The sequence below is a fragment of the Euprymna scolopes genome, chromosome 24 (assembly GCF_053919585.1).
Source record: "Euprymna scolopes isolate OS-2025 chromosome 24, ASM5391958v1, whole genome shotgun sequence".
In the NCBI taxonomy this organism is placed as follows: Eukaryota; Metazoa; Mollusca; class Cephalopoda; order Sepiida; family Sepiolidae; genus Euprymna; species Euprymna scolopes.
In genome coordinates, this window is record NC_136505.1 from 16,369,328 (window position 1) to 16,441,416 (window position 72,089).

Here is a 72,089-nt window from a genome sequence, read left to right on the forward strand (position 1 = left end):
AAAATATAGTGACACGATGATAAAAAAAACATAATGAATTACATTAGTTAAAATATAAAACTATGAAAAATTAATGAAATAATAGAAAAAAAATTGATTGCAAATGATGATACAGGGGCAGGTTAAAGAAAGATGAAAAGAGAGAAAGAAAGGTACATGGAAGAATTAAATTCTGACAATATATTTTCAAATAAGTTTTCCTTATAATAAATTCATTTTATATATAGTTTCAAAGAGTGTTTTTCGTTTTATCTAATCGTTTAAATTACAATCGTTTTAAAACAATCATGTTTTCTTTTCAAACTCTCAAAATTAGTGTCTTATACAATTTTATTAATATCAGATATAGTAGTTCACCGGAAAGAGAATACCTTGCATCACACTTTCGTATTCCTTATTTTTGTTATTAGATGATAATTTTACAATTTCTTATTTTATACTCATTTAATATTTTAATAGATTTTTTGATTTTTTTATTATTTTTCTTATATGATTTATATAGTTTATTGATGTACTCCTATTATATTAATCAAAATCTTCTAAACCTTCATATATATTTATATATATTTATATATCCAACTATTTTATTTCTCAATTTGCCTTAGTTTCGTATAAATCTTTATTTAAATGTCCCGATATATTTGTTGATTATATTCGTTTTTTTTTTCAAGCTATTCTTTAAAACTATAATAAAAAGATTTATTTAAATTATTTAAAGTTATATTTAAGTGACAAAACAGTAGTGTCACCTCATTTTATTAATTAGCTTATCTGTTTTCGATTGCTTTCGGATTGGATATATACCACAATTTATACGATACTAAGGCATATTGAGAAATTAATAGTTGGATATATAAATAGATACGAGGGTTTAGAAGGTGCTGATTAAAATAATAACACTATATCAATAATCTAAATAAAGAATAGAGGAAAAAATAATAATAAATAAATAAATAAAATACATTAAAATATTAAATCAATATAAAATAAGAAATAGTAGAATCGTTTTCTAAAAACTAAAATATAAAATACGCTATTGTGATATCTATCCAATTCGAAAGCAATCGAAAAAAATATATAAATAAAATGAGGAGACACGAGGTGAATCCACTGCTTGGTCTTTAAAAAAAAAATTATGAATATATTTACACACACACGCGCGCACGCGCACACACACATACACACACACATACACAAGCACACACACGCACACACACGCACACAGACACAGACACACACACACACACATATATATATATATATATATATATATATATATATATATATATATATTAGAGCAAATAGTTAATAAAACATTTTAAAAATACTTTGAAAAAGAGTTAAAAACATATTTAATCTGAAAAGGAAACACTTGATAAGAGGATAGTCCTTAATCCGCGGAGCTTCGAAGAAATACTTTCCTTCTCATCAGAGGGTAGGAATTAGCAAAATGCGGGATCGGATTTTGCATACAAACGTATTTGATGAAACAACACGTAAGTCAAAGATCTTACTTGATAACAAAATGTGGAGCAGAGGGTATATGGTGAAGAAAAAGGTGATTACACGTGAACGTATATATATATATATATATATATATATATATATATATATATATATATATATATATATATATATATGACAAATGTATTTTTGTGTCTGATGAGTAGCTGTTTTGGAATATATTTAAATGAAAAATGGTTATGAAACAATTGTAACACACGAGGAAAGACATTGTATCACGTTCTTATTTTATATTTTGTTGTCTTCATTTTTGTACTAATAATTTAACACATTATTATATTTATACCGACAATCATGGAGCTTAATTCATTGGGCCAATAAATATTGACTTTGATTTTATTGGTATATAAACATTACCGGAATTTTGATATTAAAAATTTTTATGTTTAAAAAAATTAATAAGATAAAACTGTTCCTTATAGTGAGCTGAAATATATAGTAATAAACACAGAATGTTTTCAAAGGAGGAAATCACGTTTTCACCGAAGAACATAACAATACCAAGACATAAAGTATACATGATGAATATGATCCAAACATTTAAAAAAGAATCCGCTGGAGGGTTTTCCACTACAATACTAAAAACAAGGAGAAAAAGAATAGCACAATACAGGATAAGAATAAAAGTGGAAATTTTACAGACGAAAACAAAAAAAAAATGTACAAAATTAAAACATGTTGAACCTTGTGAAGATTTAAAAAAAAGCAAAAGTACATGAATCCTAAAATAAGAAATATAAATAAAGTTGTTTTTTTTTAATGATAGACAATCCTAACCAGCGAATAAAACAATAAACATTTATTGTATAAACTTTGAAATCAAAAAATTTATTTTGGCTGACTTGAATAAAATTTAAAAAACGCAACGGAAGAAGATCTTCATATCTTTTTTTTTTTTTATTTTTTTTTTTTAAATTTTTTTTACATGGAGTTCACCACTTATCAAGGCCCAATGGCCACTCAGGGATAAGGGTCATTGTGTGTACAGTAATCAAAGGGATAGTGTAGCAATAGCATTGGAGAATTGGTAAGGTGTCATTACTTGGGGGGGGGCGGTTCATCAGGAATTTGTTTGTGTTAGACTTGAAGACATCCAGGTTGAAGTCGGGAGGGAAACAGGCAAGCGGAACAGAGTTCCACAGGGGTGCAGTTCTAAGAAAGAAGTTTTGTCCATGGTATCTACGTTTTGATTTAGGCGCAGATAGGGAGTGGGGAAAATTATTGACGGTGGTTTCAGCTAGTTGGGTGTTTTTTGAGAAAGATTGGCGAGGGGGGGACCAGAGAATGGAGCTCAGACGAGCACCTGCCATGGAAATAACGATAGAACAATGACAGGCTCGCTACGTCTCTTCTGTGGGAAAGAGGTTGCAGAGTAGAGAAAAGGGCACCCCACCAGCCACGGAGTCTATTTTGTACTCTGTCAAGGCAGGATAGGCTGTTTTTAGCAGCCCTCGCCCAGATGTGGCAGCAGTACTCCATATTTGGACGTACTTGGCTCTTATATAGATAGAGAATTGCATCAGTAGTGAGATATCTTCTGGAGCGGTAGAAGGATCCCACCATTTTCGCAGCGACCTTGGCCACAGACTTGATGTATGTGTTCCATTTAAGATCAGGTGTAAAGGTCAAACCCAGGAGCTTATCAAAGCCTGGGGCCTCCCTTAGACGAGAGCCATAATTGATGCCAGATGGGGATCAGAGCGTTTATGATGTAGAGATAGGATCTTGGTCTTAGATGCATTAAAGGTAACCAGCCAACTCTTTCCCCACTGTACCACGCGCTCAAGATTAGAGGAGAGAGAATCAGAGAGAACATCATCATTTACGGCCTTTGATGTGTTGCCATAGATGGTCGTGTCATCAGCATAGATGTCAACGAAAGATTTAAGTATGTGTTTTGGGAGATCATCGATGTAGATCAGGAAGAGAGTTGGGCCCAGTATGGACCCCTAAGGGACTCCAGCATTAATACTGTGGGCCTCTGATTTCTGCCGATCAACAACTACTCTTATGAGCCTATCTGAGAGAAATGACTTAATGATAGAGAAAACATTTCCAGTTATACCGTAGCTGGAAATCTTGTGTAGTAGGCCTTTATGCCTGACTTCAACAATTAACCCAGCATTAGATTAATTACACCATGTGTTTCTGATGTAGGTAATGTTAGTAAAAAGATATTGGACAGAATTTTACCTACTTGAAAATCTAAAATCGACATAACCTTGGGATTTTACGTGGAGGTCACAGATTGGTTCCAGAAAATGCCAAAGAAAAAAAGCAGAGAGAACTTGGTCATTTACGGCCTTTGAAGTTTTGCCAAAGATGGTAATGTCGTCAGCATAAATGTCTACGGATAATATTAGGATATGATTAGGGAAATAATTGCTGTTGATCAGGAAGAGAGTTGAGCCTAGGATGGACCCCTAAGTGACTCCATCATTAATAATGTGAGCTTATGATTTCTGCCCTTCAACTACTACTCTTATGAACGTATCAGAGACAAATGATTTAATAATTGAGAAGATATTTTCAGCTATACTGTAACTGGAGATCTTGTGGAGTAGACTTTTATGCTATACCCTATAAAAGACCTTTGATATGTCAAGAGCAATTGCCCTTGGAATGAAAACCCCCGTCGAGAGATTTGCTAATTCTATTATATAACTGTTAGGACATCTGCTGTAGATCTAGTAGAACGGAAACCATATTGCATGTCACTAAGTAGGTCATTTTTGCTGAGGGGTTTGACTACTCTATTTAACACGGATTTCAGCAACTTACTCATGACGCACAGGAGACTGAGCGGGAAATAACCAATCACCTGAATTCTTAAATACAGGGCATACTTATTAGGTTTTCGTGGGTGTTGAAAAGCAATTCTCTTTCAGACAACGCTTAAACAGCTTTATAAGTATGGGAGCTAGTTCTGGTTGAATCTTTCTCAGCACTATAATTAAAATGCCGTCAGGGCCAGTTGCTTTACTAGAATCAAAATTTTTGATTAGCTTGGCAACATCACGCACATATGTTTGTATGTTGCTTAGCGTGTCTTCTCATACAGGAGGAAATACCGGAGGTTGGCGGTCGTGAACGCATAAGGTAAAATTAGCTTAAAAATTCTTGGCAAAGAGTTTGGTTTTGTCTGATGCTGACGAGATTACCTCAGATCCATTGATCATACATAGCCTAGCATCACAAGTGCATTTGAGAAGTTTTTATTACCACAATTCTGCACTATCCCACACGCACCACACACTTCAATGCTGTCCGTCGGTTTTGTAAATAAAGCTAAGTTGCTTATGTTATTTATTCGTCTGCTGTCATATTGAACTAAAAGCGTGTATATGATTTTGCACATAAACCTGCGACCAGAAATTATATAGACGTTACAAAACCTTTAGACGACCGTTATCCGACAATAAAATACAATATGCAGAGAGTCAACTGGTGATAGGTTGAAAGTAACGGAGATATCACTGGCAGTCCTGAGCTGGGTGTCGATCGGTGAGTGATTGCCGTTCTGCACAAATATGTGAACAATTGTCATCCATGTGTGATAAAGCAGCCCTATTTAGTATTTAGATATTTAAAAGTTAGTACTGCTTTCCCCAGCAGTTGGGGGGGGGTGATTAAAGGGGCTTAAACATTGTTTGATTGCAATCTAACCTTGGAAGTCAACTGCAGCTGTCTTGGTATCCGGTATTGCAGTCAAAACAACCGAAAATCAAGTAAAAAATTTCATTTTCGATCTTCACATACCGAATCACATACCGAAACACGCTAAAAAGATTTAGAACTTAAGGAATACAGAATTGATATTTTAGCATTTAGTGAAGCGTGTCTTGCTGGAATCTCTCGTCTGGAAGAAGAAAATAGTGGCTTTCTTTGCTTCACAAGTGGTAAAGCTGCAGATAAGCTACGTCTCTCTGGTGTAGATGTTGTAGTGCGATCAGATTTGGTTCAATCCTTAAAATTTCTGCCAAAGTAGCTATTGGAACAAGCAAAAATAAATAAATCCGACTCGGCTTTTCTTTCTTTTTTAACACAAGTCGTTTGTTACCTTTTTTTTTCTTCCCCGTCTCGACATCAGATTACAGTCTCTTTCTGCCACTGTGGGGCCACCTGTCCATCTCCCCTGGAATGCGTTTTTCTTTCCTCTCTACTACACGCCAGCCGTAGACAGCCATTTCCCGTCTTCGACTTTACACGTCCATCTTTGTCAACCGCACTTTTCTTCTGCTGGCCACGTGGTGTCCTTTTTTCTTTTTCTTGTCGCGCCAGTTCTCGTACACTTTCTAATTTGCATATGTGCATTTTTTCGGCTACTGCTGTTAATATCCTCGCAAGTCAGCTATCTTACAACTCTTGCTGATATTTTCCCACGCGCTCATACGCGCTCTGTAACAGAATGAATAATAATAGTCTCCGTCTTCTCTCGCTCTGCAAGAAGTTTGATCTTACTATCACCAGTAAAATGTTTCAAAAGAAAAACTGTTGAAAACCAAAACCACATGATTGATTATGCCATCACAAAGATCAAAATAACACGCTCCTTTAATACCAGTTCAGAACGTACTACACAGTGGGACATCTCTTTATGTACAACACGAAAGCATATATAATCACATTTCGAAGTATATTGATACTTTGCTCTTGAAGAAATGCAGACAAACTTGACGAGGCTTTAGAAACAAGTAATGACATGAAAACATCCTATAAATCACAGGTGATACAACACACATCACTGCTCCGGAAGTTCTTGGTTTACCCTTTCGGAAACACCAGGTCTGGTTTAATCACTAAAATGTCGAGGCTTAATACAGATCCGAAAAATGCACTGAGCTCACACAGCATGAATTGATGAAAAAAGATTTCAACCACTATCGGAGGAGGGGGCGCCCGGCTTTGTCCTGTCGTAAAATATGCTTAAATATGATATTTTAATTTGTCCAAAGTTTTTATATATTATTATAGAGTCGTTATTTCCAAAGTAAAAAAAGTATTCGGGTGCTATCAGCTAGAATCGAAACCGAAAGCAAAACTGTAGCATTCAAAGCTGGTGACGTTACCACTGTACCAACGTGACATGCATATAAACAGATTAAAAGTAAACTAAGATGGATGTACAAAGTGTATAATGATTATTTCAATTTTGACCCCTTTTGTGCCCCTTAAAAACTATTTTAACCGGCTAAAGACCCATAAAAGAAAGGTTCATAAAAAAAGTCAATTATTTCAGGCCGTTAGCGACTTTTAGCTTCGAAAGAGATAGAGTTTGAAAATATGAAGACAAGCAGATAGACATATGTATAGCCTTTTGTATTTCAGAAGATTAAGAAGAAGGCGTACAAGACCTGTAAAGGACATGTGCTAAAAGCACTGATGCAGATTAAAGAGAAATGGTTGTCTGCCTATACAGCATCTATTCAGTCAGCGTTCGATATGAAAGACATTAAACACTTTCGTGAGGGTAGAAAAAAGTTTTGGTTCTCGGGAATCGCGAGTTTCCCCGATTTCAGCAAAACATGGAACACTTCTCACTGATAGAAATGGTATTTTAAAACGACGAAAAGAACATTTTGAGGCAATATTGAGCGCATCTTCTGTAATAGATGATGATATAGCGTCGGTTGAGCAACTTTTGGAAAAAAAAACAGAAATGAGGAGGATTTTGCAGCGATCAAATAGCTTTCCTCTTGTAAGGCCACTAGAAATAATACTATACCACATTGTATGACTGTACGCACAGACACACACGAACGCTACTACTTTTTATATAGATAGATATGTATGCATTATACGTACGTTATTTTTAGCAACTCTTGTTTTGTACGTGTCCTATTAAATCTGTATTGCTAGTTTATGTGTGACTATTTTCGTTTTATAGTGTGTAGTTTCATTTAATTGAACACAAGTTGTTATTTTCTTAGTTTTGATAGCTTTCCTAAGACTTTTAGTATAAAATCGTGTAGATTTCAATCGAGCGTATTCGATTGCATAGTACGTAAATCTATCCATTCTACTAATCAAAGTTAGTGCATTAATCACTAGCATCTTACTATTGGACTGTATGTAAATAATATTTCTAATCTAATAGGTCACACACCGTCTGCCAAGCTCCAGACTCTGTCGCATCGCTGCAGCGTTTCATCTTTAGCATATTGTTACATGTATTTCCATGAAATGTGCTCCATTGAACTTAATGCACTTTTAATCCTTCGATGTAAATACCCTAGATCCACGCGCCTAGCAGCAAAATCCCACCTCTTCACTATAAAGGTCTCTAGATCTGTGGGACGCTTGCATTTACCATTCATTTCCCGTTCTTTGCATTTCCGATCCTCTCAACAGCAGCAATTTAAATGTACTACGAACAAACACCTGACTGCCCAACTCTCCACCAAGGTTGACCTATCACAGTGGCCTCTTACCCGACAGTGGTATTATGGCTTGTTTGAGGGGGGCAAAAGTAAAAACGAAATCAAACAAGCCTGCCTTCGTTCAGCGCACAATCAAAGCAGTTTCACTTATGCTAACCGAGTTTGCGATAATAAGGGTTTACGTTTGTGATGAATGGCGCCGAGGGAATCGTAGCTTACAGACTGAACGTATGTATTATGTGGGGGCGGCGGTTTGGTGGTGGCGGAGAAGATTGTGAGGATCGGTTGATTAACCTGGGATCAAGCGGAGAGAGATGTTTTTATCCGATTTAGTTATACTGTGTACACAGACGGGTGAGTTTGCATCAGGATAAGCTGGGCTGTTCAGTGAGGCGGCGTGGCCATGTAAATGCGTTGGAAGTAGACATGAATGGTCTCATGGTGGTGGTGGTGGTAGTTGCAGTTGTGAAAATGTATCGCCGGCATAAACATCAGATTTAATAGCGGATAGGAAAAAGAAAGGCTTTGAAAGAATGAAACATGACTGGTAAAGTAAAAAAAAAAAAAAAGAAAAGAAAAAATTATGACAGAAATAAATAAATTTATGAGAAAAATAGGATACGTAGACATAAATACAAGAACATTACAAGGACAAAACAAAAACGGTGAGTTATCTATATATTCACCCCTCTCTCTCTCTTTCTCTCTCTCTCTCTCTCTCTCTCTCATACACACACACACACTCTCTCTCTCTCTTCATTTAGAATATCAATAAAACAAGAAAACGACAATATAAAAATGTATACTAATGCATACAGATTTATTCATTTATTCAATAAGGATGATACATCAATTAGATGGGTAGGATAAGTAAAACGCTTTATACCAATGACATTTCGAAGCCTAATGCTTCTCATCAGAAGAGGAGAGAATGAGCTAAGTAACATATTAAGGATGCGACATCTAGCAAGATATAGATACATTATAAATACATTACATTAGAGGCGAAATAATTGTGCGTGATATGCGAACGGTAATATATTGAAATTGTTAGGAGGGAAATGGGAGAACTATGCGATATAGGAGGAATATAGGTTGTTTTTTTTTAATATAAAATGAAGGTGGGTTCATACCATGGTTTAATATATCTGAGTCTATATGCATCTATCGGGAAGAATATAGGAGAAGTGATTGAAAGTGGCTGTTTATTTAGTACTGTGTAGTTATGGGTTATAACTATGGAACGGGTTTACTGGAGATAGGGGACTTATGCTATGATTGCATGTATTAGAACGGGTATCAGAATTACAATTTAGTGTTTAAATGAAGTATAAATTATTAAAAATAAGTAATATAATAAAATAATAAAAGGTACAAAAATGATTTTTTAAAAAGATATAAAAAATATAAACGAATAAAAGAAAAACAAATTGTAAAATAAAGGGATAAGAAAAGCAAAAAAAATAATGGATAAAAAAGTATAAAAGAGTATCAAATTATAAGAAAATAAATACAAAAGTATAAGAAGTACAAAAATATTAAACATAAAAGAATAAAACGAATAATATAAAATAAGACTAAAAAGCAAATTAAAATAAAATGAAATAAAAATAAAATAAAAATACGAGAATAAGTAAAAAAAAAATATAATGAGTCAAAGTTCTTAAGTAGAAAAGGAGTAGAGATGTTATCCACAGTTTTTATGTCCAAGTTGAATGCAAAATTTTCACAGGAATACCTTTTTATATTGTTAATAAACAGAAACTTCACAATCAATTAGGAAATTCCAATTTCAAAATCTAATTCAACAGGAGATTCGGAGCAGGTATAAAGAGCTTTACTTACACACCTAATGGACGTATCATTTTTATTGAATAAACGAATAAATCTATATATGGTATATATTTTTATATTTAAATTGTCGTTTTCACTTTTCCTTGATATTCTATATAAGCTCCAAAGCAATTTGTTGAGCTTTGCATTACCCCGATAAGTCTCCTCTTAAAGAATCAATCTTATACTTTTACTCCTTCATATATATATATATATATATATATATATATATATATATATATATATATATATATATATATATAGTAATAAGTTATAAAATATATATGGCGATTCAACTACACAGAATATTTAACAACGCTAGGATTCATCAGGCTTATGCATAAACCTGATGAATCCTAGCATGGATGAAACGCGGAATATTCTGTGTAGCTTAATTACCATATATATTTTATAACTTACTACCTAGCTCTACCTATGTATTTAGCACTGTTGAAGTAAATACTTAAAGTTTACGCATAATTTATACTTTCGTATATTAATTTATGTGATTAAATGAAGTAGTTATATATATATATATATATATATATATATATATATATATATATATATATATATATATATATATATATATACTGCGTGTCAAATTATTAATGAGATAACATTTTGTTACCAGTTTCAGAAACTTACAGGTAGTTTCGTATCAAAAGCTTCGGAAACGTTGGCAATGCTGAGCTGTGCGTAAGGTGAAATTTTCGTACTGTTCCGCGCAATGTAAACAACTTGCCATCGTAATTGCTGAATCCACGATATTTGAGGTGTGTCAAACTATTAACAAGGCAGTTTGTTTCGTCGATAAAATGGGTCGTAAAGGTAGTTTGAGTAGTTCTGAAAAGAGTACTATAATAGAACAGCTAGCAAAAGGTAAAACTGCCCTCGAAATATCGAAAATGATAGGAAGGTACTATCAAACTGTGAATAACTTTGTCAAGAACCCTACAACGGTACGTAAGAGAGCTGATAGAGGTTAATCTAGAGTTGTTTCACGCCGTTCTCTATTCCAAATTAAACGTGAAGTTGATAGGAACCCTAGGCAGACAAGTCGCAAAGGCTTTTCACCAAGCCGGATTGAAGAATGTCTCAAAAAGTACTCGATGTCGCCTTCTGAAAGAAGTAGCAAAGTCAGTTAAGCCTGTGACAAAGCCCCCATTAAAGTAACATCACATACAAAACCGATTGAAATGGGCAGAGGACAAAATCAGAATGGATTTTTCCAAAGTTTTGTTCACGGATAGAAGTGCGTGTCACTCTTGATAGCCCAGATGGCTGAAGCAAGGGATGGGTCCTAGATGGACGACATCGTCATCAACGTTTAAGACGCCAACAGTGTGGTGGTGGGATAATGATTTGGTCTGGGATTATCAGAGGTACTTTAGTAGGTCCATGGAGGATCCCAGAAAACGTAAAAATGACGTCAAATGCTTACATAGCTTTTGTGAAGGAGCATTTTGAACCATGGCTGAAGAAGCAAAGGTTGACATTCAGCAGAACCATTATTTTTATGCAGGATAATGCTCCCTCGCATGCAGCAAACAAAAGCAAAGAGTATTTGTAACAACTGGGGTTCTCTTGGCTACAGAAGATTGAGTGGCCTACGAATTCACTAGCTTTAAAACCCAATTGAGAACCTTTGAAGTATCATGAAGCGACGCCTCTATGCAAGTGGGCGCCAATTTAAGAGCAAAGATGAGTCGTGGGATGCTCTCCAAGAGGTATCGCGAGGAATAACTGTTGACGAAATCACAAATTTGACTAATTCTGTGGACCAACGTCTTTTACAAGTCATTCAAAAAAGAATCTCATATCCCCTAATAATTATGTCAACGTAGAAATTGCTATGTAGTTATTGTGCTCTAAACAGTTTTCCTAGTTCATTTAATGTTTAAAAATTATTTCAATAAACAAGTTATTGGTATATTGTGTTTTTTTTCTCAACCTCGTTAATAACTCGACACACTGAAATCAACAGATATTCCTATCTTCTGCCATAGTTTCGCTAATACTGCTTTAAATACTTTTATTTTTTTATTGAAGTAGCTGAATCGTATTTTAAGCAATTTCTCAAAGTTTCATGGGATTTTATTCAATGTAAACTCGTTAATAATTTGATATGCAATGTGTATATATATATATATGTGTGTGTGTGTGTGTGTGTGTGTGTGTGTGTGTGTGTGTGTGTGTGTGTGTGTGTGTGTGTGTGTGTGTGTGTGTGTGTGTTTATAAATTATAGTGTTGGGACGATTAATCGTAATAGGTATCAGAAAAAATCGAGACATTTGGGGATATCGGAATCAGTATCGAAATCGAAAAAAAAAACGGTATTTTCCGGCGCCAAAAACGATTTTATTAATCGTGTTTTTTTATTTGATTTTGTTTTAAAAAAATCTTCCACTGCTTTTTGTAATAATAAAATAATAAATAGCTCTTGATTTTAAACTACCAGTAAAGTTAAAATGTATACGTCAACTCCCAATAATATCTTTTTACGATTGAGAAAATATTTGCACATTAACTATGGAAATCGGGAAAAAATAAAAACTTTATAGTTAATTATTTAGAGATTTATAAAGAATTGGAATCAGTACTTGTATCGGAATCAGAAATTTAGTACGGAATCGGTAATTGGATCGGAATCGGGAAAAATATATGAATCGTTCCATCACAAATAAATAAATAAATATATATATATATATATATATATATATATATATATATATATATATATATATATTACAAAGAATTCACCACTTATTAAGGCCCGGATGCCACTTGAGGATAAGCGTTGATTAGTGATATCAAGATTCATTATTATATTATTTCATGATAATTTATACGGAAAGAAAGTGATCGGATTTACAATATATAAAACACTATCGATAGTAAAGAAAATCTATGTAGAAAATGTAAAAGAAAATCTATGTAGAAAATGTAAAAGAAAATCTATGTAGCTTAGCATGAAAAAAAGCAAATTATTTTCCCCAGAAATATATTTAAACAGAACGAACAATGTCTAATATTCACACAGGCTTCAGTATCAAATGCGGATATTGAAATCGAACGGTTCTGAATAAATTAGAGAATAGACCTGATTTAATGCTTCAACATATCGTTTTATTAGTGTTCGTCAAAATTCAAAAGAGATTGAGCGAAGCGGAGTGTCTGATTTTAGGCAAATACATGATATTTTACAACTAAATTTTATCAACCAAAGAAAAATAATTTGCCTTCTAAACCGTGTTTAATTTATGGACAATTTAATTGGAACAAACATTGTCCGTGTAAAATAAAAAAAAAATACACTGCCGAGTTAAAATGATTTTTTTTATTACTAAACTTACTAAAAGTTACGAAACTGAAAATAATGAAAATCCATGCAGGTTAAAAATATTGAATAAATGTGTTAAGTTACAATTTTATTTCTGCTCAGATCTACCAATAATAAATCTTTAAACGTGAATAAAATTGATGAAAATGAGAAAAAACATCTAAAAACGTCATTGATGAACAAATAAAATTTAAAGGCGAACATTACCTTACATGCAGAGGAATAATTTCGAAATGGATAATTTGTTGAACAATTCAAACAATCACCTGCGTACGGACTGGATGGTGAAATTTCAATTATATAATACGTCCATAAACCCTTTTTGTTTAAATTTTGAAACTTTAACTTCCGAAGCGGAGAGACTAAAGGAAGAATTAAAATAACTCCTTAGGAAGTGTTCTCTGGTCGACTGTAAGGATGTAAAAATAACTTCCAAGTTTGAATTAAGAACGCATATTCTATTTTTAAGAAATTTTTTTCATTCGCGTCAGAGTGATGAGGAAGAAGTTGACTCGAAAAACTGGAGCGTTATCGAAAATAGAGCACAGCGGGTAGTGTTCGCCTACATGAACAAATAAAAGAGATTCATGTTTGTGCAAATTTCTCCATAGGATTAAGCCATGTAATAAAAGATTACCACCACTTTATACCTAGTCCGGAAGAGATATTGCTAAACTCAACGGACGGATAATTTTTTCAAATGTTGATTTAAGCAATGTTTATCCATGATATATATCCAGAAATTAGGAACCCTTGACTTTTGGAAAATCTACAACAGTGTAGTAAATAATGGGCAATCAACAATTTACCCGCTATCCAACAATCATGAGGTTGTTTCCTAAGCAACCGAGAAGGCTAGCATGCTTGCCAGTAGGTTTGCCTCCAACTCCACACTGGACCCTGCTGACCACCCCCTCCCAGACTTTCCTTTGCGGACAGACGCCACATTAGACGATCTGAAAATCACCCTTTCTCAAGTGCATGCTATCATAAAAAAACTTGACACGTCAAAAGCATGTGGACCTGATCTCATCCCGGTTGTGCTATTAAAAACAATGTTCCGCCGAAATAGCTCCAGTTCTCTCCAAACTTTACAACGAATGCCTTAATGAATCTTGCTTTCCTGTCTGCTGGAAAACTGCTTCTGTGGTTCCAGTTTTCAAGAATTCTGGCGATTTTCTGCCACATTAAAAACTACCTTGTGTAATGTTTTGCTTTCGTGGCGAACGATATATATATATATGTATATTTAGACAGCATATTTTCTCTTAGGCATGTTTCATTAAATAAAATTGACGTTTTTTATCTATTAATTCTATTTCCAATCCTTTCCAACTTCCGAATAACAGTTTTAACTTCTGGCAGGAACTGGCTGATGTATTCGCCATATTTATTATAAGTCCGAGTATTTTCCAATCCTTTAGAATTCAGAGAATTAATAAACAAAAAAAACTTCTATTTTATTTAATGAAATATATATATATATATATATATATATATATATAATTATTTTTTTTTTACTATAATAATTAAATAGCTACAGACACTAGTGTTTCATCCTTTCGGGATTCTTCAGTGCAGGGTGTCACGATTACTACCAGTCGGACGATTCGAACCCCGCGACACGAGACATCTCTGGCTCGATTAGCGGAGGCCGTATCCATTCGGTTACCATTAACCGTGTGAAATAGCGTTGAATTTTAAACATTTTAATTTAAATGTTCATTACATCAGACAGACAGTGATCAAATCGTTATACGATGATCTACGCATAAGTGCTAAATTGACCGACTTTTTAATTCAACTGAAAGTGCACAACGATAAGAAACGAATTTCTTAAAGGGGCTGTCATAATTATTTTTTTTACTATAATAATTAAATACCTACATATATACCTATATATATATATATATATCATTCAACCACGGTAGTGGTTGAATATATGCTTAAGTCCGAAATTGAATGAATCGAGACACATTCAAACCCCCACCACTAATTCCGTTCGCAACCAAATTTCAAACAGTTATATAGTTGGATAGAACACCTCATTAGCTACATTTTGAAAGAAAAATTCGAAAATTGGTTCAGTAGAAAAAAAGTTATAACAAAATATGTGCGTTCACAAACAGGAGAGTAAGTACATAAGTGACTAACGCTTTTTTTTTATTTTGCATAACTTCTTTTTGTATATAAATATTTTTTCTTGCGATTTTGCCAATATGACATGTTAGCGTAACGGTTAGAGTACCGGGGGTTGGTGGAAAGATTTTAGGTTCAATCCCGTGTATCGTTTTTTTATATTTAAAAAACCGAACTTTAAAAGAGGATTCAGCATACAGTTCCATAGTAAAGGTGATAAAATCCCACTTTGGGGGGTTCATTTAACTACTTCCCTTTTAACAGTTGCCCTCAGTAGTTCTACTTGAACTGTTCTGTGCCTCACCATATACTTAATCCATCGGATGAGTACTGGTGGCACATTGAGTTCTCGTAGCAACTTGAACATACTACTGAAGGGTATGTTGTCAAAAGCTCCAACAATATCTAAAAAGGCACCGAGTGGCATCTTCTTTTTTGTTAGTTTACGCTCTATACAGATCACGAATTCATGAACCGCAGTCTCGGTAGAGACCCTGGCTCGGAACTACTGTGATTGAATGATAAATATTGCATAAATGTGTGTTTGAGAGCTAATTTTTTTTGACAATCATTAATAAATATTATAAATTTATATATTAATACAATAGCAATGCGTGGAAAAATCATGGATTATATTGAAAATTGCGCGCATGAAAAGTAATATTCTTAAGATTTTATTAACCCTGGAAAAGTAAAGGACAAGAAATTCAACCTGGAAAAGTAAAGAACAAGATATTCTAGTAAAGTAAAAAATAAGAATTTTTTAGACTTAAAATATTGCAGCTAAAAAAATAATTAAATGATCCTAATTATGATATAATAAAATTATTAATTTTTATGAAAATTATAAAATTATTAATTCCATCTACTAATTAACTAACTAATGAATTAACTTTATTCAAACAATTTTCACTACATAAATATATGCAAATAATAGGGGGAAAATAAATTCAATCCAGCGACTGACACCCTTTCTAACTCAACAATAAACAACAACATATGCAAATAATAAATAAAATATTTATCAATATTCAAATTTTATTTTAAGCTGCAATATTTTAAGTCTAAAAAATTCTTATTTTTTACTTTACTAGAATATCTTGTTCTTTACTTTTTCCAGGTTGAATTTCTTGTCCTTTACTTTTCCAGGGTTAATAAAATCTTAAGAATATTACTTTTCATGCGCGCATTTTTCCATATAATATATGTATGTATATATATATATACATACATATATATATAAATATATGTATAGAGAGAGAGAGACAGATAGACAGACGGACAGAGAGCGAGGGGGGGTTAAGATCGATTCTTTGAGAAGAGATTTAATGGGATAATGTACCGCATAGATCATTGTATTTCTCTCAGTTCCACCCAATAGTTTTAATTATATATACATACATATATATATATATATATATATATATATATATATATATATATATATATATATATATAACCTCCTTTTTTACTCAAAATATCAAAGATCTATGAAGACGGAAGTGATACTATTAAAATAAGCGAATTTTTGTGCTCATATATATAGAAAGAGAGAGAAAGAGAGAGAAAGAGAGAGGGGAGAGAGAGAAAGAGAGCAAGAGGGAGAGAGAAAGAGAGAGAGAGAGAGAGGGAGAGAGAGAAAGAGAGAGAAAGAAAGAGAAAGAGAGAGAGAGAAAGAGGTAAGAGATTAATAATTGTGAAATTATCAAGTTTACACAGGGAGGAGGAAAGATAACAAAATCCATTTATTTTCATGTACGATCGTTTCGGAAACGACATCTTTTTATTTATTCGATATTTCCAAATAAAAATAGAAATCGAGAAATACATCTTTCAATGGTTGAGTTCGTTTTGTGGTGTGAATCCTGTATTTAACATACCCCACCCCCGCCCCCATAAAAGACAAAAAAAAACAGGGATAGTACTCGATACTACCTCTATCAAGATATGCTCTTATGTCATGATGATAGTGGGGAAGTGCTCCGTCCTGATAGAAGTGCCATTCTTTATTCCTAAACATCTCTTGGGAACGTGGCATAACATATTCACGTAGCAAGTTGAGATAATTTAAAGAGTGTATACATTTTATTGGGACAACCTGTATGTGTGCGTGTGTATATGTGTGTGTATGTGTGTGTATGTGTGTGTGTATGCGTTGGGACAATTAATCGGAATTGGAATTGGAAATCAGAAAATCGAAACTTTTGTGGGTATCGGAATCGGTATCAGAAAAAGAGAAATGTGTGACTATTTTCCGATGCCAAATACGATTTTTTTAATAGACTTTTTTAAAATTATTTTTTTTTAACGAAATCTTCTACTGCTGGTAGTAGAAATAAAATTATTAATATTTATTGTTTTTTAACTAAAAGTAAACCACTATACACTATCCCCCACAAGTGTATTTTTATGTTTGAAAATATATGTGCACATCTAAACATAGATTTTACGGTAATTGGAGGAAAATAACAATTCTATAGGTAAAGATTTAGAAATATATAAAGAATCGGAATTGAAGACGGTGATTGTAGCGGAATCGGAAACTTATTATGGAATCAGTAATTGTATCTGAATCGGTAAATATATTGGTATCGTTCCATCACTAATATATATATATATATATATATATATATATATATATATATATATATATATAGTCTTATTTGTAGTATCCCGAATTTTACTGGGTTTATATAATTCAGTAATCGTTCATATACCAATAGATTTTAAGCCAAAAAGAGATGACTTAAACTGTAAGCTACAAAATTATCATATTTCATAATTGAACATTCATATATTGTTTTAACAAAAACAAAGACTTCAAAGAATAGGTTGATAGCAGCGAATAGTGTATTTTATTGTTAGTTACAATTGTTTCAAGACCATTCGGACAAATTCAAACATTCTGTTCTTGTGAAAATTGAATTTGTCTGAATTATCTTGAAACAATTGTAATTAACAATGAAATACACTATTTGTTGCTATTTGTTGCTATCAACCCATTCTTTGAAGTCTTTTTTAAAACAGTATATATTTATATATATGTTAGACATATATATATGTGTGTGTGTGTGTGTGTGTGTGTGTGTGTGTGTGTGTGTGTGTGTGTGTGTGTGTGTGATGAGAATAATGGAAATAGTATTCTGACGGGATAGAGAGATAAAAAGGGAACAAACTAAGTCACACATCAATCGGTTTTTTTTGTAAGTTTTACAATAAAGATGAAACGTTGATGGACGTGTGACTGGGTTTGTTTCTTTTTACCCCCCTCTCTCCCTCTCTCTCTCTCTCACACACTTTCTTTCTTTATATATATATATATATATATATATGGTGGTGTGGGCGTATATGCAACAAGGGTCAAACAATATCTAAAACAAAAAAAAATAGAAGGAAGAACTGCGTGCTGAAGAAAGAAAGCTAAGGTTGTGGAATATAGAAAATAAAATATGGGAATGAAAACCGTATATGGAAAACACAATTTAAGCTGTAACAAAAGGAGGGAGGTTTTTTGAAAAGAAATGTATGGAAATAAAAAATTTTAAAAAAAGATGAGGATCAAGGATAACCGGCGAATGGAGAAAGTAGGTAGAAAGGAAACAATAAAGGGAGAAATGGAATCGAAAAAAAAAAGGAGAAAACTATTGAAAAAAACCTGATAGCGGTGAAAGGGAAAACTGATAGCAAATTGCTTATATGGACACGTGAATATGAATGAGGGATCATTGAAGCAAACATCCTGGTCACTGGCTCAGAAAAAAATGGCGTCTTATCTCCTGGAGCAGACGATCCTTTCCCCGCCATGTAAAAAAAACACTTTTTTATTCTTGACTTCACTACAGAAAATGGAACAAGTTAAAATAGAATAAATAAACAAAACGTATCAAATAAAAAATATCTTTAAAAAAAAAAAAAGAAAATACTTAAAAGCTGTTTTGGTGAATGTCCCAAACAAGCATAAATCGTTCCGCCATGATTGTTTCTATTTATTTATTTATTTTTCATTTTATTTTATTTTTTACGCTTTGGGTCTTTTTTATGTCTGACATCAAAGCAATTTGATGAATGAAGAAGAAAAAACAACACTCATTCAACAATTTTTAAGATACTAGTAATTTCACTTACGTTGCCCGAATATATATATATATATATATATATATATATATATATATATATATATATATATATATATATATATATATACTGTCTGTGTGAGTAACAGTATCTAATCTACCAAACTTCTCTGTCACTGTTTAGTCTACAGACTTAAAACTTGATATATAGTCTATTCGGATATGCAGAACAAATTCGATTGAGTTTTTATCCTGTAAAAACTGCTGCTAAGGCGTAAAAATTGAATAGAACTTAGCGGTCGTAATTCAACTAAATATTAGATTTGAGACTCTTCTTTAGACCCAGTCACAGAAGGAGAAGCTAACGATAGATGCACCAGAAAATATGTCGAATGGTGAGGTGGTAGCACTACTGAATACTTTTAAGTGTGTGTAATCTTCTAGCATGATAGAGGGAATCTACCTTCTTTGAACCGGCCTTCGCAATCTTCTCGATGCATTTGTTCCAGTACATATTCTCTGTGAATGTTAAGCCTGGGAGTTTGAAAGAAGATCTCTAAGGTAATGTCTTATTTTCCATGACTATCTGCGGTTAGAAAGGCTTATTGTAATTGTTAAGGGGGAGCAACTTAGTCTCAATCGCATTAAATGTTACCATCCATTTACGGCCCCATTCAACTATGGTCTGATGGTCGTTTTCTAAAGGTTTTGTCATTGTCTTAGATCTGTATACATTCCGTTTTTTTTTCTTCGTGCCTCTTATAGAGCGTTGTATTATCGGCAAATATACCATCTCGCACACAAGATTATCAGGGAGACCGTTAATGAATATAAAGAATAATAGTGGCTCTAGAGTCGAGTCTGACGCATTCTCGCATCAATGCTTTGCTGTTTGGATGTACATCCATCAATGAAAACCTGCATGATCCTCTTGTCTAATTAGGATCTAATTATATTTAATATTCGTCCAGTTGTGCTGTATGATTTAATTTTCGTTATGAGCCCTTCATGCCAGACTATGTCAAAAGTTTTGGATATATCAAGCACTACAGCGCTGCCTCCCCCGCTTTATCCATTTTATTGTATATGCGTTCAGGGATGACCGTCAAAATATCTGCAGTAGAACGACATTTCCTAAATTCATACTGCCAGTGAGAGAGAAGATTGGGTTTTGCGAGGCGGTAGATTAGTGCTTAAGTTATTAATGTCTCAGATTTTAGCGAGGGAGAGGAAACTAATAGGGCGATAATGTAGCGGGTCGATCCTTTCACCATAATTCTAGTACACTGATACCAGAGTCTATCTTTCAGATATTTGGGAAGCAAGATTCAGCAAGACATGTGGTGTAGTGTTTGGAAAGTACGGGGGTTAGTTCAGCTGAGCATCTCTTAATTAGTATAGCAGGGATGAGATCAGGCCTTGGAGGTGTTTTGGTATTTTATGATATCGCGGGTATGAAAACGGAAGGTTTTCAGATCATCAGGTGTGGCTTTAGTCCGCACAGGGAAATTTGTGAGGGAGTTGTTTTTTAGCTCTGTGGGGAAAATTGTTGAAGCTAAGAAAATGGCTTACCGTTAAAACGTCCTCGCGTGTGAGCGTCATGTGAAAACAAGCTGTCGACGGGAGGGAAGGAAGAATCAAGGTGGCGACGCCCATAAAATTTATAACTAGCAGTCTCGCAAAGTGACGCAAAATTTCGCTGCTCGTGTACAAAATCCTGTTGCTCGACTGCATAAAAGAAGGGCGCGAAGAGAACACGGTGTTGTACCACGGCCACCGAGAGTAAGAAGAAGGCCTGTTAACTGAAAAATGCCTGTAGGCAATGTAGGTAAGATTTGTCAGACTGTCAGACTGCCAGTACTATATGAGGGGCATTTGAAAAAGAGCAATAAAACATTTTTTAAAAAGAAAAAGGAACACAGCTCGATTAGTGCCGAAACTGAACTTTATACAATATAAACTATAAATATTATCTAATTAATTAATTTTAAAGCAATATACAATTTAATACTGATAAAACTGGATTATGAAGTTAGAAAACAAAGAATTAAAAAAGATTGAACACCAACGATGAATAATTTTAAGAATGAAAACAAACGATATTTGTTTTCATTCTGATATACTTGACACCACTTTTGTTTGGAAGTAAAGAAAAATGTAAGTAAAAACACAGTTGGAACATTAGTAACTTATCTTGTCTTTGGTAACATTTATCTTCGGCAGATGACCAAAGTGTAGTATCTGTTCAGATGCTACACTTCATTTGTTCTGTCCTCGGTCAGTGGAGAAGAAATCCTTCATAACTGAGACAATTTTCATTTTATTTTTGTTCCTATTCAGAGTTCCCCCTTTTGGGGAGCTAGATTTCCCCACATTAAAAACCGACGTTGTGTCTAACTGTGCCCTCGTGGGCAGGCAAGTAAATAATTTTTTTTAATATTTTTGACAAATATTCTCATGTAAAAATTATTTGTTTATAATTCTAAAAAGAAACAATCAATTTTAATATATAACGTTCAGTCACCGCTAATTTTATTAATAGCCGCGTGGTGAATAATTTTCAGACTGACTTTAGAAAAAAATATAGAACTTTAAAATTTTTGGAAATACTCAATGAAAGGTTTTAGTCTTCCCCCATACCCTGTATCTGCAGACTGTTAGTGACAACATGACAAAGAATGAAAGAAAAAGCCAACTTCACATAATTGTGGCCGTCATCATCCTTTTAGTATTGAGATTTACGATATACGAAAATTGAATTCGGAACTAGGGAGTGATTATTTCTCTTGGTGAAAGCGCTATCGGTCGCAGATGATACGACACGTGTTGGACTGTTGGACTATGAAATGTGAAATGATTTAATTTCAAGTACTTATGCATTTATCTTTGTACATTAGTATTGTATTAAAACTTTGTAGTTATATAGTTTAAAAAAGAAAACCAACGACTGGAGTTTTTACTTATTGCTTCTGCGGAGTAGTTAACATTGTTACCGGACCGGATGGTCAACTTGAGTTATTTTTTCAGGAGATATATATCGAAAGACGAGTGTTTACTTCAGCGCCAGGAGAAGGCTGTGGCCCGCGGATGAACAAGAAATCACAACGTGGTGTGTGGCCGCACCTATCTCCCTGGATTGGCAGACGTTTCTTGTTGAAACAGAATAACCAGAATCCCTCATCAAATCTTGGTGATGTGTAGACAATCAGGGCCAAGCTAACGTGTTGTAAGAGTTGTTCTGGGTGACCAGAATAATAGTTGAACTTGGCGGGGGGGGGGTCCATGATTAGAAAAACCTAAAACGTACATATACCGTAGAACTCATAAAGCAGACCCATATACCGGTGGGGCGCGTCGCGTTATATTTGATGTTGGTGTGACTCCCTGAGACGTCGTTGTGTTATACATTCATTAACCATTATCCTCGAGTGGCTTTCGGGCCTTGATAAGTGGTGACTCTCAAGTAAAAAAAAAAGAAAGACAGCCGAAAATGATATTTCAAAGTACGCATAACAGACTGAGGAAAATGACAGGCAGACAGGTCCTCTTGAAAAGATGTTTGTACGCATATAAGACAGGATGCAGCTATTCAGTTATGTGATGAAAAGGCTATTTCAAACAGAGACAGAAAGGACAGCTTGATCTACCGACTGACAGACTCTTTCAAACACAGACACATCTAAAGAAAGAAAAGAAGATGCATCTCCAACTCGAACTATTAAATATATTAGGCCAGAGGGTGTATATATTTGATTGTACTTTTCATGTGTAAATAAATAATAAAGTACATTTACGTTTAGAAGCGTTGGGTAGATCAAACGGTCTACAAACATCAAAACTAAAATCAACAGTCACCACTGGCAAAAGAGAGACTCGTCGGCGACAAGGACTCAATCTACCGATTTAAAAGTTTGCCTTAATCTATGCTCAAATAAGAAACGGCAGGTGTGTCGTCGACTTACGACCACAATTGGTATTAAATACGACAAGTACGTCCTAAAGGTATTTGGATGAAAGTCGGCACGCGTTTCAACGGAGTGCTTTTTTATTTTTTAATATGTGAATTGACCGTCACTTGCTAAAGACAAACTTGAGGATAAAGGTTAATAAGACTGTTCGTTGAGTGATGAACAGTGCTATGAGAGTGTGTAAAACGATGGCTGAAATGGACAAAGTTTCATTATTTAAGAGTGCTTTTCAAAATATATTTCTGGATATTGAACCTGAAGCCGACGATTGTATAGTCTCATGAGTAGCGTTCATTTAATTGGTAATCCAGATTTCTTAGAATAAAACAACTGTATTTTTGAAAACTAATTTTGGTTTAATTGTCATAAGAATATGGAATTATTTAATAGCATAGTAATAATTTGTAGTTATTAAAATTTTATGAACTCATAACTTTTATATAAAGATTATAGCCACAAGTGTTGAAGCAGAAGGTTATCGCGCTGAGTGAAAAATGTATCACGTACGTTTTCATGTATATATTAGTCCTCACACGAAAGAGCAGGACACAAAGTGCTTTAAATAATAATAATAATAATAATAATAATAATAATAATAATAATAATAGAATAACAATAGCAAAGACTTTCGCTGGAGAGGACTACTATTGACCGTAACCAGTTATACAGTACTTTTGAAATGTTCATTTCTATTTTTCTCGTTATGTACTGAATATTTGTTAATGTAAAAAATTTAATCTAAAAAGGTTATTTTAATGTTTTTGTTTTAAAAAAATTCAGATTTTCTCATTATTCAGACCTGTATTACAAAGAGGAAGTTGCAAAAAATGAGTTGTGGTGAGGAGAAATGCAAACTGAAACTGAGAGAATATTCAGACCTGTAATAATACAAAGAGAGGGTTGAAAAAATGAGTTGGGGTGTGAGGAGAAATACAAACTGAAATAGAGAGTAGGAGAGTTTTAAAATATAATCTTAAAAAGATAAAAGACAATTTAGAAAAGTATTTCATCCAAGGCATGAAAATTGTTAAACAAAATGTTTTTACAATCAGCTTTAAAAATAAAAGTTACAAGATTCAATTAGAAATTTATTTATCTTCAAAGTGCACTTTTATAAATTTTACAAAGTAAGGTATAAAAATTTAATTTAAATTGAATCAAAAAATTACCTTAGATTTATTCTATGTAATGTACATTTTGTTGCAATTTAAAAGCATTATCTTTCATTTAGCAATTAATGATATAGATGTAAAATTTTCAATGATTTTTTAAAGTGCAACAGAATGTACATTACATAGAATAAATCCAAGGTAAATTTTTTATTCAATTTTAATTAAATTTTTAAACCTTACATAATGTAACCAGACTTTGTGGACACCTTGTATATATATATATATATATATATATATATATATATATATATATATATATATATATATATATATATATATATATAGCGGGGTATATACATATGTAAGGGTTGCATATAATGTACGTGGGTATATAATGAGTTTCTTTGTGTCGTCTAGTGTTTCATTATGCTTCTTGTAGATGTGTATATAACTGCTTACATATATGCATTACATATATAGATACATTTTGAACAGGAAATATAACATATTATAAACAAACAGTCCCTTACAACAAAGGAATAGAACATCTTTCTGTGGAATTATTCAGACTAAACAGGAAATTATACCTTCGTTCATCTGTGGGTCTTTATTAACGGATCTCCCAAAAGCTGATGTGACGATCCATCCTAAGGAATAATCAACAGGCCTCGAGTTGTATTTTCAGACAACTTTTACTCCAAATGCTTTCCCATTGGAAGATTGTACGCGTCTTAGATTCTGCTTCCCCTGCGTACAACCCCATACGTCCTGTCGCTAGCTGACCCTGTCTCGAACGCTCCAAGTATCTCCAATTCTCCAACTGACTAACTCCGTATATACATAGACTAACTATTTGTTTTCTAATACGTCATTCAACTCACGTCTTTTAACATGTGACTTTGAATCACGTTTCCTCTATTCCGATTTATTATTATTTATTTATTATTTATTATTTGCTTTTGTATTCCTAACATTTTTGGGTCAAGGTCACATTCCTTTTGTTTTGATTATTGTTCTCCAGTTCTACGTATTGACAAACAATAATGTTCTTAATTTAACATTTAACTTTTATTTTGTAGAACCCGTGGAAATTCCATGGTAGTTGAAAATTTTTTAAATACATAAATAAAATGAATAAAAAATAAAATAAAGCAAATAACTACGAATTTAAAAAAAATTGGCAAATTCCTTTTTAACCTTTTAAAGCTAAAAAGAATTGATTTTAAAAATTTAGATTTTTTTAATGAAAATTCAACACACAACACATTGTTTTGTTTTATTCTTTTCTGAATATTTTTATATAAATTTTAAAAGAAACAGCTATTAATTAACTTGCACGTTTTTTAATGTGAAAAGAATACTATAATTAAAAAACTTACAGTCTCCTCTCAACTTTTTTAAATCATAAAATAAAATAGCCAATTTGAAACTGTAAACAGACAGCCATGTTTTTTTCTTTGAAAGTTGTTCGAGAGGAAATGATTTTAATCATTTTAAACTGATAAAGAGTGATTATAAAGGGAGATAATTCGTTTCTTATTAATTGATGTTTGCGATGATGATTGTTTTTTAGTGACACTGGGCGTACGGATAATTAAATTAATATTCAGATTTTGTTACCATTCATCTACTGTTTATTTAAATAAAAAAATGCATATACTTGAAAAAAAAAACTTCATTTGTATCGATAAATGCATAGATTGATTGGCCACAACTTAGAATATGTAGATTGTTTTAGTGTATTCTTATTTTATCCTTTTTTGTTGGTTTTTTTTTGTTTTGTTTCTTTTTTTTGTTTGTTTGTTTTTTTTTTGTTTTTTGCTTTTTTGTTTTTTTTGTATGTTTGTTTTTTTATTGTGTACGTGGAACGTTTCCAAGTAAATTGTTGATCAGAATTCATGGCACTACAACTATTTGGGCCGTGTTAGAATCTGGCCAAGTCGCTACATTCCAGGCGTTTTGCGACCAGCCCAAACCCTCTCTTGGTCATTTCGCTAAGAGATCAGATGCTGAAGCTGGAAATAACGCAAACGCCAGCTAGCGGTCGACGTCCAAAATAACCAAACAAGGGCAGCTTCAAAAGATCGTCGCAGTACATTTTCCAACAATGTCTTCCTTCACACTCCATAAACAATTCCTGAATCATTCAGTTCTTTTTTTGTTTTGTTTTGTTTTTTTGTTTTTGTTTTTGTTTTTTGTTTCTGCTAAAGTATTTTTAGAGAGAGGAAAGCTTTTTTCGCGATGTAAGAAAAATAGAGTGCAAAGCTATTATTCATATTTTGCCACCGGGATATAAATAAAAGACTACGTAAGCCTTAAAGCTTTATGACGAGTAAGTAGAGGGTGAAATATCTTGAATAACAACTCTACCATATAGCACTTAAATCCTTTTGGTAATCGTTAAGAATCGCGTCCTAAGTTTTCAAAAGTTCGCTTATGGAATATGGGTTACAGTAAAAAGGTAGAATAAAAAATCGAAACGCAACGTACGAAGACGAAATCGATTAGTTGAATTCCACAACAATATACAGATATTCATGGTAAATGTTACTATTAGCAACAAATTTTATTTCAAAGAAAATAAAATTTAAAAATTAGTCACAAACAATTTGTGTTGGTTTACCTTTTTATGTCTAGTATATTAATTATCATTAGTATTAAGAGAAGATTATATGCAATCAAATCTACTGAAAACTATTGGTTGTGAGTAAACTAAGCAGCGATCAACCATCCTGCGTATTGAAAAAATGTACATAATATTTACTGTTTAATATAACTAAAATTTTATTAGAGAAGAAATAATTTTCTCTTCATACCTTCGTATCTAACTTATATTAAAAGTTATTTTGGACAGCTGGAAGTTAAAGTTAGCGTACCTCCTAAATGGTAAAGTTTCTAAAATCAATAACGTGCTCATATTACTAAGAATATGTATTTCAAAGATCATAACGATCGGTTCAGGAAAGAAAAATGAATTAAAAATAAAGTATATATGCAACCCTAAATTTTGATATTTACAAAAATCTAATATGTCCATATTGATCACTGTATTTCCTAATATATATATATATATATCCTGTGTTTCTTAATATATATATATGTGTGTGTGTGTGTGTGTGTGTGTGTGTGTGTGTGTGTGTGTGTGTGTGTGTGTGTGTGTGTGTGTGTGTGTGTGATGACAAAGAAGTGAACCATAATCGGATGTTATAAAATCAATAAGTCGATAAAAAAATCTCGCAGTCAAGTAATATTGTTTATAAATTTCAATGTCGGTGTGGTGCCATCTATATAGGCAACACGACCCAGCGTCTTCAGGTTAGAATCGCCCAGCATGTGCCTCGTTTTATCCGGGATTATCAGCCTATTTCCAAGAATTCCCAATTAGTAAAATCTGCTATTAGACAACACTTAGTAGATGAAAAGGACGGTGGTTCTACATTTTGTTTTTCTGTTTTACACAGAGGATGCACTAAATTCCACCTGTCTGTCCTCGAGGCGCTTGCCATCAATTTTAGCCCCCTTACTTTGTGTAAGAAGAGAAACCTTCGATTACAGTTGTAACTATTTGGCGGACACATTCCATCTAAGTTTTTTTCTGCCCCTTTTCGCTTATTAGTACAACTATTCTACGAAAAAAACTTTTCTGTTCTTTCTTTTTTTTTAATCGACTTATTTATTTTATAATATCCGATTATGGCTCACTTCTTTCTCTTCATTTAATATTTTTTTAATTGGAATTCATTATTGCGATGAGTATTATTTATTAATTTTTATTTATTGCAAACTATTATCCTCATCTTTTTTCAAAGTTGTTTCACGACGTTTCGACCAACTATTCCTTTGGAAAAAGATGAGGATAATAGTCCGCAATAAATAAAAATTAATAAAAAGAATATTAAAATTCTTTCTCATCATTTTAAACTTTTGCTATTCTAATAAAGTTATATATATATATATATATATATATATATATATATATATATATATATATATAACTTTATTAGAACAGCAAAAGTTTAATATATATATATATATATATATATATATATATATATATATATATATATATATATATATATATATTAGGAAACGCAGTGAGCAATATTGGCATGTTAAAATTTAAGGATGTATATATAATTTATTTTTTACTTCATCTTTCTTTCATGAACCAATCATTATGAATTTTGGAATATATATATATATATATATATATATATATATATATATATATATATATATATATATATATATACTAGCTGGACGCCCGGCGTTGTCTGGTCGTGCAATACGCTTTAGCATGATGCTTTAATTTATGCAGATTGCGTATGTATTATTATAGAATCAATCCTCTATTTATTATTATATATTACGAGGAGTAATTTGTCCGATGGACTAATTTGCAAAAAAATAAAAGTAAAATTTTTAAAATCATATTGATGAAGTCGTTCATCAAATTTCCTCTGTGTTTGTTTATAATATGATGTCAGATGATATTTGGGCTTGACAATTAATGCCTTAGAAAAGCCACTTCTGATTAATGTTTAGTTTTAGAATATGCAAACGAAGAAATGATTTGCGGCCATTTTAAATGGTACTTCTTCCTTTATTGTAAATTAAACTCATTAATAAGAAAAATAAAATAAAATAGTGAGGTACACTCAAGCTTTAACAGGGGACTACTCGATCTGTAGACGAATATTCTACCAGTGAGCTTTATCGTCAGATGATAATAGTTCTGTTTTATTTTAAGAAGAAATGATTTTCTGGGAATTGAATCTTCCTTGATTTGATGAGAATTATATCCCTTGCTCGGTGTAATATAAAATATATATGAAAGTAAAATCAATTTTAGAATCGGATTTTTTACACTATTTAATACTTATCGATTGAATTTCTGTACAAAACATATCTAAGAACACTGCCAGACATATAAATTAGTTTTGTGTGAAATTTACTAAAGATATGCTCAGCCGTTTCGGCACCTATGAAGAATGAAACTCACACATATACACAAGGTGACTTTTATATAATAGTAGATAGATAGAGATAATAATAGTCGATTGACCATCAGCAAATTAGCCCGGTATCGCCCCGGCTTAATCTAATATTGTTACCTTTGGCATGAAGCCCTAATGGTTTGGGGTAAGGTGTGTGTCGGTTGTCATACAATTTGTCAATACTTTTTAACTTACCCTACGCTAAACTTTTTCATTTTTACTTCTGGTGTTAGAGAGCCGTTATAGATGTTTTCTAATACCAGATAGGTAACGCTGATACCAAGAATAACGAAAGTCGGTAGTTTCATGCGAATTCGGGTAATTGTTTTACCCAAAAGAGACTGCTTTCTCTCTATTGATTAGCGGTTCTTGACATTTTTTGCATTTCAATTGCAAATGCAGAGGCGACAATAATACTACGGATCCTGATGTGAAATCCCTCTACATTTTTAGCAGATTGTTGTTGTCCGCGCAACTTTGAATCTTGCTGGTACCATTTGAAAGATAACATAAAACTTACGCCTGAAAGTATTCTGTACCTCTACAAGGCCACTATTCGTCCATGTATCGGCTGGTGCATCTGCTATTCGTCTTTTACTCCTGGACAAGGTTGAAAAGAGAGTCGCTCACCTAATTGGTCCTGAACTGTCATCTAGGTTTCAGCCTCTGTCCCATCGACGAAATGTTGCGCCCCTCTGCCTATTTTAAAATACTTTAATGGCAGATGTTCCAACGAACCACAATCCCTTGTACCTCTTCGACGTAAATACTCCTGAAAACCCCGACAAGCAGCAAAATCCCACCCCTACACAGTAGATTCCCAGATACCAGAAAGTCTTCTACTCTAATTGTTTCTTACCCAGAGCTACTAGACTTTGGAATTCACTTCCGGGTTCCTGTTTCCCCGATTGTACTGACATGCAGAAATTCAGGTGTAATGTAAACAGTCATCTTGCTGCTCAACTCCCTGCAATTATGTCCCATATAGTAGCCCCCCCCTTCACCAAAGTGGCACTGTACCTTGTTCGGGGTGAAAATGCAATAATAATAATAATAATAATAATAATAATAATAACAATAATGATGATGATGATAATAATAATAATAATGATAATAATAATAATAATGATAATAATAATAGTAATAATAATAACAATAATAATAATAATAATAATAATGATAATGATAATAATAATAATAATAATAATAATAATAATAATAATAATAATAATAATAATAAACATACTCGCAATGTATAATTTTCGTGCGTGTTAGAAACTTTAAAGTAGCATCTATGTAACGTTATGATGCATTTCACACAGCTGGACAAAGATCTTATGCGGCGCATGGACCTGACCCCACTCTCCGGCCCTACGTTAGACACCCCCATATTTTGCGCAAATCGGATCTTAACGACTAATGATATGTCTAACCTCTGACGTCATCCACATTCCTGGCTGACATATCCAAACAAGAACATTGTTGAGAATCTGACACAGATATTTTGAGGTCGCATTCTTTGCCCGCCATATCTGGGGGCTTCGCATATTTTGAAAAGCAAGATTTTTTGTGTTGATATTGAAAATACAACTTGGAGTTTTCTTCGTTGATTTCGGTTCAATCAAGCGGCTTTTCACATTCCTGGTTGACATCTATCTTCATTACTGCATACACGGTGGGAGTGGGGGTTGCGTCCATATAACAGCTGAGGAGAAAGAGAAAGAGAGAGAAAGCCTATTCGTTGTTGTTGTTGTTGTTGTTGTTGTTGTTGTTGTTGTTACCAATTATGAAGATGTTTCTTGACCTTTACCGTTCTTTTTTTTTACTTGGGAGTCGACGATTATCAAGGCCCGAAGACCACGCGAGAATAGGCCAATGAATTAAAGTGGTGTAGTAACCACTTGTGGTGTAAATTGGGTAGAATTTGATTATTTATTAGGAAAGCTTTAAAGGAACTTGTTTGCATTAGATTTGAAAGCTACCAGATTGTATTCAACCGGGAAGCAGGCCAGCGGAACAATGTTCCAAAGGGTGGCAGTTCTGGGAAAGAAGCGTTGTTCATGGAATCTTCGTTTACATTTAAGCATAGATAGAGAGTGAAGAAAATCGTATATAGTGGGTGTAGCTTTAAAATAATTACAAAACTATAACTTTTTACAATTTCTAAGATTCCAAAAGTTTGTTGATCTGAATGGCTTTTAAATTAATACAACGTGTACTGTTATCAAACTTATGGTTTAATGCATCTTTTAGTGATGTCATCATTCCGCTGGGGATTATTTCGTTACGTCATCATCTAATGGCGTCATCAACGTGCACGATAACAATAAAGCAAGATCTACATTTCTTATAATATATTATCGACCATTGTTTTTTGTTTTTTGTTTTTTTTGTTTTGTTTTTTTCACGATTTGTCTCGAAGACGACACGTCTAGTTCAAATAAAATAAAGAATCGTCTGGTTTAATCGATTTAATGGCTAGATTTTGTGCACGGTAATACGCATTTTTGCAATGCGTGACGTAATCCTTCATCCTTTATGACCTGAATTATGATGTAGATGATTAAACGATATTTATTGTTAGTTATAGTCTCTTCGGATCTTGAGCACGTGCTGAAGTGGGGAAAAAGGTGGCTGGTTAATTTTCATGCAGGTAAAATCAAGCTTCTCTCTTTTCATTAAAATCGTTCTGATCATTAGACCCCATTGAAATAAATGGATCTCGTACTGGGAAAGCACATGTGTTGACAAGCTTCTGGGGCTGACCTTCATCCTGATCCGAAATGAAACAAAGACATAAAATCTGTTGCCAAGGTTGCTTGAAAAATTGTTGCATCATTCTACTGCTCCAATAGATATCTCACTGCCGATGCAATCCTCTATTTGTATAAGAGCCAAGTAGTCTAAGATGTAGTACTGTAGCCACTTCAAGGAGCGTCCTACCTTGCTTTTATAAAGTTTTAAATCGGCTTCGAAACCTAGTAAGCGATCCACTTTTCTCTTTCCTGCAATATCTTTTCCATAAAAAAGATGTTGCGAGCAATAACCCTTATCCCTGAGTGGCTTCCGGGTCTTGATAAGTGGTGACCACCGTGTAAAAAAAAATGTCGCTACTCTATTGTGATTTGCATAGCAAGTGCTTGTCTGCGCTGGATATATGGGGCGCCTTGCAAATTTTTCACAAAAAAAAATCCACTCAACTAGCTACAGCCACTATCAACAATTTCCCCTAATCTCTATCTATGCCTAAATCTAAATGCAGATTCCACAAACACAGCTTCTTTCATAGAACCGTCCGACGGTGGAATTGGCATGTTTCCTGGACGACTATAGTATGGTAGCCTTCAACTCTAATGTAAACAAATTCTTGTTGAACCGCCACCTTGAATGAGCAGATTGTGTCTAACTTACACCATTAACGCTTATTACACTACCACCTTATATTCATTAACCCTTATCCCCAAGTGGCTTTAACCCTTCGTAAGTGGTAACTCCCTTGTAATAAAAGCATAATATATATATATAATTTTTAGAGATGAAAGACAGTAAGGAATGAATGTACAAATTTATATGGTTAATGTTAAAAATTGTACATATAATATGTATTAATGTTAAGAATCGCAAACATAAAGAAACAAAAGAACATGTATTATTCATTTTAAAAAGTGTAAAATGAAAATAAACTAACGATATATCTTTTCGGTTGAGATTGACCTTCGGGCAAAGATCAACTACCCATCACGAAACCTTTTACAACATCGAACTTTTTACAAAATCGAACTTTTTACAATATCGAACTTTTGAAAACACCGGACATTGAATAATATCGAACTTTTTACAACATCGACCTTTTAACATTATCGAACTTTTTACCACGTCGAACTTTTAACATTATCGTACTTTTTACAATATCAGACTTTTTACATCAAACTGTTTACAATATCGAACTTTTTACAACATCGAACATTTTACAATATCGACCTTTTTACAACATCGAACCTTTTACAACATCGAATTTCTTAAAACGAAATACTTTTATACAATATCGAAATTTCTACAACATCGAACTTTTTACAACATCGAACTTCTTAAAACAAAATACTTTTATACGATATCGAACTTTTTACAGTCTCGAACTTTTTACAATATCGAACTTTTTACAACATCAAACTTTTTACAATATCGAACTTTTTACAATATCGAACTTTTTACAATATCGAACTCTTTTCAACATCAAAAATTTTACAATATCGAACTTTTTACAACATCGAACTTTTTACAACATCAAACTTTTTACTATATCGAACTTTTTTCAACATCAAACTTTTTACAATATCGAACTTTTTACAACATCGAACTTTTTACAACATCGAACTTTCTACAACATCAAACTTTTTACAATATCGACCTTTTCACAACATCGAACTTTTTACATTAAACTTTTTACAATATCAAACTTTTTACAATATCGAACTGTTCACAATATCAACCTTTTTACAATATCGAACTTTTTACAACATCGAACTTTTTACAACGTAAAACTTTTTACATTATCGAACTTTTTACAATATCGAACTTTTTACTACATCGAACTTTTTATAACATCTAACTTTTTGCAGTATCAAACTTTTTACAACATCTAACTTTTTACAATATCGAACTTTTTACAATATCGAACTTTTTGCAACATCGAACATTTACAACATTTAACTTTTTAACAATATCGAACATTTTACAGTATCGAACTTTTTACAATATCTAACTATTCACAATATCAACCTTTTTACAATATCGACCTTTTTACAACATCGAACTTTTTACAATATCGAACTTTTTACAACATCTAACTTTTTACAGTATCGAACTTTTTAACATATCGAACTTTTTACAATATCGAACTTTTTACATCTAACTTTGAACAACATCGAACTTTTTACAATATCGAACTTTTTACAATATCGAACTTTTTACAATATCGAACTTTTTACAATATCGAACTTTTTACAACATCGTACTTTTTACAATATCGAACATTTTACAATATCGAACTTTTTACAATATTGAACTTTTTACAATGTCAAACTCTTTACAATGACGAACGTTTTACAATATCGAACGTTTTACAATATCGAACATTTTACAACATCGAACTTCTTACAACATCGAACTTTTTACAACACCGAACTTTTTTCAACATCTAACTTTTTACAATATAAAATTTTTTATAACATCAAACTTTTTACAACATCGAACTTTTTACAACGTCGAACTTTTTACAACATAAAACTTTTTACAATATCGAACTTTTACAATATCGAACTTTTTGCAATATCAACCATTTTACAATATCGAACTTTTACAATATGGAACTTTTACAATATCGAACTTTTTACGATATCAACCATTTTACAATATCGAACTTTTTACAATATCAAATTTAATTCACATACTTGTTTCAGTGAACTTTTCTGTTTTTGTTTAAAAAAATTATATACATAGACCCGCACACACGCATGTACATTATTTTTATAAAAACGCTTGGGGAATTTATTAAGTAGGTTAAACTCAACGGTGTGAATGCCAGTCAAGAGTAATCTTCAAAGTTTTATAAAAATTTTTAAAAAAATACCTGCACCGCCATCCCTCAAATTTCTTATGGGATTTATGCCTACGTTTCTTTTATGTTATTTTTCATTTTTTCTCTAATACTTAATTTGTAAATTGTCATGCAATAAACTATATAAGCAGGATCACAGTGTTGTATCTCAACACTTCTGTCAAAATATTTCACTTTTTCTGTCCTCGGTCAGTAGAGAAATCCTTCATGACTGAGACAATTTTTTTTTTCTATCGATAATGCACTTTTCGGGGGGCTGGATTTACCCCGCATTAAAATCCGACTTTGTTTCTAACTCTGTCCTCGTGGGGAGATATGTAAATAGAAACATTTTTGCTCTTCGATGGAATCCAAACAAAATTTTATTTCTCAGTTCTATGGAAGGGGTGAATAGTCACGTGATCACATGATGCCTTTTCTTTACGCTGATGAAGAGAGCAAAGGATTTTTTTTTCTTTAGTTTTTACTCGGGTCAAAAACTGGGGCATTCTACTTGGTCAGTCGTTCTTAAATGATCTTAGTCGTTTTATTTGACCTGCGTGACATCTTTTTCCTCCTTTTCATTACACACTGTGTTTCTCACCTCGGTTTCTTTTTTTCTACGTATCTTTTATCTTCTTTTTATTCGTGTTGCTTCTTCTTCATCTCTCCCCCCCTCTCTCTCTCTCTCTCTCTCTCTCTCTCTCTCTCTATTTCTCTCTCATTTCCCCCACTTTCTCTCTTCTTCTTTCTCTTTGTCATTCTCTCTCTCTTCTTCTCTCTCTTTCCTTCTTTCTCTTTCTCTCTTTCTTTGTCTATCTCTCTTTATATATATATATATGCATAAATACGCGTATCTATATTTTTATTGCCTTTTCACCTCACTTTGTATGTAGGGGGCTATGTTTGGGACATAATTGCAGGGATACTATGTAGGGAGTTGAGCTCAAGATGTCTGTTTACATTACACTTGAACTTCTGCATCTCAGTTCATATATCTATAAAAGTGAGAATGTGTGTGAGAACACTTCTCAACCTATATACTCAAGGGATTTTTATCTACAAGCTTGAAATTTGGTGCATAGCTAGGTGTGTCAGAATTTTTAGGGAAATTTTGTCACCCTTAACACAAAACTGCGAATAAAATATACAAAACTCGTAATTTCGTTTTCTTTTTTTTAAAGTGGGCTGTTTAATTTCCTAATGGAATATACTTCCAAAATAAACTATTAAAGTTTTCTAAAAAATAATAGAAATATTATTTTATTTCAAAAAATGTGTTTATAAAGTGCATGCGCGCGCTCATGCAGCCATTTTTTCTACGTAATGAAATGAATTGAGTTTTACGAGTTAAATTTTTCTATTGGCTCAATTTTTAAGATATTTTCAGGTTTAATGTGAAATTTGATGTTCTTTCCAATAAACCGACTATAATATTTTAGACAAACGTTTTTTTTTTTATTATTCATTTTGGAAATGTCTATTAAAAAGAAAATAATTAATCTTCTCACCTAAGGTTTATATATCACAAATTGAAGATAATGTGCTTCAATTGCTGTCTATCCGGTATCAAGTTGTCCTCGACGGTCGTACATCTAAACAATACGATATAAATGCGGAAGTGCCTTAGGGGTCTATCCTGGGACCTCTGTTATTCCTAATATTCATAAATGACCCCGTTGACAAAATTGCCTGTGAGATGGGTATATATGCTGACAACACCACACTCTATAACAGACACGACAGGAAAACAAATGAACACATATCTAAAGAAATGGCAGAAGCACTAGAGGATGACCTCCGATCTGTAGTGGAATGGGGACATAAATGGATGGTCACATTCAATGCTGCCAAGACTAAACTCGTTTCCTTCAATAATTACAAGAAACCTTCTCTATCACCAATAGCAATGACCAATGACTCTTTATCTGAAAGTACATCCTTTAAACTCCTCGGCCTAACGCTCTCAGGAAACATGAGTTGGAGCAATTACATTGAGAGTATCGCCAGAACAGCTGCAAATAAGGGAGATTCTCTCTACCGTGTTAGAAAGATACTAACGCCCGAAAGTATCCTATACTTCTATAAGGCCACCATTCGCCCATGTATGGAGTATTGTTGTCATATTTGGGCTGGTGCATCTACCACTAGTCTCTCGCTCCTAAACAAAGTTCAAAAGAGAGTCGTCAATCTGATAGGTCCTGAACTGTCATCTAAACTTCAGCCCCTGTCCCATCGACGAAATGTTGCATCCCTCTGCCTTTTCTACAAGTACTTTAACGGTGAATGCTCTGACGAACTGCAAGAACTTGTGCCCCCCTCGACGTAAATACCCCCGACAAACCCGACAAGCAGCTAAATCACACCCCTTCACAGTAGAGATCCCTAGATGCAAGAGAGCCTTCTACTCCAGTAGTTTCTTTCCCAAGACAGCTAAACTTTGGAATTCCCTGCCGGGTCCCTGCTTCCCCAACTGTACTGACATGCAGAAGTTCAAGTGCAACGTGAACCGACATCTTGCTGCCCAACTCCCTACACAGTACCCCTGATGCCTATGTCCCTGATAGTAGCCCCTTACAACAAAGTGGCAATATGCCTTGTTTGAGGTGAAAATGTAATAAAAAATAAAAGATCAATAAATAAAACAATCTAATTTAAAACAAAAACAAAGGAATAGTTATGTGCAAATTTACCTGTAAAAAAAACATTTTTTAAAAAAAAGCACGTTGATTTTTTTTTTAAGTGAAACCTCATATTTTGAAAATATTGTCCTGTAAATATTGGACACCTTCATCAATTTTTTCTATTTTATTCAATGTTGTTGTTTTTTTTAGATTTTTGAAAAAAAATTCATTGCATAAAGAAGAAATAAAATATTTTAAATCAAACCTCTCATATGACAATTTCAAATCACGGTATTTTTTAATCCTTGTTTAACAAATTCTTTTGTTTAAAAAATACATGAAATATAAAATATAAATATGGATAAATTTTTAACAATGGAGAATGGGAGCAACCATTGATTATTATTTTTATAGGTAAGTGATGTTTTGGAATTTATATATTTTTTTATATTCGAAGTAAGTTAGAATCCGTTGATTTTCTTGAAATCTTTTTTAAAGAAAACCGATTTTAAAAAAGATATTGCATATTTTTCTATTAAACCTTTAATTATTTTAAAATTTGTTCTTTGCTCCTTTTATTGAAGAAAATTAGGGTTTAAATTACATTTTTAAAGTAGTTATAAGCTTCGAAAGTTAGTGAGTCTAATTATTCAAATTTTTATCACTAAATTTTAATGGCGATATCTGACACTGCTAGTGCATAGCATATTCAGACATGTGGAAAATTTCTTAATCCGTTTTCATCCAGAAAAAAGGGCTGATAAAGGATCGAAGTTGAACAATTGTTACTTGGGAGTCATCAGATTTTTATGTTGCTGTTTCACGAATGCGCATGCGTGAATAGTTCACACTACAGATTACTTATGTGAAGCATAAGTAATTCGAAAACACACTTCAAAGATTGTGTCATGCTGGTCTAGTGGTTCTAGTACGTTTTGGTTTCAATCTTAGCTCGAGTATTTTTTTTTTTTTTTTAGTCGCGAGTAAGTGACTCTATAAGTCACTCCGTCGGTCTGTCGGTCGGTCTGTCCGTAACACTTTTATGCTTGGCCTTTTTGGTTAAGGTATGTTGTTAACAGATGCTGTTCTTAGCTTTTTAAGATCTTCTTGGCCTTTTGGCCAAGATCAAAGTGTAGTATCTGATCCGGCAGCAAAGACCATATGTGGGGCAGCCCCACATATAAGACCTTGGTCAATGTAGGGACAACTTTTCATACCAATTGTCACTATCCAGCTCCCCTACTCCCCGGGGAGATGGTCCCCATTTCCCCTTCACTCATCACATTAAAAATCGGCCTTGTGCCTAATTTGCTCGGTGAGGGAGCAAATAAATACCCTTTTCTTGGCCTTTTGGCCAAGATCAAAGTGTAGTATCTGTTCTCTGATACATACACCGCGCGAGGCAGTGCTGTTCTGGTGACACATTCTCGTGTCCGGAACACCTGACGAGCTTGTTGGGTAGCGTTCTGTCCGCACCCCCACTTTGTCTGTCTTTCTCTGCTCTCCCCCCTCACGGGGGGATTTGAGCTGATAATTTACGACCTTCCCGCGAGGGAGGATCAGAAACACTTTCTCTCTTCCCTCCACTAACTTCCCACTTCCTCTCTCAGTTCTATCTCCCCTCTTGCCGCTTTTGGCGCCAAAGTCGGCTCCCCACTTTGGACGCCGACTCCACGTCACTCTTTTCAGTGATTTTTAAAAGAAGAGGGAACCAAAACGGACACCCCCAGCCCGGGGGGCCCCAATATAGATACCTCAGCCAGGGGCCACCAATATAGATACCCCCAGCCAGGGGGGCTACTGCTCCCCAAGAGGACGACTCCCCAACAGGAGGAGTAAAAACAACCACTGACGGTACATACCGCTTGGATATGACAGCATTGGACACTCCCCAGGGGGGAATTTACCAACAGCTCCCCCCGAGGGTGACTCCCCCAAAAGGGAGCAAAACCAAAATCGATCGTAGCATCTCTCTCCGACCACAGAAAGGAAGAGGTGCCAGGCCAAAAGGACAATAAAGAGGACTGCGCTCCCCAGGAGGGCTGCTCCCCCAAAAGGGTAGCAGATAAAGAAAATGAGGGGCATACCGCCTGGACCTCACAAACGTGGAAGGGGCAGATCGCCTCAAAGTAAACAAAAAAGATAATGCTCCCCAAGAGGCCAACTCCCCAAAACCGGAAGCTGCTCCCGAAAAAGACTCTAACCAAGGAGAGTCAGGCCCAAAAGACACTGAAAAGGGAGCCGCCCCCTACAAAAGCGACACTCCCACAAAAGGACAGACTAAGAAATCTGGGGAGGCAGGAAGCGTCACCAATAAACAGGCAGGGGCGACCTCCATAAAAGACCAAAAACGGTCTAACCCCACCAAAGTCCCCATACCAATACCAACACCACCAAGAGGGTCTGCATCGGGGAAGACCGTAGAAAAACAAACTGTCCCCTCAAGAGTATAGAGACCTGTACCTGACAAAGTACAGACAATACATAGAGGGAGCAGATATAAAACCCATACTGGGTTCCTGGAAGGCGATTGAGGGCGGAGTCCTGTCCTTTGCCATTTCCGATATACCAGAAAACCGCCTCCTGGGGATGAAGAAGGAAGACACAAACTTAACATCCCTGTACTATACCTGTACCAGAGGAGCTTTGCCGTGTGAGACATCCTCCTACCCACCAAGGACGATGCGGAGAGACTCTCCCTCCAAGAAATAAAGCATGGGAGAGTCAAACTAATACCCGAATACCAGGGCAAGAGAAGGACTCGGGTGCAGGTATTTAATGTGCCAACCCAAATACCTGCGGAACTGTTAGGATGCCTCTTCAGACGGTATGGTGAGGTGGAACAGGTGACCCCAGTACGGTCAAAAACTGGGACTCACCTGGGCTGCTACACAATAGCAATGAGGCTGAAGAGGGAGGGTGTTCGGGCAATATCAGTGCTGCTGACATACAAGGACACCAGCATAATGGTAGTGGTGGAGCGCCATCATCCGCACTGCTGGCTCTGCCAAAAGCAGGGCCACATGGCTAGGAGCTGCCCCCAAAAGGGTAACCCCTAATCAAACGACCCAAAAGTCGGTCACAACCCCTGAAACAGTGCCCGCACCAAAACAGGCGGCAATAACCCCTGCAACTGCGGCACCAACCCCAGCTCCAAGGAAAACCCAAACCACCCAGGAAGCCAAGGGGGAGGAATGGAGCACGGTAGTGAGACAAAAACGCAAGCACATAATCCCTTCTGCCACCGTTCCACCACCAGTGCAAAAATCAAGGCAGCAGCATCTGCAAATGCAGCAGCAACAACATCCACCGCAGCCGATGCCGCGGAAACAGCTGCAGCAACAACTATCGCAGCAGCAAAAGCAGCAAGTGCAGAATAAGCAGCAGCAGCAACGACACCAGCGAGAGCAGCAGCAACAAAAACAGTTGCAGCAGCAACTAGAGGGCAAGACACAACCAACGGTCCCCACACCAATTGAGACGGGGATCAAGCAGAGAAAAGACTGCTCCTCTGAGGATGAATCCACAAGTGAGAGGGAGAACTCAACCTCACCTCTCCCTGGTTTATTCGAAAGAATAAAAAAGAAAAACAAAAGAAGAAAAGGGGAAGAAAAGGTGGCCCCACTCCCTGTGAACATACACCACCCCTAACAACAAAATCCACTTCCACCCCCAAACAAGACACTGCACCAACACCAGACATCGCACCAACAACATACATGGCACCAACACCAGACACCACACCAACACCAGACACTGTACCAACACCAGACACCATACCAACACCAGACACTGCACCAGCACCAACACCAGGCACCACACAAACACCCGTCGTCCCCACACCAATGCAAACTGAGCCACCACCCCAAAAAGAAAAGGAAAAGAATGAACCGAGGGAGGGAAGAGACTCCTCTGCCTCTCACAGACTAACCAAATTAAAAGCCATTGCCCCCGAGGAACTATGTTATGTAGACCCTCTATCTGCTCAGTACAAAAGGATTACAGGGACCAAGATAAACCGCAGCAAGTTGGTAGGACTGCGGTTGGGCGCCTGGAGTGGTAGCGCCAACATCCCGGCACCCTTCAGCTGGACGGATGGCCCGGTTCGGATCCTCGGCGTGTGGTCCAGACCGGGCCTCCAGCTTGACAAAAATTGGTTGGTGGTATGGTCAAAGGTGGAGGCTGCAGTCAATTCGTGGCTTCCTAGGAAACTTTCCTTAAAGGGTAGAGCTGAGGTGTGCGCCACTTACGTCTTTCCTCTCATCCTTTATCGATTGGCCATACTTCCCCTGCCTGCACAACACCTAACAGCTCTTGTCAAACTCTTGTCCTCGCTTCTTTGGGACTGAGGAAGACACTGGGTTAGCAGACAGGTCTGTATTCAACGTCCATGTGAGGGAGGCTTGAGTATGCCGGACTTTAAGTGCCATCGAGACGCTGAAAAGCTGGCCTTTCTGAGCCACTATATGCAAGATGACCAACTGTGGCACCCCATGGTTACTGCCGCCTTCCCTGACCTCGTTCTCGACCCTTCTATCGAGAGCCGTCGCAGACCGCGGGGAGATTCTGCCTACATGAAAGAGTGCCGAGCTGCGCTAAAACGACTACCAAGATCCAGCGACCTTGTGACTGCTACCCGTAGCGAACTCCACAGGGATCTAGTGAAGGGGGCCACCAACGACCCGCTATGCACGTGTTTGGGTTGGCAGCAGAATGAGATCCGCTCAGCGTGGAGCTGGGCGCCAGGTTCGAGTCATCAATTCGGAGTTCTCTCTGACCTGGCGATTGGCCCGAAATCCATTTCCACTCAACAACATACAATGCAGTTCTGGGTTTTTGGAGTCACCTGATTGTCCCCGTTGTGGGATAATGGCCGTAGAAACGACTGATCACATTTTCTTCAATTGCCGTGAACTCCGCCGGTACTGGTCGTATGTCAGCGAGGTGATGGCTCGCATCGATCTTGAGCATCCTCGCCCAATTACCGTATCCAATGTCGTGGACAACGTGAGGCTTATGTTACGATCCTGGCTGTGGCGAGAATGGTGATTTGGACGCCACATCTGCAAGGTTGCCGGGGGGTGTTGTCTTTTTCTGATCAGGATCTGATCGCTTTCTTTAAACACCAACTATGAGTGAAGATCAAATGTGATAGAAGAAGGCTGCATCGCGCAACATTTGACATAGGATGGATACATGTAGCAAGTCTGTGTGTATGAAGAGGAGCCAAATTTGAATATGTGCTCCCCGCCTAGGTGTGGAACGCGCAGTTCCGTAAAGCAAAATTAAACAAGTAGCCTCACAGCTAGCCGATTAGGAAGCCTCCAAGATCCCCACCCCCTCCTACTTGCAATTTTTATTTTCACCTCTTCCTCTAAATTTCACCCATCTTCGAGAGAAAGAAATACAAACTAACCCACATCCCTTACCTACAAAATTTTCTTTTCTCCATTCACCCGCATCTAGAGGGTATCTCCACTTAGAGACTGACCAGCAGAAGCGAGGTTCCTTTTACAAACCTAGTGGAACGGGCAGTCTATCAACTAGACGAGGTTGGGAGGGTCCTACTAATCACCTTTTGTTTTTTCTTCCCCCCCCCCGCCTTGACACAAATGAATTATTGTACCATTTTATTGTTATCTTTTTTGTTTTTACACATCAATAAAAAATGTTTTAAAAATTGGGTGTTAAGTAGGTCGTCCCCCAGTATGAAAGGGTGAATACGGTATTATGGTGAAAGTAGATACTAGCTGGGAGAAACTTTTGATTTTTTTTAGTTCTGGAGTGAAAAGGATGACCAACGACCCTCACAAACCTCCATTTTGAGTTGGCCATGTGCCTAAGGTTTTTGTTCATTGTTGATTTTCACTGTATTTTTAACATAAATAAAGGATTTAATATCTCAAAGTGTAGTATCTGTTCTTAATAGATGCTGTACTCACGTTTGTACCTTTTCCTTGGCCACATGGATCAAAGATCAAAGTGTAGTATATGTTCTTAACAGATGCTGCACTTACGTTTGCAACTTTTCCTAGGCAATGGAAGAGGAAACCCTTCCATGCTAAGGCATTTTTAGTCGCATGCAAGTTACTCCATCGGTCGGTCTGTAACACATTTACATGTTTTATTTTAAGCAAGGTGTATGGAGTAATATTTTTGTCTCCCGATTTATCAGAGAGGGACCTATGTTTTCAATGGGTCCATCTGTCCGTTAGTCCAGATGATTGACGGATAACCGTCCATTAGTTTTTCCTGAAATTTGTCACAAATTATATTTTAATATATAAATGTGCATAGTAAGAAAAATTTTTTTTTTTTTTCGAAAAATGCTGCTTTGCCCACAGGGTCTCAAAAGGGATCAAACATGGCCAAAAATGACACTTTTGTCCCGTAACATTTGATCCATCCATTAGATTTTTCTGAAACTTGCCCAAAATGTGGAGGGCATTGTTCTTAATATAAATTTAGTATGGGTGACCCTTGCAAAAGTCTGGTTTGTGTCCCCCGGGGATTTTTTTGTGCTGAAAACGCCCTTTCTTCTGGCGTATTTTTCATATTTCTCAACAAAAACTTGATATGTCTATATAGTGGTTTCCCATGTTGCTGAATGTAAATATACATGTGTTAAGGTGTGAAACTGCACTGTTTGTCCATTGTCACTGGTATTCGGCATTCAAAGTGGCTCATCAGGGGTCAAAAATTTACCAAAATGGCAAAAAATGACACTTTTTGCCCTATAAATTTTTACCAATCCATTAGATTTTTCTGAAACTTGTTCAAAATGTGGAGGTCATTGTTCTTAATATAAATTTAGTATGGGTGACCCTGGTAATATTCTGGTTAGCGTCCCCTGGGTACTTCTAGTGCTAGAAAACACACCTTTTTGAGACTCCCATGCAGCACCAATTTTTAAAACTATATTTCTTACAGAGGGGGACTATGCATGCACGGCTCGTTTTTTAAGCAAGGGGCATGGAGTAACATTTTGGTCACCCGATTTATCGGAGAGGGACCTATGTTTTTGGTGGGTTTGTCTGTCCATTAGTCTGGACGATTGACGGATAACCGTCCATTAGTTTTTCCTGAAATTTTGTCACAAATTATATTTCGATATATAGATGTGCATAGTAAAAAATATTTTTCGTGCAGAAATTCCCATTTCGCCTACAGGGGTTCAAAAGAGGTCAAAAATGCCTCAAAATGGCCAAAAATTACACTTTTTTTTCCCGTAACATTTGATCCATCCATTAGATTTTTCTGAAACTTGCCCAAAATGTGGAGGGCATTGTTCTTAATATAAATTTAGTATGGGTGACCCTTGCAAAAGTCTGGTTTGCGTCCCCCGGGGATTTTTTATGCTGAAAACGCTCTTTCTTCTGGCGCATTTTTCATATTTCTCAACAAAAACTTGATATGTCTATATAGTGCTCTCCCATGGTGCTGAATTCAAATATACATGTATTACGGTGTAAAACTGCATATTTTTTCTGTTGTCACTGGTATTCAGCATTCCAAGGGTCAGAAATGTACCAAAATTGCAAATAATGACACTTTTTGCCCTATAAATTTTTACCTATCCATTAGACTTTTCTGAAACTTGTCCAAAATGTAACTGTTCTTTTACCAATGCTGCACTTGTTTGTAACTGATAAGTAAATGTGTTACGGACCGACTGGCTGAATAGCACAGAATAGTTTTTTTTAATCGTGTGCAAGCAACTCTATAAATCACTCAGTCGGTCGGTCACTCGGTCCGTAACACATGTACTTTTTATTTCTTTTTATGTTTATTATACCACTATTTATTGATTTTCGGGGTTCCTGAATACGAAAATAACGTTTCAAATTCCCTAAATCAAATAATTTTTGTGATATAAAGTGGGGGATCACTTTTCTGTATTAATTTAATGTAAAATGATCACCCACTTTACAACCAGTCAGTCTCAAACCATTCAAGTCATTCTCCAGATTATTGGAGTTGTTTTTGAAGAATTCCGGTTATTTTTTAAGCACTGAAGTCATTCTTAAGGTCATTCAATTCATCCTTAAGTTCATTAAAGTCATTCTAAGTCATTTACTTTTTATTTATTTAAGTTATTTCAGCCCATTTTTTGGTCATTTTAGTTCATCTTTAAGAATTTCATGTCAATCCTACATTCACGCATTCATTCATTACATGAGAGCACGCAACTAATGGTTATCGGCCTTGTTTTTTACTTATAATAAGTGAACTGTTTGGAAAAAAACTAATACTTGCATGCACATGTCTTAGTATCTTTCCATTTTTTACTTCATTTTTTAAAAGAAACTTAACGTTACGTTTAATACCGGGCAACGCCGGGTACATTTGCTGGTATAGAATTGATATGTCGTTTGCTTGAAGCATTGTGTGGGATAGGTATGTAGTAGAAATTTAGAAGGCTATCACAATGCGAGGAATGAGATATAGTCGTTGTTGTTGGAAGAAGACAAAAACAAGTGGCGATTTACAAATCAATAAGTACATACATATATGTCTATATATACATATATTTATTCAGTTGTATTAATACAAATGTCTTACTTGTTATGTCTGCGACAATATCCATTATTAATTTCGGAAAAAATTCCCTTTTCAAATGGTAGACGTGACAGATCGATTCAAAGCATGCTAGATGATGGAGCGGAAATTGGATAGCTGTGTGGAGCCTCGGAGCAAATGTAAGGAGAGGGTTTAACTTATTTTTTGTCCCTTTTTATTTATGAAAAATTTTTTTATATATATATATATATTTTTTTTATTTATTTTATTTTTTTTAGTTTATAACTTATTGCTTTAGCGTAAGCTTTTTTTAATTTTGTATATTCTCCGTCTATTTTGTTGTCTTTATTATTATCATTATTTTATTTATTTCTGCTGCTCTGTATTATTTATTTATTTGTTTAATTTATTAACATCCTAGCATATTTAGTGGGATGACTTGGTGTATCTAGGTCACATAAGTCGCTAGTAGGCTGCTACTGGTTAGCTTTTGGAAGAGAGAAGTGGAAGGGGATGTTAGAGAGGAGGGGGTGCGTTATGGGCGCTCTCAGTCGGCTGTGGGGGTGTTTAGGTTAGAGGTTAGGGGTGCAGTTGTCAGGAATAGGAAGATAGCTGGATTGACATTCCTTGGAAATTGTTAATTTATTTATTTTAATAAAACTTTAAGTGGTTAATAGATGGAAACTTTTTTCTATTTAATTCTTTATTATTATTTGTTTATTAATTTATTTGTGTTTGTTGTTAGTGTTTATTTGGGTCTGAATAGGTGGGTTAGCTTAAATCAAACGTTTTTTTTTTAAATTGATTTATGTTATTTCAGCTAACTATTTTTTATTATTATTTTTTATATATATTGCTGTTATTTACTTATTTATTTAATTTCTTTTATTTTATATATATATAATTTATATGGGCGGGGGGGGGGGCGTGTTGTATGGCCCTGTCTGGATTGTGAGTTAGTGTATGGGCAGTGTGCAGTCAATCTAAAGATGAGTTCCCTTTACCGTGTTAGAAAGTAACTCACACATAAGAGTATCATGTATATCTCTACAAAGCCAGCATTCGCCCATGCATGGAGTATTGTTGCCGCATCTGGTGACCAAAAAAAGAAGAGTCTTCAATCTAACCCGGACCGCACCAACGTAGCCATGACTAATAACACAATATCTGAGAGTTCATCTTTCAAACTCCTCGGTTCAACAATCACAGACAATATGAACTGGAGCAAAAGCTGCTGGAAAGAAGGTGGGTTCCCTTTACTGTGCTAGAAAGTTACTCACACTTGAGAGTATCATCTATTTCTACAAAGCCACAATTGTCTCACGCACGGAGTATTGTTACCACATCTGGTGCATTCACTACTGGTCTCTCTCTCTCTTACACAGCCCTCCCCCTCCCCAAAGAAAGAGTCTTCAATATGAAAGGTTCTGCACTGTCAACTAAGCTCCAACCCCTGTCCCATCTCCGCAATGTTACATCCCTGTACCTGTTTTACAAGTATTTTAATGGAATGTGCTCTGATGAACTTATCGCATTTGTACTGAATCGACGTATATATACCTGAGAAAACTGTCTAACCACAAAACCCCATCACCACATTGTTGAGGTTTCTAGGTGCCTGAAAGCCTTCTACTCTAATAGATTCCTTTCTCGAACTGCTAGATTTTGGAATTCCTTTCTTGTTACCTGCTTTCCCTGATTGTACTGAATCGCAGACGTTTGGAGTGAACAAGAGAAAAATAAATAAATAAAATAATAATTTTCTAACAGGAGACTAAAAATGTCATTTTTAAAAAAATATAGCTCTAAAGGTTGAAAAACTTCCATGTGCATTGGGGATTGTTTGTGTGTTTATGTGTATCTGTGAGCGTGCATATGTGTAAGTATGTATGTATGTATGTATGTATGTATGTATGTATGTATGTATGTATGTATGACAGAAACCTCGTGAGGAGCTTAGGCCCTGTAAGCTTCGGTATACATGACCCATCGGCGTGTGCAATATGCTCTGGTGCCCAGCAACCTAAGTCTCAGTCATGGATCAAATGGCATGATGGGTGGAGAGGGCTCTGTAAGCCGTGGTGAAGGCAACCTCTCTAGGAGAAGGAAAACCCTGATATAAAACCTGCGGCGACTGCTGTATCCAATGATGTTGACTTGCTCTTCTTTTTGGTTCAATGCGTCAGTTGTTCAGAGAGTGGCATTGTCTCGGTGCAAAGTCTTTCATCACTATAAAAAGCTTCAAGCACAGGCATTACTTGATATGTAATGGAATACACACTTTACTATCAGTGGGTATCTCGATAACAAAAAGGCTGGCTGTAGCCTTAAACGGCAAATGGACACTCAATGAGGACTGATGCGGATATGAGCGTCAATGGAAATAAAGGCTCTGGAACATGCAAGGTCTGAACCGGCAGGTGTTCAGGGCACCACAGCCTGGACCCGGTCATCAGAAGATGTGCAAGACTGCAAGACTGTAGAAGGTTCATAGAAGTGACCGCCCGGCACGTGCTGCTAGTGACACTCATTTGAGCCAGGGATGTATTAAGTAATGACTATACTCGAGAACGAGTTTGCTGACATAATGTATGTATGTATGTATGTATGTATGTATGTACGTATGTATGTTTTTTTTTGTTATTTCTTTTATTTTTATCTTTTATTTTTAAAATCGAGAGAAGCGTTTAAAAAAAAACAAAAAAAAACGGTATAATTCCTCAATGGTTATGACAATAGTGATGATGTTACAATTCAATAAATACACACGATAATAAACACGAAAAGAAATCCACAGATGCAAAACGTAAAAAAAACTGTATGCTGATGATGCTGACCTGGTAACACACTCCCCAGTAGATATGCAACTAGTGATGGATCTCTTTACAAATGCTTGTACCTGCTTCTGACTGACAGTTAGCATTAAGAAAACTAAAGTCATGTACACTCCCGCTCCCAATGATCTGTATGTGGAACCTGATATCTTCGTCTGTGGAAAGCGCCTTGAAGTCGTAAAAAATTTTGTCTACCTTGGGAGTGCCTTATCAAATGATGGCACTCTTAATGCGGAAATAAGACAGAGAATCAGCAAGGCATCTAATGCTTTTGGAAGGCTACAAGATAGAGTCTGGTCTGACGGTGATCTGACTCTGACAACTAAAATTTCAGTATATCAAGTATGTGTAGTACCATCCCTACTCTACGCATCTGAAACTTGGACCTTGTACCGGACACATATAGAATTGCTCGAGAGGTTCCATCAGCACTGCCATAGACACATTCTTGGTTTAAAGTGGTATAGCTTTGTCCCTGATACATATGTCTTAAAAAAGGCCAAAACAACCAGTATTGCTACCATTGTTATTAAGAACCAGTTGCATTGGGCGGGTCATCTCATCCGGTTTGAAGACTATCGTCTCCCAAAACAATTGTTCTATGGTGAGCTCTTTCTTGGAAAAAGACCCCAGCACAAGCTAAAAAAACGTTTTCGTGATAGCATCAAGGAGAGTCTGGTGAGCTTTCATATTCCTGTTGACAGTTGGGAGTCCCTAGCGTATGATCGCAAGCAGTGGAGGACACTGATATACAGGGGTGCAGAACACTATGAAGCAGCCAAAATAGACCGAGAGAAGCTTAAGAGAGCATGTAGGAAATGCCAAACCTTGCCGCCCAACCATGGAGATCTCTGGATCTGTAAGGTGTGTGATCGGGCTCTGCTGTCAAAGGCAGGTTTTGTTAATCACATGAAAGCCCACGATAATACAGGTTCCGCTGCTGTTAGTCTCATACAAATCAGTGAGCGTGTTCAGTGTCATGTCTGCTTGAGGGTGTGCAAGTCGCTGGGGGAGTGGCTCTCGTCTGACAAGACGTTGCAATCATGTATGTATGTATGTATGTAGGTAGGTAGGTAGGTAGGTAGGTAGGTAGGTAGGTAATCACGAGGGCTATGACAACAGAATATTCTTATTATTGTTTTGACTCTCAAATAAATATCCGACACAGTTAGACACGGTTAATCAACCGAGAACCACATTACTATATATAAAAGCATATAAAATATCAACGGATATGCTCTCAATGGTCAAAACAATGAAAAGAATATTCTGTTGTCATAGCCCTAATAATCACGTTCATACATTGGTTCTCGTCAGATTATAGAAGTTAAGGAATGTTGAACCTGGCTAGTACTAGATGGGTGACCATTTGGAAATTCTAGGCGCTGTATGTGCTCTCCGCTTATCTCGGCATTATTTCCAGTCCTGAATCTCCACTTGTCACTGGTATTTAGCAACGCCGACTCAGGAGAGGTGCTGTTGGATATTGCGGCACCCTTGCCACAAATATTCCACGCGCAAACACCCTTACAGTGGGTATCCATAGTCTGTCAAAACTGAAGGAAGCTACAAAGTATGTATGTATGTATGTATGTATGTATGTATGTATGTATGTATGTATGTATGTATGTTTATAGCTAGCTTAAGTTAATGAAAGAGAGCCTAAACCATGAGGAGATGGGAAATGTTCGTTTGGAAGAAACCTGTCAAAAAAGTGACGAATCTGTCAGACAGACTACGTCTTTGCAGTACTGACTACAAAAACATTCCCCTCTCATCATTGGATCGTGCTGAGATACACAGGCCGACGGTCTGTCTGTCAGTGGTCGATATAAAAACGTTGTGGGGTCAATGAAGACTTTCAGAGAGGTCAAGGAGCGTCTGGATCTGAACTATGGGATGATAGAAAAGGGCACGGGAGGTTAGCCTTAGTAGGAAACAAAATATTTAAAAAGAAAAAAAAAAAGAGAAAAAGTAAAAACAAGTCACAAAATCACTTCAATTAAGATTGTAAGATATATCGTAGTTCTGCGTCGTATTATACACCCATCCCCCCCCCTAGAGTTTTTCTTTCCGCAACCAAACAAACAAAACAAAGAAATTAATAAGAAAATTACCCAGCACGTTATACGACGCGAAGGTCACGCTTTAGGTTAGTTAAACACGGTAAGGCGATTAGTACCCAGATGACTCTGGTTGCAAAAAGGGCCCACTAGACGAACCAAGAAATAAGATATATTGTAGTGAGGAGTTAGAGATGCGATACGAAAATTACTAGCTTGTATGTATATATACTAGCAGATGTTTTTGTAATACTTGTTTTGAAATGAATTATACGAAAGAGCATTTTTACCTAAATACGAGTTGGGAATGATTTTCCCTTTGACCAATTTCGTACCCCCAGAGTGGCTAAATCTAGCGAGATTCGAAATCGGGACCCCATGGACAGAAGCGTAAACCTCTACCATTAGTCTATCTCGCACGACTGCTGGGATGTATCGCGTTTTTTGTTTGTTTGTTTGTTTGTTTGTTTTTTGTTTGTCTGTTTGTTTGTTTTTTTTTATATAGATGTTATTTGTTTTTGTTTTTACGATACTTGTTTTAAAATGAATTATACGAAAGAGCATTTTTACCTAAATGCGAGTTGGGAATGATTTTTATATACTAGCAGGCATATGCTCCCTTTTAACACAAATGCTTCCTCGGCTTGGATGATGAATCTTCGAAGTCGGCTTGAAAGTCAACAACATGATGTACCTGGATGTGCTGAAGTGTATGGTGATCCCCTGGTGCAATCAGGTGACTGCTGGCAGACCCTGGGTGTAGCAGCAGGACTTGGCGCCAGTCCACAAGTCCAAAAATACCCAGGCTTGACTACGACTTTGTACCTTTCTCTTACTGCCCCCACCCTCCGTGATCTTAGCCAGCTGGCCACTTCATTTGGTCATACGTCGAGAACATCACCAACATGACTTCCCACAACACCAAAGTCAGCCTGGTCGCCGCCATCCATAGAGTAATCGCCGAGCTTCCGCGGGTGCTTGTGGAAAAGGAATGTTCCCAGTTCTGGACCCGTATAATATACGGAACAGATACAACAAAGACATCAGTAAAGAGGAAAAAATGGTTCTTTCGCTAACGGAAAATTGTGACTGTTTGAGAAGAATGAGACCGAGCACCTTTCCATCTATTTATAGATTGGGCTCGAAACTTTTATGATATTTTAATAGATGCGTACACTATCCACTCTTGCCATTTTGATCGTTGTCATTTTACCGTTACCATTTTTACCGTTGCTATTTAAACCGTTACTATTTTTACCATTGCTATTTAAACCGTTACCATTTTTACCGTTGCTACTTAAAACGTTACCATTTTTACCGTTGCTATTTAAAACGTTACCATTTTTACCGTTGCTATTTAAACTGTTACCATTTTACCGTTGCTATTTAAACCGTTACCATTTTTACCGTTGATATCTAAACCGTTGCCATTTTTACTGTTGCTTTTTAAACCGTTACCATTTTTACCATTGCTATTTAAACCGTTACCATTTTTACCGTTGCTATTTAAACCGTTACCATTTTACCATTGCTATTTAAACCATTACCATTTTAACCGTTGATATTTAAACCGTTGCCATTTTTACCGTTGCTTTTTAAACCGTTATCATTTTTAACGTTGCTATTTAAACCGTTACCATTTTTACCGTTGCTATTTAAACCGTTACCATTTTAACCGTTGCTATTTAAACCGTTACCATTTTTACCGTTGCTGTTTAAACCATTACCATTTTACCGTTGCTATTTAAACCGTTACCATTTTTACCGTTGCTATTTAAACCGTTGCTATTTTTACCGTTGCTATTTAAACCGTTACCATTTTTACCGTTGCTATTTAAACCGTTACCATTTTAACCGTTGCTATTTAAACCGTCGCCATTTTTACTGTTGCTATTTAAACCATTACCATTTTAACCGTTGATATTTAAACCGTTGCCATTTTTACCGTTGCTTTTTAAACCGTTATCATTTTTAACGTTGCTATTTAAACCGTTACCATTTTTACCGTTGCTATTTAAACCGTTACCATTTTAACCGTTGCTATTTAAACCGTTACCATTTTTACCGTTGCTGTTTAAACCATTACCATTTTACCGTTGCTATTTAAACCGTTACCATTTTTACCGTTGCTATTTAAACCGTTGCTATTTTTACCGTTGCTATTTAAACCGTTACCATTTTTACCGTTGCTATTTAAACCGTTACCATTTTAACCGTTGCTATTTAAACCGTCGCCATTTTTACTGTTGCTATTTAAACCGTTACCATTTCTACTGCTGCTATTTAAACCGTTACCATTTTAACTGCTGCTATTTAAACCGTTACCATTTTTACCGTTGCTATTTAAACCATTACCATTTTAACCGTTGCTATTTGAACCGTTACCATTTTAACCGTTGATATTTAAACCGTTGCCATTTTTACCATTGCTATTTAAACCATTACCATTTTAACCGTTGCTATTTAAACTGTTACCATTTTTACCGTTGCTATTTAAACCGTTACCGTTTTAACCTGCCATTTTAACTGTTTTGATTTTTCCGCTACCATTTTTAAATGAAGTCATTCTCTTAGATACGCTTCATACTTATAACCAAAAAACTCAAGAAATAAAAATATTTATTGAAAAAGATTGTTCCTTTCCATGCAGACGCGCACGAATGGGGGTATTGGTCTTGAATCTTTGAAATCTGCCGGCAGTCACTTTCACAACATAACTAAATATTCTCATTTTCTCAATCGATCTAAGTTTTGCCGATTCAGCCACTGTTTATATTGTCCCAAAAAATTAAAGAAAGCTTTGGGGTTATTTTAATTCCCGACGATTTTGCTTCATTAATTTTATTTTACATACATATGTTATGGTTTCATGAACACACACGCACGCGCCTTAGATAACTTGAGTGAACGTGAATACCTACTAGAAAGAACTTGAATTAACACTAGACACTGTTCTCGAGTGTCTAAGGTCTTTCTATACCGGGGTTTATGAAGACATCCTGGTATTAGGATATTTCGCCCTACTAGTAAACTTTGACTAAATATTCAAAATTACATAGGATTCAAATCCCAATACCAAGTGTATTTTATTTGGATTCTTCATTATCTCAGCGTTTTAGAGATTAAAAAAACAGCAATTTATATACAATAGCAGAAGCCCTATGGAAATGACCTTAGTCAGTAAATGTTTGTAATGCTACTAACCCCAAGTTTTTTTTTTTTCATTTAATACAAACGAAAATCTTCTCAGTCAACAATTGTCTTTAGAAATTCTCAGCGTAACATTTTTTCAAACTTCTTACCCTAACATTCACAGACAACATGAATTGAAACAAATACATTGAGGACATTGGCAAGGCTGCTGCAAAGAAGGTGAACTCCTTCTACCATGCTAGAAAATTATTCATACCAGAGAGCATCCGCTTTACAAAGCCACATTTCGCCCATGCTTGGACTATTGTTGCCGCATCTGGGCTGATGTGTATAGACAGAGTCCTAAAAGGGGTCTAAAAACTAATAAGTCTCGCACTGTCGATCAAGCTCCAACCTCTGGCCCATCATCGCGGTGTTGCATTCCTGCGCCTGTTTTACAATTACTTTAATGGAATGTGCATTGATGAACTCGTAGTACTTGTGTTCCTCTCCACGTACGTAATCCCGACTAACCCAACAAACAGCAAAATCACACCCCTTCATTGTTGAGGTCTCTAGATTGAGGAAAGCATTCTTCCCTAATAGTTTCTTCTCTGGGACTGATAGACTTTCGAATTCACTTCCTGTTTCCTGTTTCCTGTTTCCCTGAGTGCACTAAACTGAAGAAGTTTAAATGTAACATTAATAGTGTTGCAATATTTTTATATAAATAAAAGGTATGATTAAAGAAAATTGAAATGTTCTGGCGATAGGAACTGACCAATGAAATGGAGCCACGTACTTCTAACAACCAGTCAGAAACCTGAATCGGTCCATAAAAATATTGGATCCGTTAGAATTACCTTACATTCGTTTTCGTATCCACATGAGAAAGACTTTTGCTCTTCATCTGCAAAATCTTAAAGTTCAAGACTTATACAGAGTAGCTTCCCACCGAAAACTCTTTTTCATCTCCAGGACTATACAGATTAGCTACTCATAAAAAACTTTTTTTTATCTCTATGATATAGATATTAGCTACCCACCGAAAACTCTTTTGAAATTAAACATACTTTCAATTCAAAAACTAGACAGCTCTCTGTTCAACTCCCCACAGTTCTATGTTAGATACGGTTCAAAATAGTAGAGCCTTACGTTTCAAATGACAAACAGTAAATATTAATACTTTCAATCAAATATATGAATGAATAGGTAAATAAAACAATTATTTTTGACTAATTTCTCAATTAATTAATATATTTCCAGATATTTTTTTTTTTTTTTGTACACACATTTAACATTGCCGTTGATACTTACAAATTCAATATGATATTGCTATACATCTTATGAGGTGACTGACCATTTTATTTTTTTTTTATTTCAGGTTCAAACGAACAGCTACAGCAGGAATTAGAATACACCAAAAGCTTTATTATCACAGCTGGTGGATTTCACAAACGCAATCGTCACGTGAGGGCACTTTAGAAGAACGATACGCAATAAAATTAATAAATTTTAAACTTGGAAAACTGCCACAGAAATGTATGGAATGCTTCAGACTGCTGTTGGATCATCTTACATGAATCCAGCATCAGTTTTTGGGTGGCATAAGAGGTTCAAAGAAGTTAAGGAGTCTTTGAGGGATGATGAGATGTGCGGGAAGAGTAAGGAAGTAAGAACACCAGAGTTGATTAGCCAAATAAAGAATTCCATGGATAAGGACCGTCGTGTGTCTATAGATACAATAAGAGCACAGTTTGATGTCAGTGTGGGAACTGTACACACAATTATTTTTTAGGAACTGAAGATGCGGAAGATTTGCGTGAAGATTAGACAATGCATCAGTCTACAACTCCATGCTAGTCACAGACTATTTGACCAAGATGGGTATCAGGATAGTTCCTCACCCTCCCTATAGTCCAGACCTTGCACCCTGTGACTTTTAGTTATTCCCTAAGCTCAAGAAAATCTTTAGAAGGGGGGTTATAAGACAATTGTAGAGATAAAAGAGGCTGTAACGAGGTCATTGACATGCTCACACAAGCGGAAAAATTGTTGGAACGGTACAACAAGGACACTGCAACCGGAAGCGATTACTTCGAAAGGGACTTACGTTCTATATGTGTACTCTCAATAAAAATATCAATACGAAAGAAGTCTGAAAACTTTTTGAAGGCACCTCGTACATTTTATTTGAAATTAATTTTATTGCTCTTCTAAATCGACATTGGATAGTATGACTGTTACTTGACAGTTTCCGGTGTGTTTGTACGATACCGGAATTCCAATTCTTGCCAGGTTACGTGGTTAAAGAAGCATCATATGACTTGACAGCATGTATAGTTGAAACTATGCTGACGCTCGCAACCAGTGAAAGGTTAAGGAGGTTGTTGTTGCCGTGAAAAAGAAATCTACAATCACTCCACTATTACGCGCGAGAAAGTCGACATCTTTCGCGCTACTAACCCTCAAGAGATGCTTTGAACGTGACAATATTTGGTCTGATGAACAAATGCTTTGTAGATTCTATCCGACACTTTTCAAATTCACACACACACACACATGTATATATATAATGTGCGTGTGTGTATATATATATATAATGTATATATATAATGTGTATATATATAATGTATATATATATATTGTATATATAATATATATATATATATATCAGGTCATGCCATATGCTACTGGTACCATGTAACCCAGTACTACCTGCCTCATGGTTGGGTCACCGGCAACTAAACTGGTTCCCCCACCAGACTTGTTTGGTGAGGAGGGTGGCTAGTCTCCCTGAAGGATTAAAAACAAGACTTTCCAAAGGGCGAATGAACCCTTTTTCGGGGTCAACGGCCAACTAGCACCATGTGTGTATGCATGTGTGTGTTGGGGTGGAGAAGGCTCCCGTAAGCCGTGGTGAAGGCAACTTTTCTAGGAGAAGCAAATCTCTGATTTAAAAAAACATAAAGCGGGTGACCAGTACTCGCATTAAGGTGGTCTGCAGTTTAACTTGTTGCTGGCTATCTTGCTCTTGCTTGTTGCTGGATCTCAACATTTTGAACCGAGAGAGAGAGACTTAGTTGTCATACAAAGCTAAGACTCTGTAATATCATCTGTGTATAGATACTCCTCAGGCATTTGTCTATTAAAATGGTCCTGTGGTGATGGAAGTAATTTTTGGGTTCATGGACTTTAAGACTGACAAGACGTTGCAGTTGCAATCATCATATATATATATATATATATATATATATATATATATATATATATATATATATATATATATATACAGGGTGTTCCAAAAGAAGCTGACGGATTTTAAATTGGATTAACTTCCTGATTATTTCCATTATGCTTACCAATTTTAATATGTAGGTAGATGAGCCCCTCCGTGATTTTCTGAGATATAGAAAGATATCATAGTCTACTTATTCTAATTTTATTTAAACAACTTAATCTAGGGTATGTTTTTCACAAGGTCTAATTTTAGTTATGAAAAATTATGTTACTCAAATGTCCACCATTTTCATTTTTACACTCTTTTGTTCTATGCAGGGCATTGTACAGCACATCACTAAATGTTTCAGGGCTGATGTCCCCAATTTCCTCCTCTATATTGTTTTTAAGAGCATTTATTGTGGCTGGTTTTATTGGATTGGGAATAGAATTTCTTGTATTGAAATTGCATCGAAATTCTCTTTGAGTTTCTGATATTGACTCATTCAATCGAAAATATGAATCTACGATAAAAATCCGCTCCTCGCTAGTGTAACGACTCATGATGACCTTGGAAGGGTTACTCTAGATGATTTGAAAAAAATTAAAGAAAAACATAAAACATTTGGAAAGTTATGGACTTTTAACCATCAGCTTCTTTTGAGACATACATGCATATATATATATACATAATTTGAGGTTGCTATTTTCCAAAGGTAAGGTAACCAGTGAAATATAACAAGGTTCATACAAGACTGCTTATGTAAAGACAAATGTATATATACATATATATATATATATATATATATTTATTTTTATTTTTTTTTTTTTTTTTAATTTTTTTTTTTTTTTTTTTTCCTGAATATTATCCAAATTATAAATATATAGCAACGGTATTTTATTTTATGTTTTATTATTACCTTTGGATGAAATGAACTTCAACCTAAACATTTGAATTTAAAAATTTATACAAAGGAACATACTTCTGCTACCAATAATGAAACGGATTAATTTTCGCAAAGAATTACTGCCTGTTTGTCTTGGATATATTTACCAAAAACTCTTGCTTTTTGCCTACACTACACCGTTCTTAAAATCTGGATCTTAAGATTTTTCAAGGATTAATTCTGCTATTGGATACCAATGATCATATCCTCTTTATGCTTTCAACACTAATTCCCTTTCTGTGTGTCCCTTAAAGGCATTTCATCTTTAATATTGTCTCTGTATGTGCTAGTTAGCAAAAATATTGCGGACCTATATTAGTATTTTGCTAGAATTTTTCCTCTGAGAAGATGTACTAACATTGAAATCCATGGATTAAGAATATTAATTTAAAGGTTGTATTCTTTAGATCAAACATTAAATTTTAAATTTTATTTTGAAAGGCGATTTTTGTAATCGAATTTTGGACGTATAAACTCTATTATACACTCACGAGCAAAAAAAAAAATGGCTAAGAGCGAAAGAAAGAAGAAATCGATTTTTCAATATTCTTTCATGAATTTTTGTTAATTTTAACTGAGAATTTCTATTTTGCAGATCATTATTATTATAGCATATAATAATAAGTGGAAAAATTAAATCTACAAATGGTAAGACCGCATCTTGGCGAGGATATAAAAAACCGAATTGCAGTATTAAGGCAGCCCAAAATGACTTACAAGCAGAGTTTTTATATTTTACACTGCTAAAGTCACAAAAATGGTTTCCTGATAATTCAGCTGATTTGATATTTTGGCCAGGTCAAAGCCCCGAATTAAACCATATCAAGAATATTTAGTTCAAAAATTAAATTTTCAATTTTATTTTGAAAACTGACATTTTTAATTGAATTTTGAACGCATAAACTCTTATATATATATATATATATATATATATATATATATATATATATATATATATATATATATATATATGTGTGTGTGTGTGTGTGTGTGTGTGTGTGTGTGTGTGTGTGTGTGTGCGTGTGTGTGTGCGTGTGTGTGTGTGAAGTTAAAACTAAATTAATTATTTTCCTTATTCGATGGAGATTTTACCTTTTTTTTTTTCTTCACATGCAGTGGGTTTCCACTAGAGAGACAGTCAACAAGGAATACTATGTTGGCGTTTTAAAGGAGTTCAGGAAGAGATTTCGTCGAAAGAGGCCACCAATCTTCAAATCAGGTCAGTGACATTTACACCAGGATAATGCGCAAGTCCACAACGCCATCCTTGTCACAGACTATTTGACCAAGATGGGCATTAAAACAGTTCCACAATCTCATTATAGTCGTAAACAATTAATGGTATGTAAACTCTGTGTATCGCTTTATTGTAGGTCAATATTTTTTTTAATTTTAAAATTGCTATTAATCGTAGAGAAGTGAAATTTGGTGTTTTATTTCCCTGATTTTTGTGGAATTTGAATAAATATTTTGAAAATTCTGCTAATTTTTCTATTTTCTAATCATTTTAAGTATGTATCACTTTATTGTAGGTTTACCAAAATGCCTAGAAAGGGTTGATTGACAGTGAATAGGAACGTGTCGTTGCAGGCCTTGCAGAAGGTTTATCTATCGTAGAAGGTTTATCTATCGGAGATCTAGCCACGGAGCTTGGGAGATATCGAAGAACATTGTCTTCATTCGTTGAAAATCCAAATATGAAACCAAGGAAGGACCAAAACATAAGAAAGTTTCTGTTCGTTTTGTTAGAAAAGTTCGTTGTCAACTTATCAAGCAGCCGAGCAGCAACTGTGCTGCTATATTTGACAAGGTTGGAATACCTTCATTTTCCAGAAAGACATGCCGCAATGTCTTAAACGAAATTACAAGAAGCATTAAGCTCGTATCAAGACCTGTTTTAAACCAAACTCATAGAAAAACGTTTGGCTTGGGCTTAAAAATACATGAAAACCAGCTTTGAAAATGTACTTTTCGCCGATGAGGCCAGAGCAACCCTTGATGGACCAGATGAGTGGGCCAAAGTTTGAAGTCCTCTGGGAGTCTCTACTCCCTCATCGATTCCGTTGTCAACAGGGAGGTGTCATGTTTTAGGCTGGAATAATCTACGATGAACTAATTTGACCATTTCAAGTGCCAGAAAGTATCAAACTGATAAGCCAGTCTTATATTTTTTTTTTAAATGAGCATTTGTCATCATGGCTTGATGAACTTCCACTGACGAATCACCACCAATTGATTTTTATGCGCGACAATGTGCCATCCCACTCACCTAAGGCTACGAAATCCTACCTAAAATCATTAGGTATTAGTGAAGAAAATTTATAAAATGGCCACCTTGTTCTCCAGATATAAACCCAATTGAGCATCTCTAGTCAATAATAAAGACGAAAGTTTATGAAGAAGATGTTCCATTTTCATCGAAGGATAAATTTAAAGGGTGATTTTGGAAGTTTCCTATAGCATCACATCATCTGAAATCCGCCGATTGGCATCATAAGTTGACAAGAGGCTATTCAAAGTGATTTTGAAGAATGTGAGTCATGTTGATAAATTAATATTTCCTTAAACAAAATAATGTGAAATTCGTTCTTGTTTTTGGTTAATATTGTTACTGAATATGTTCTTTATTTAATATAATATAAATATGATGTCAGATTTTTTTTATTACCGAAAATATACATTTTTAGACACTTGCCATAAAGTGATACACACTTAAAATTACCAGAAAATAGAAAAATTGCCATAACTTTCAAAATATTTGTTCAAATTCCACAAAAATGAGGGAAATAAGACACCTTGTTATGCTCTTCCTGCGTACCAAATTTAAATTCTCTGCGCTTAATAGCAATTTACAAATTAAAAAGAAAAACATAACCTAGACTTAAGGTAATAATATTCAGTCATATAAATATATCGTTCTTTGAAGAATACGGTTGGCATTTTTGCTGGGAAAACGTTGTAGAGGGTGTTCTTTTTTTAGTTTAACAAGTTTGGAAGAAACCAACAAAGCATTGACTACTATAAACAAATAATCTGTGTAAATTTCGGAGAAATTTAGGTCATGTGTCCGAGCTCATACGTAGATATCGACGTGTGGGCCCATGATATATATATATATATATATATATATATATATATATATATATATATACAGGCTGACCCCAAAAAAACGGGCCCCAACTCTAATTAGGGTTTTGTCCGAATGAAATGAAACTTTGGTCATAACTAGTTTATTATATTCAAAACATCACATCAAAACACTAGGGTCTTTGCCCTTTTTTTCTCCGTTGACTGTAAAATGCTCAGAAAAACAATTGAATGCCCTCTGTTTATTTTTTTTGGGGGGGGGGGTCATCCTGTATATATATATATATATATATATATATATATATATATATATATATATATATATATATATATATATATATATGCGAAATGAAATGTTTGGAATTGAAAGTTAAATAAAACTTTATTACATCATCAAATAATAAAGGAAAAAAGAACCCTTTTATGTCATTGCTGGTGACGTAATATTTTTGATATTAATTGTTCTACTTAACCGTGTAACGTTTTTACTATCTGGATACGTATGTTTGTTTATGTGTATATATCTATCTATCTATCTCTCTCTCTCTCTCTCTGTATATATATATATATATATATATATATATATATATATATATATATATATATATAGCGAAAATGGTAATTAGTAAAAACCTGAAAAAAGTGTTCAATACTATTGCAGAGCAAATATATACTTTTATTTTATCACCGTTTTATCTTCGGTAACAGAAACATGTGTAATTAAGCAGCTAAAACGATAATAATAATAATATATATATATATATATATATATATATATATATATATATATATATATATATACTGGCAGACCACCTGGCGTTGGCCAGGCTTAAAATACGCATAAATATAAATATTATATTTTAATTGTGCAAAATTCTCATTTATTATAAAAAGAAACACCGTAGGTATTAAACGTAACATTAAATTTCTTTTAAAAAAATAAATTAAGTCAAAAACAACGGAAAGAAACTGAGACATGCTCATGCGAGTATTATATATTTTTTTTCTAAACAGTTCACTTGTAAGTAAAAAAATACTCGAGCTGAGATCAAACCTAAACACTAAGGACCAATAACTATTTGGCCAGCTTGGTATGATCTTTAAAAACGTGTGTTGAACCTTCTTATTCTTAATATAATGAATCTGTCATGTAAATAGTTCACACGTGCGCATTCCTGAAAAAGCAAATAGATAAAAATCCGACTTCACGTACCAATTTTTCAATTTTTACCTCTAAGCAGCCCTTTTTGCCGGATGAAAACCGATTAAAAAGTTTTCCACATGTCTGAATATCCAAGTCTGTAGATCAAAATACGGTTGAATATATAGGTTGAGAAGTGTCCTTCCCTCTTTTTATCTTGCGGTCAGTATGCGGGAGGTGTAGCGTTGATTGAGGGACGTATAGACTCAACTTTCAACTTCAAACTTGACTCGACTGCCAAAACACGCTTCGCAATCCATCTTCATAACCTCAAAATTGGATTCGCCCTGAGTGGTCAAATTGGATAAATTACTAGTGCAAACTAATTAAGTAATTTTTCAACATAATTTTATTTTTCCACGCAAGTTTCCCATACAGGCGAAACCTTTAAGCCTTGAACCCAGGATCATATCCAATACAAAATGATACTATTCGACACCATGCACCTTTTTTTTTTTTTGTTGTTGTTTTTCTTTTTCACAAAACAATATTATTATTGATGTTAATATCAATCTCTTCATTCCCGAAGATATTTTTTCTTTCTTGTGATTTGTGTTATCAACTATTTGCGTTATCAACAATTTGGATCAGCAAGACAACCGGTTGTTACCCGGGACTGTTCACAAAATAAAATAGCTCTAATTCAGCTCTAATTCAACAGTTACTGGTGTAATTTTCGAGCATCACAGGTGGTTTGGTAATATATATATATATACATATATATATATATATATATATATATATATATATCACTTTGTGCGTGTATGAGTTCCTTTCACATAAGTTCCGAAACGTCTGAGCCTATCTTTTTCAAACTTTACACAAAGGTAATTTGTATGTCTGTTAGTGTTCTTGGATATGTTTTGTACAGAAATTCATTCAATAAGTAACGAAAATTGAAATAATTTGATTTTTTTTCTTGGCCGGTGTAATGTAAAAGATTCCCTTATAAAAGTTCTTTTTTATCCATAAGGGAAGAAAGACTGTGTTTAAGATTGTCAAGCCCAAATATCAGCTGACTTGATATTGTAAACATACACAGACAGAATTTAATAAACGACATTAGCATCATTATTTTATTTATTTATTTTTTTACGAATTAGTCCCCCGGGCAAATTATTCTTCGTAATATACAATCAACAGAGGATTGTATTTTATAATAATATATAGTATTTTATAATAATATATACGCAATCTGCATAAATTAATATATCATGTTTACGCGTATTATACGACTGGGCAACGCCGAGCGGCCAGGTATATATATATATATATATATATATATATATATATATATATATATATATATATATATATAGATAGATAGATAGATAGATAGATAGATAGATAGATAGATAGAGAGAGAGAGAGAGGGGGGTTGTTTCGAGGAGTAATTTGGTAAACTGATAAGATTGAACTGGTGCCAGCCAGTTACTTATAACGAGTGTCGGACATTCTTTTAATATCTTCATTATCTTCTTAAATTCTTCAAAGAGTGGGGGTTAACTGATTTCAGCGGACGCAGAAATACTATTTTCTTCTTTTTCCTTTTTTTCTGATCTTATTGTTAATGCACCTTTTCGCCGTGACTATCGAACATATCAGCAAAGAGGAAACTCTAAAACACTGGGCGCGTCCATGACTATACAAGGTTGCTTCTTCGCGATAAATTCACAACATTAAAACACGTGCGCGTGCGTGCAATTTTTGTAATCCAAATCAACAGTGCTTACTATAAACAGTGGACCTTCTATTACGGCGCTTTCTGCTATATCGGACATTTAAACATTATACTCCACCAACATCTGAAACAATTAACATCACTATAGTACGTAAAAAAATGTACTTTCCTGATGAAGGTTCTGTTATGAATCGAAATATTGAAATTAATTTTAATAAATAAATATGTTTGATAATTGGAAGAGATTTTGCACTTGTTTGGCATTAAACCGTTAATTATTTTTTTAATTTTGTATTCCATATCAGCAGTGCTTATTATAAACGGTGGATGTTTTAATAATTATATATATATATATATATATATATATATATATATATATATATATATATATATATATATATATATATATATATTGGTATATTTAGGTAGCATTTTTTCATTCAAGCAAACATTATTAAATGCAACGGAGACACTTCGCTTTATGATTCTTTTTTTTTTTTTTTTTTTTTCTATTTTCCGTATAATGTTTTTATATCAAAATCGAAAATATTAATGAAGGTTCCATAATTGTTACTGCCACGGGCGCTTTCGATTCGTTCACAAATCATCTTCAGGTGTGGAAGAAGTAAAAGTGCGAAGGAGCGAAAATGAAAATTAAAAAGTGAAAAGTAAAATATACATTAAACCGCGTTAGGTGATGGAAAGTTAAAATATATAAAGTCTATCAGAAGTCGATTAAAACTTCGAGTATTAAAATCAGCAAGTTCGTGGGCATTATTGGCAAGGTCCGTCCATTGCGCGCTACGCAAGACGTTTTTAGCACATTACTGCTTTTCTGGAATGCAATATTATTTATAGTAGTGCGATTAGTTCATATATGAAGTTTATATATATATATATATATATATATATATATATATATATATATATATATATATATATATATATATATATATATATTAATCAAACTTCCAAAAGTAAATTATTATCTTTATATTAGAACCTAGCGAGATAATACAAAGTTCAATATACCAAATTAAAAACAAGAAAATTTGTCGATGTAAATATAAATTGCATATTTTACAATTAGTATGAATCCATAAAAACTTTTAAAAATTAGGACTTATAATAAAAAAAAGATCATAAACTCATTGATTTTCAAAGATGTTAAATATTTGTAAAAGATTAGATTAAATTTGTGAATATTTAAAAAAATCGTGTATTAAAAGACATTTTCATAGATTAAATAGGGTATAAAGTTAAAGTAAAAAATGAAACAATTAAACAATGTAGTTGTATTCTGTAAGGTCCAAAACGAAGAATGTGTTTATTTTTGTGAAATTCGAAAGTGAGTAAAATATGAAAATATAGAACAATCTATGAAGTTGTATTCCATGATGCCCACAAGAAAGAAACCTGAAATATTTATAATAAGACAAGTTCGCTTTTATGTAAGTTATTTCTCAAATATGAGTCCGGCATTAAGGTTAGTTATAATTAAATAAAATTGCAGCATTTATGATTCATAATTATTAATTGATTATTACGTGTTTCACTTATTATTGCTTACTTATACGAGGTACACGTGCATATTATTCATTGTTTAATAATAGGGTCTACGGAAAATAATTACTGTAGCCGGATATTGGAATTTAGTAGACATCCATTGGGTAATAATCTATATATTTTTTTAATTTGTAACAGCAAATGTCATTTATGTATTTCCTTATTATTCATTAACATACACTATTACTTATTTACTATAATTTTTATTAATTTGTATTGTTTAGCAATAATGTCTAAAAGACTAATTACTGGTGCGAAATTCGGAGTTACGTACTATTCTATGTTTTTATTTATTTATTTATTTTTGTAATAGTTATAATAGTTATATAACATCCTTCTTTATTTATTTATTTATTTATACACACTGTTCATTAAGGACGCAAAAATAGTAATTCCTGGTTTATTCTGATGTGTCTCTATCTATTTATTTATTATATATATTATATTATTACACTAATTGATGACTAGTTGGGGTCTCGGTGCTTTATCCCTCGGTGCTGGCGTAGTCTCATTCCATCACCACAGGACTTTCCACCTTGGCTCCAAACTTGTATCTGTTGCGCATCAGATAGACACACTCTGAACCTCCAATGCTCATGTCCAGTGGAGCGAACCCACGAAGACTGGCAGCAGGAGAGGCCGCAGCTTCTGACCGAAAGTCGCCCTATCGTGTCCGTTACTACACCTTTTCTTTCTGGGTGAGGTTCCATAGCCTTTTAAGAAAAACTGCAAGTTAGCAGAAGGATTTGAAGTCAGAGTTCCCATCTCTTAGCCTTTTGCTGTGATAAGGCTCACAAGGCAGTGGTGTTTGATTTTGGGGTTGGTTTCCCTAGTCTTCGCCCAACCAAGGGCACCCAAAAGACACTGGGGTAGGGGTTGGTAGTGTGCTAGGGCATGCTCACACATCGGTGGGCCATAACGTACTACCTCTGGGATCCCCTACTACTCCGAGATCTCCTACAAGTTTAGCTTGGGGCCGCAAGGCACCCAGTTACCGTGTGTGGCCAACACGGAGGCACTGTAGGAGTCTTGATGATGGATAGGCTATGTACTGGCAGGGAAGACTTATGCATAGCTGCTCCCTTTTCACCACGAGGTTAGCCAGCGGTGTTAGCTGGAAGCGAGAAGGATGCAAGTATGAACTTAACACTAACTTATACCTAAAACACTAGACGCATCACATCGCCCTGCCGGATTAAAACCCCAAACGCAAACACGCATATATAAATACTAGAAGAAAGACCCGACGTTGGCCATGATTCAATGAAGATCGATGAATATTTCACACTTCTAGTACGTTTAATTTTATCGAAATCAGTGAAATCGTTCATTCATCAAATCAGATTCACTGATTGATATAAGAATTAAGTGATTGATTTTGCGCTACGAAATAGATACTGTCAAGAATTGTATAAGTCAACTGAATTAAAGGAATAAATTATAAGATGGTCAGCATCATGAATTTTGAAATATAAACTTTTGTCATTTATTCTCTATATTGTTCTGTCATTTATTCTCTATATTGCTCTATATTGCAGCTTCTTAAATAAGGATTGATACATATTATTAGAAAATATATTTCTACAGAAATATATATTATATATACAAATACACACACACACACACACACACACACACACACATATATATATATATATATATATATATATATATATATATATATATATATATATATATATATATATATATATATGTCGATTATTTTTTTAATTAATGGGGTTCAAGTACATTGTTAACTTGAACGAAAACTCAATATATTTTTTTCAAAAGTGCTCTATAAGTGCATAGAGCTTATATTAGGTTGAGAAGAGAATACCGGTCTTATTCATTATGGTTTTGTTTTGTTTTTGTTTTTTAATGCAGGCGAAACCATTTCAGCGAATAAGTAGTCAACAAATGGATAAAATGCACGAGAAACTGGACATCGCTCAACATTAGTCAACAATAAAGACCCACTTCTCCTCCACGACAATGCCAACCGTAAATTGCTAAACCGACCCTGCAGAAGTTGAACGATTTGGGCTACTAAACACTACCTCATCTATCATACTCTCCAGACCTCTCATCTACCGACTACCACTTTTTCAAGCATTTTGACAACTTTTTGCCTGAAAAATGCTTCAAAAACCTAAGCGATATCAAAAACGCCTTCAGCGACTTCATCGTCACTAGAACGCAATATTTTTACGTTACTACTGACATAAATACACTGGTTTTGCGTTGGCAAAATTGTGTTGATTCTGATGGTACTTATTTCGATTGTTAAATGTTTGTTTGAGTCGAGATATGTTTATCTGAATTTAAAAGTTAAAAAACCGCAAGAACTTTTTTGTCAACCTGATATAAATAATATATTTAACAAATAATAAATTTAGTAAGACGATATACGAGTTTTAGAACTAAAAGTTACTTTGGACTTACAGATACTCATATAAACATGGCTGCGTTTTTACTTGCGTACATCCCAACGACCACAAAATAAATAAACTCTATAAGTGTACACACTGTTTTACACGCGCGTATCTTAAGAAAACAAACAAGATCTTTGAATCGGCTTACGATGTCGACACTGGGAAGTAAAGGCTATTTCAGTGAAGGCGTCATTTTCGCCCAGGCTTCTTCTTTACCCTCACCTCTTATTGTTGCGTATCAGCGTCACGTTCGGTACATTATATATGAATAACCATGGTTATTTTGGAAGCCTGCAAATAAAAGAGGGGGCACTTGCGGTCACATCTCTTATTTTAGCTGAGTGATGTAAACGCAAAGTATAAGTAATCAGAAAAATAACATTTATAAAGCCATATTTGGAATATGTTTCAAAACTCTATAACTTCATCTTGTATTTCATTTATTTTTCAAAAGTGAAGATTTCTCTAATTTAGGCAAGATTTTATTTTGCACGCTGAATTCATTCGTTAGCATTCGTTAGCATCAGCAATGTCTGTTTCCTTTGCGAAGGGTTCGATTTTCATTCGTGCATTATCATTTTTTAAAATAGCACTAAAATGTAGAACGATAAAATTGTCGCTCTAGAAAAGACGACATGATTCCATTTCCGTTTGATGAAAACCGGTTTTCATTTTTTTTTTTTTTTTGTTGCAGACAATCTATTAGTTGGCTAGTTGTGTACAAATTCCAATAGCCATAGGAGCCTTCTACCATGCCTGAGAAAGTTACACAATGTTCAGCGAGCAAGATCGGAGATGCACCGCTGTACAACTCATGTTCTCTATCGATCCAAGTTATAACAACAGAGCCATTGCCAGCACCATCAAAATGCAAATCCGGTCGGTTCAACGCTTGAGGGCACAGCTCAACGAAGTTTTCGGACACAGTTATAATATTTAGCGGTTTTTTTTTGTTGTTTGTTTTTGTTTTTTAGTTTTTTGTTGTTGTTTTTTTAGATTTTTTTATTACATTTTCACCCCAAACAAGACACAGTGCCACTTTAATGTAGGGGGCTACTATTAGGGACATGTTGCAGGTATACTATAAAGGGAGTTGAGCAGCAAGATGTCTGTTCACATTACACTTGAACTTTTGCATGTCAGTACAGTTGGGGAAGCAGAAACCCGGAAGGGAATTCCAAAGTCTAGCATTTCTGGGGAAACAACTATTAGAGTAGAAGGCGTTCTTACATCTAGGGATATCCACAGTGTAGGGGTGGGATTTCACTGCTTGTCGAGTTTGTCGAGGATATTTACGTCGAGGAGTACAAGGGCTTGTCGTTTGTCGGAGCATCCACCATTAAAATACTTGTAAAACAGGCAGAGGGATGCAGCATTTCGTTGATGGGACAAAGTTCGAAGCCTAGATGACAGTTCAGAACTTATCAGGTTGGCGACTCTCTTTTGAACCCTGTCCAGGAGTGAGAGACTAGTACCAGATGCGCCAGCACAAATGTGACAACAATACTACATACATGGGCGAATGGTGGCCTTATAGAGGTACGGGATACTTTCAAGCGTAAGTAACTTTCTAGCACTGTAGAGAGATCCCACCTTCCTCGCAGCAGCCTTGGCAATGCTTTCAACGTATTTGTTCAAGCTCATGTTACTTGTGAACGTTAAGCCGAGGAGTTTTGTGGAAGTACTTGAATGTATCATTAGCCATAGCTATTGGCGGTTGAGAAGATTTCTTGTAATTATTAAAGGAAACAAGCGTAGTCTTAGCAGCATTGAACGTTACCATTCACTTTTGACCTGATTCTACAGACTGTAAGTCTTCCTCTAGGGGTTCCGCCATTGCCTTGGATATGTGTTCCTTGGTTTTCCTGTCATGCCTGTTATAGAGCGTGGGGTTGTCAGCAAATATACCCATCTCAGAGACTATTTTATCAGGGAGGTCATTTCTGAATATCAGGAATATTAAAGGTCCAAGATCGACCCCTGATGTACGCCCGCTTTTATATCATATTATTTAGACGTACGACCATCGAGGTAAACCTGGATTATTCTGTTATTTAGGAAGGTTTTAATTATGTTAAGTATTCGGCTAGTATGGATCTGATTGTCCTGAGAAAACCATCGATCCATATCTTGTCAAAAGCCTTAGATATAGCTAGGGCTGCTGGCCTTACCTCCCCTGCCTTATCCAGTGCATGGTATATACGTTCAGAAATTACAGGTAGAATATCTATAGTAGAACGGGATTGCCTAAATCCATATTAATGGTCGGAGAGAAGTTTAGCATCTGTAAGGTGGTGGACTAGAGCTTGATTAATTATGAAGCTTGATTATGGTTTCAAGTGAGGGCCACATCATGCCACCTCATACCTTCGAAGTTGGCTTGAAAATCAACACCAAAATGTACCTTGATGTACTGAAGAGTGTAGCGTTCAGGTAACCGCTGTCAGATTCTTGGTGTGACAGCAGGACGCGGCGCCGGCCTATGAGTCCAAAAAAAACCCCAGGCTTGGCTTCAGAAGGATTGCTACGATTCGGTACCCTTCTCTCTCTGGCCCCATCCACCCCCGACCTGAACGCGCTAGACTACTTCATTTGGTCATATGTCGAAAACATCACCAACATGATCTCCCATAACATCAAAAAACAGACTGATCGCCGCCATCCGTCGAGTATTCACCGAGCTCCCGCTTGTGGAGAAGGCATGCTCCCAGTTCTGGATCCATATCGAGGCGATGACTGAAACTGATGGCGGCTACATTGAATAGATGTCAGCTCTACTACATAATCAAGTTACCGGAATTTATTTTTTTTCAATAAAAGTTTTAAAAGCTGTAGTGGTGTTTTGTTTAGGGCGACAACTTTATCGTTCCACCCTGTATTGTGGTGAACGCTTGTAAACTGGATAATCACTAATTTGTTAAGATACTTTTTTTTTAATTCTTTTCCGTGCCAAACAAGGCGACTTTTTACTAAGGGTTATTATTTTTAATTACCTTTAAAAGGGGATTGTAGGAAGTTAAGTCGCAAGATGTCTCTTCACATTGCATTTAAACTTCTGCATGTCCCTAAATTGAGGAAAGCAGGAAACAAGGAAGGGATTCCGAATTGTAGCAGTTCGAGGGAAAGAACTAGAAGAGTAGAAGACTTTCCACCATTTCAATAGTGAAAGGGTGGGATTTTGCTGCTTGTCGAAAGTATGTACGTGTAGGGGGGCACAAGTACTATGAGTTTATCGAAGCACGTTCCAGTAAGGTACTAAAACAATCACAGGGATACAATATTGCGGCGATGGGGCAGAAATTGGAGTTTGGCCGATACATCTGGGCCCATTAGATTTAAAACACTTTTTAGACTGGGTAGGAAGGAGAGCCTTGTAGCAGATCCACCAGTTCAGATGTGACAACAATACTCCATGCATGGGCGAGTGTTGAATTTGTAAAAATATAGGATACACTATTGTGTGAGTTATTGTTTATTTTTACATCAGCCTTGGCAATGTCCTCAACGTATTTGTTCCAATTAATGTTGCCTGTGAATGCTAAGCCAAGGTGTTTGAACAATCAGCCTTCATTTGTCATGGCCATCGGTGGCTGAGAAGGTGTTTTGCAATTGTTAAAAGAAAAGAAACTTAGTCTAAGTAGCATTAAATGTTAGTATCCATTTACGGCCAATTCCATTACAGGCGGGAAGTCGTTTTATAAGACTTCTGCCATTGTCTTCGATACATTCATTTTTATCTCATGCCTATTGTAGAGCGTGATGTCATAAGAAAATATACGTATTTCAGACAAAATTATCAACCTCTGAGGCATTAATAT

General features: G+C 35.1%; 1 pseudogene; it reads left to right on the forward strand.

Moving 5' to 3' along the window:
* Window positions 1-38,922: 38,922 nt before the first annotated feature.
* LOC145247046 (U2 spliceosomal RNA) lies at window positions 38,923-39,015 on the forward strand (annotated as a pseudogene).
* Window positions 39,016-72,089: the final 33,074 nt, after the last annotated feature.